This window comes from Lolium rigidum, chromosome 3 (assembly GCF_022539505.1).
Source record: "Lolium rigidum isolate FL_2022 chromosome 3, APGP_CSIRO_Lrig_0.1, whole genome shotgun sequence".
NCBI classification, from domain to species: Eukaryota; Viridiplantae; Streptophyta; class Magnoliopsida; order Poales; family Poaceae; genus Lolium; species Lolium rigidum.
Window position 1 is genome coordinate 50,374,026 of NC_061510.1, and position 72,089 is coordinate 50,446,114.

Below are 72,089 nucleotides of genomic sequence, written 5' to 3' on the forward strand. Positions count from 1 at the left end.
TAGGATAGAGTAGTTTCAAATAAAATGTATTTCGTATCGTCGAACTCCTAATATATTTCGTAGTTTCAATTAAATTTTCATCTTTTGATTGATTTGTTTGATTTATTTTGAAACGAAAACGGTCGAAGTAGTTGTTCGCGCCACGCCGCGCGCTGCATAATGGCGCGTCCGGCGGAGGAGCACTTTTTCCGCCCGAGCGCAAAATGCCGCCCGAGCGCTAGGTATAGCGTGCCGATTTTTGCAGCGTCTGCTGGAGATGCTCTTATAAAGCAACCCACCAGCGCTACCTCTTGTATCCAGATGCAATCCTTGGATCTCCTCTGCCCAGGCCACGTGGCCACGACAGCAAGAGCTTCCCGGCGCGTATACCCACCAACTCCAAACGGCCTTTATTACTGCACGACGGCGGTGGACGACGGTAGCTGATCCCACGCAAGATAAAGTAACCTGGCTGAAGAGTCCGTGTGCTTGCATCAACTCAACAAGGCGATCTAGCCACCGCCAGTGCTGTGGGATTTAGACGAAGAGGTGCGGGCGGCGGAGGCGACTGGCGAGGAAGTCGGGACTGACGGCGCTGCCGGAAAATTGTGTTAACGGCGGAGACACTGGTGCTGCATCTGAGGTAGACCAAGAGGCGACGGGTTAGTGCTAGCGTTTATTTGTCGGCGGCGCGGGTGTTGGATGAGTTGGTGGCGATCACGCCCTGCCGGCTGCTGTACGGGACATGACGCCCCATGGTGCTCCCCTTGCTTCTTGGATCAAAAAATATTGCACACGATTTATCCATCGCAAATTCTATCTCTTAGTCGACTTCGTTCTGGTCCTACGCCGAGGTCACGCGTCCGCGCCGTTGGATGAGATCGGACGATCGCGCGCCGTCCCGCGCGGGGGGCCACCACCTGGTCGTAACGTCCGCTGTTTTTTTTTGGTGCGCGTAGTAATTTCCCAGGCGGTTCAAATTTCGGGACTCGTGCCGTCGGCTTCATCCATTTCGCCTCCGCTCTTCGCCCAAATCTCTCCCGGAGCTTCGCCAAATCGCCGGCCAAATCGCCGCCGCTCCCCCGCGATTCTCGCCGCAGAGTAGGAGATCCTGGCCGCGGCGGGTGTACACCATGTCGGCTGGCGGCTGATTTCGTCGTCGGATCCGCATTTCCGTCCGCTCGGCGGGGGAAGGTCTTCATCGCTCGTCGACGGTGAGGTATGGTTTGCGCCCTCTCCTCCCTCGAGCGCAAGCACCCCGCATCCGGGTTTGTCTCTCGTGGTTACATCCTTCGTATGATCCGGCAGGATTCGGGGGATTTTTCGGCTTTGCTCTGTTTTGTCGCTACATCTACTTTGGCGCCCGAGCTGTTTCTCGGTAAGTTTGATGGTGATTTTCGTTCAGCATATGTTAGGATCTCGTTGAAGCATTCACGGATCTAAGTTATTTTTCGAGGATCTCCCTCCGCAACTCGCTGATTTTAGTTGTAGCAACATATCCATGGTCAAGCTCATAGCCGATGTGTGTGGATCCTTTTTTTTATGCAAACAGTGTTACATCCTAATTTGTATTGATATTTTTTCATATGTAGTGGTTACATGCACCCATGTTTTTTGCATGCAAGTGCTATGTATGTGGGAATGAAAATGTAACAAGTGTAGCACATGGTTATCAAAATCAAATGCTAAGTCTAGTTTTAGTCCCCGAAAAAATGGTTATCAGCTTGTTTTCAGGTGGCATAAAGCATGTAGCACATGGTCCACAAACCATGTAACTAGGTCACACAAACCATGATATAAGTATCTGCATTACTGCATGTCACATGATAGCTATACCTGGGGGGCATGTAACCGGAAAATGATATGTTTGTGTTCGTTGCCAGCAGCTGTAGCTGTGTAAGTGCTTGTAACATATTTTTTTGCTAAGATGCATGTAACTGAATCTGGTCAGTATATTACTGAATCATGTACAGCAGCTACAGATATGGGGGAAAGGGATTTTTTCTATTTTTTTTTTTTTGCTAGGTGCATGTAACTGAATCTGGTCAGTATATTACTTCCAGACCTCGACGTAGTATGTTACATGAGATATCTTTTTACTTAAATTTCTTTTTTTGGCTGCTTTTAGTGACATGTAAGGTAACTATAGATTTTTATCATCTTTACATGCAGTGTTTATTGCATCACGTCGACCTTGTAGCTCCGACTCTCTACCATCTCTTTTTCTACGCTTGAGTTTTTTTGGTGCATGTAACATCATAATGTGTAGGACACAAAATGGAACATGCAGCTTACATATATGCTATATGCAATAATAGATTTTGAGCTATCTTTTTTTCCTTCTGTATATTCAGATTAGTTGTTTTTTGTTTTTTCACAAGAAAACTAACTAATTTTCTTAGACAGAAAATAGAGCTATGGACAACAACGAAGAATCTAGGAACCCCATGGTTTCTCGTTTAGTTATGGATTACCTTAGTCCGCAGCCTGGCCCAAGTAATTGGTGTCCTCTTGGTTTGTGTCCGTTTCTCTTCATCACCCGAGGCAATTTTCCATGCACTCCACACAGTCAAAGCTTTGACTACTCGCTCCTATCAATTATGTCGTAAACAAGCACACGGCATGCTCAACCGATTGTTAGGTGCACAAACCCAGCTTGATGCACTAAACCTAGATTACACAAGGGGCACCTTCAAGTTTAATGACACGTTGATCAAATGCATCAACCTCGAAACCATCAAGCATGTTACCTTATGATGAAGACGATGTTTACTCATGCACTCGTTGAGCATTTCCTTGCATGCCATGAAGGCAATTCTATTATGCACTACCCTAGAGGGTTTGGTACTCCAATCGAAGACATGGACTTGCATTACTACCCCACGTTGTCCGCCACCACAATGGACATCCTTGGTGTACAAGAAGGCCCTTCGCATTCTCTCGCTCGCAGTGGAAATCAAGTATTTCGGACGCCCTAGGGATTTCCCGTATGCCATACGAGTTGCCAACCTCCCAAACCACAAGTTTGCTGTTGACCAAGATGGAACAATGTACATGAAGTATAGGACCACATTTGAAGCTCATTACACATCTATCCATCACTTCTACGTGGGTGGACACATGATGATCAAGTTCTATCGAGTAGCATATGTCAACAAAAGGATTGCTGCCCTTGACGCGTCTTTCATGCCAATATATTTCAGGGCTTCAATTGATGATGCATGGGAACGTGTTGTCTAGTCCATCTAGGGAAGGAAATACGATCAGGCTGTACCGTGGGGGGAGAGGCTTCGAGTGATTTTTTTTTTTTTTTGGAATTTCATAACTAGATTTTTGGGAGGATGTTCCCAAATCTATGTTTGTCACATTTCCACCTGTGTTTTTTTACCTATGCTGCAATGTACTTCTGAACATGGAAATGTAATAAGTACTTTTTTATTATGTTGAACCTTCATTCTCATTTTTGTATTAGTTCCTATGAACGACATTTTATGGTCTGTAATTTTTAATATATATGTGTGGATTGTTCGTTTCTTTTTAGAGAGAGTATATAACTCTTTTCTGTAATGTATTCCATCTCAATTTCTATTACTCTGAAATTTTAAGGGTTCACTTTTTTTCATGGGGAAATGTCTTATGCAGAGTTACATTTTTCAAATAAATTGTAACTTCTTCTTTAATGCAGATTTTTTGTTACAGTGTACAATGACAAGATCTAGTAGTAACAAAAAAAACAAGTCCGTCGTAAGATATTCAAAGTACAACCGGATGCGCCATAAGCTTACACTCGAAGCATTCCATGTCACCAGTCCAATTCCATGCCAAGCAAGAGGAAAATGTGCATGAAGCTAGACCAGGCATTCAATGTGTAAAACAAGAATCTCCAGTGGGCTGGTAATGAACAAGCACCAAGATAATATGGTTAGTCACTTTTTGTAACATCCTAGTCTAGTGCTTTTTTGCTCTTTTTTCATTTGTATTTTCTCAGAATCGTCATAGTGAAAAATACATCCTCTCGATTGTTTTCAACTACTTCTTTTGCTTTGTTATGTAGACAAAAAGTAAGAAATTGTTTCGTAGGGCTTCACCTATGAGGATGGTCGAGTTATACCCAAACATTACAGAGGAACAACAAGCTTGTTGATAAGGAGCAATGACTATGGCGGTCCGTTGGATATTAAGTGTTCTAAGTTGCATCCCGATCTGTGCCAGCTTCTAATGGAAAGCTTTGATCCAGTCGCCTTGCACATTAGTGTTCCCGGACATGGCGCAATACCAATGTGACGAAGAGTCCGTTCAACAAGTTATCGGTGTTCCATTTGGAGATATTGATGTCATTTTTGCTCGAGATCGAGACGCAAATCGCTTTCATGAAGGAGCAACTATCGCTTATCGGGAGGAAACAGCTCGACCCTTACCTCATTAGAAACAAAGCTCACCGCAATGAGACCTCGCTAACGTAAATTTCGAGGCTTTTCATAACTTTTGCAATGTGCTCTGCTTCGGCTCCAACAACTCGGAATCCGCGTCACCCGAGAGTATATCCTTCATTGGTAAATATTAAAGAAGCAAAGCGGCTCAACATGTGCAAGTTTGTTATAATGATCCTTTGTAAATCATTGAGTGTAGATGCGTACAAGGAACAAGTCAGTCCATGCATGTCGTACCTCATGGTACCTCTTCCTTCTCCAATTTATTCATATGTTTTTTAAATATAACTTTTACCCATGGCATCGTCTCTTCTCAACATGATTCTACAAAGGAAACGCTTTTTACTTACATCCATGGTCTTCTTTTTCTTCTCTTTTTTTTATGACAGGTAAAATATCTTGACTCATTACAGTTGCGGGATTTGGATGTAAACCCTGAAGGTACTAGAGTGTCAGTATGGACAAATGAAATGGTTAGAAAAGCTATAAAGCAAGACATGAAAGAAAATGGCTCATTCGGTGCATTACCGGTGAGTTTTTTCCCTCTTCATTTTAGGTGCTTTTGGTGTTTGTTTTTTCATAAACTCCATTACTTCCGAAATGTTACATTGCATTTCACACTCATGTCTTTTTTAGAAACAACCTTATTTTTATATCCTTATGTTTTTTCTCAATATAATTGCAGCTAAAGCAAGAATTCTCAGAAGTACAAGATGCATCGGATGACACGACAATAACAGATGGAAGTGATAATGAGAATGTGAATGTTGCATCCGATCCGGAGATGAATGAAAGCCGTGGTAATGATGGTTCCATGTCGGATTCCGAAGTTGCAAAAAGCATAACAAGCGGCCCATCCGATGCACCAAGCACAGGGGTATGAAAACAACAATACCGCTAATGACAATGGGCAATCGAAGAAGATGAATATGTTCAGATGTCACAAAGCATTCTATTCTCGTACCCTCGCAAAATAACCAAGTTCATTGAAAAGAATGCTCCACAAAACGTTACACAGGAAGTAAGTCGTGCAATCGTTTTTGTTTCTATGCTTTTGCACATTTTAAATGCTGACCACTATCATTACATCCTTTTTTTGGAAAAACAATTTTAATTTTTCTTCTCCTACACTACATCTCATTTCTTTCCAATTATCTTCTTTTGTAGGACAAAAGGAGATTTACAGAAGCAGTTGAGTATGCTTGCCATGGTTTTGAAGCTTCCTTGCAGATGCTAGTTAGGAACCTAGCCACGAGTCGAACTGACCCAACGACATCAAGGAACCACAATTCTATGCCACGTAAATCAATATTACCCAACTCCAAAAAAAAGCAAGAGAGCTGCTCCAAGGAAACCAAAGGTACACAAAGACACAGAGTTGCAAGGTCCTAATCATGAGGATGTTGGTACGATTCATTCTCAAGTGGAAACCAAGGATTCAAGTAAAATAACGGCAGATGTAGTCTGAAGCAAGACCAAGCAATACTACCAAGAAAGAGAATGTACAAGGAGAATCAAAGTTGGATGGTAACACGCATGCCGCCCAACATCCTTCAACTCGGTGCAATCATAGCAATTCCAGAGTCGAGAAGAAAGAGTCTAATCTCGCTCCCGCAAGCTCGTTGCCAAAACCAAAATGCTTGTCGTTGAACACGCGAGCTTGGAAAAAGAAGATGAAACTTCGCTTGATACGAAGAATCTTCAAAAGGATGAGGAGCATGTAGTTATGGTCAACACGAAATATCAAGCACAAAAGAATGCAAGTGTTGCCCACGGAGGACCAAAGACACCACGAAACATGCTCTTCCCACCGAAAAAGTATCGCCCCATTTGATAATCAGCTTAGTGATCATGGAAAACTTGAAGAACAAGCTGAAGTTACAAGAGTGGAGAAGGAATGTGGAAATGTTATTCCACTCGTTGGTGACAAAGAAAATAAAGTTCTTGAAGATGCAGAGGTTACATTGGCGGATACCGATAATGTCACAACCAACACCCTCAAGTTTACTCACATTGACAAGACAAAAACCGAGCACATAGCGGCTTTGATGAGGGATCCGAAGAGGAAAAGATGTAACAGAGCGAGAGGATGATATTGACCAACTTGAAAACAATGAAGAAGAAGTTGAACCGTAAACTACATGCATCAATTTTGCCGCGGCGATCGCAACGCAAACATGACCTCATCACAGAAGGAACATGTGGTACAGACAACAAACAAGTTAGCAGATGACAGCAGTTGCAGTGAAGAATCGGAATCCAAACTAGAAGAAAATAGGAGGATGGAGTTCTTGAAGTATGTTGGCACCGAGATACACAAAGAGCCTGAATTTCCTTTGTTCGAAGAACCCGAGTTCATTGATATCGGCACACCTATTCTAGATAGGGTTCAGCTAATGAAGAACATACCACGAATGGAACCTTCAATGGATGGGCCGGAAACCGTGCATGATGCTATTCTCGTGCCCGAGTGCCAACAAATTCTTGCTCAAATGGAGCCTAAAATCATACCAAAGAAAAGGAAAGATGTAAGGTTTGTTGACAAAAAAGACAAGAGAACCAAAGTTGAGGAAACCAATGTAACATCACCAGGAAGGTACCGAACTAGGTCTGCTGTGCGCCAAGAGCTCAAAAACAAGTCCTATGAAGGATGGAATAGGAACAACACCAAGGAAAAATGCAACCGAATCGGGAGGCAGCCCAAGCAAGAGCAATTCGCGCAGTGCAGTACTAGGTCACAAGTTGCTGCAGCTATCAAATCAGAGAAGGAAAATTCAGGACCAAGGACATTGACGACAGATGTGCCCCGATCCGCTGCACATGATCCTATGAATAGAAAGCTTGACTTCGAAAGCTCTGAATCAAAAATAAGGGAAGAAGCAATCAGACGGGCTGCAGATCCTCCACTATTTGATCTCGACACTCCTCCAGATGTCAATGACCTAGGCGAAGGAACTGCAAACGAACGTAACAATCTTGATGGAACCGAAGCTAGGAAGGAAGAGGTAGCTCAAGATCGCATGAATCCAAAATCGAAACAACCAGACATCTAGCATTACACCGATGGCTCATGAGTATGAAAAGAGGATTTCCAAGCCAGACAAGATGCGAAATCGCCTTTTGTCAACTCACAAACTAGTAGAACATTTTATGTCAACAAGTCCGTTGACGAGGTGTACAAGCATGGTCCGCCAAAGCATGGATGGAAACATGCACCAAGGGACCCTTTCAACAAGGAAACGCTTATAGACCCGGATGATATATATGTTAGTCTCGGTGACCTTGCTGAATCACGTTAGGCCAAGGAACAAGTTGTACAACACCGTTGCAGAAATTGGAATCAACATCATCAAAAGGGAAAATCAAAACCCCAAAAAGGTCATTATGCCTCTCGCGTATAGCCGTAAGTTATGTCCAATTTGTACTCTTTCTTTTCTTTTGGATAATCGTATAGAACTTGAAATTAGTGGAACACATGTGCATCTAATTGTTCTTTCGTTTTTTGTCAAGTCAATAGTAATTGGTTTTTACTTTTTATCTCGTTCAAACAAATCATACCTTATTGAGGGACGTGATAATCTCAAGGAAGTAACCCGATGTTTCGAAAATGATCCATCAAACAGATTGGATCACAAAGACATTGTAAGTGCTAACCTGATTTTTTAATTACTAATCATTTTTCCTGATCAAACATTTTTATTACTAGAATGTTTTTCTATCTTTTCTGATTCCTCATCACAATTCCACATCTATATTTTTTGTTACATTACAGATTTGTTTCCCTACACTTCAAGCTTTTCCTGGAACACCAAAGGATGCATCAGAGCCATTATCGGCTTGTTAACCCGAACATCAAAGCTCGCAGGTTCGAGATATATGATTCACTAGGAAACAATTCCGAGCCGCAAACATGCACGCTTGCCACTTGCTAATTGCTCGGCATAAAGACTAACTCGGACCGTACAAGTACTCCAACTCAAAGATAAAGATCATGGACCGGCCTATAGAGATAATTGATAGCCCGCGCCAAAACAATGGGTAAGCTTCATAATTCTCTTTAAATTCAAGTGTATAACGCATTTTTTTATATTTTTTTTTTGGAACAATGTAACTTCACTTTTTACTATAGGTTTTTCATTTCTGCTGTTTTTCTAACAGATCCGATCGAACAATGTAACTTCACTTTTTTAACTTCACACTATCTCGTGTTTCATCTCCCGTGTATGACCGTGGTTTTTTCACACCGAAGAATCTTGAAGCATGCCCAAGCAGGACACCAAAGCAACGTACTCGCGAAAAGACATTCCAAACATCGTGAAGTTGTACACAGATAAATGGTTACGTTTCACGAAGAAAGCAAATTGGCAGCTATTTGTCTAGCAAATGTGTCAAGTGGTAATTCATATCTCTAACCATGCTCTTCTTCTTTTTTTCATTTTTTAAATGTTACATATGTTTCAATACCGACTTTACATAGTTACTTTATTATTACTATATCGAAAAGAATTCAGCAAATGCAATAAAGTATAAGTTGTCAATCATAAGATACATTTTTTCGCATCGTAAAACATACTCGTCTCAAAAATCATTTAAATATTCGCAAAAAAGTCTCGTACAAATTTGTTCGACAAGGTAACATGAGCCACATAATTTTTAAATCAAACACAATGACCTTCACTTCTTATATTTTTTCCTTCTTTTTTTTTCAAATCAATGAAAAAGGCCCAACAAACTGTACTTCTCTGGGTTTGCTAGTCGCACCTCGCACGTACGAGCATCGTGACTCGGTTGCTTGCACACACCACAGAGACCTTGTTTTGGTTTCTAGAATCGTAGACCACCTTCCTTTCTTTTTGAACCTGGGCGCCCTTTTGTCGCTGACATTGGTGGGTTCCTAGCTTTCCGATTCTCCACAGTAGCAGCATCTTCTTCCATAGGTACACTTTCCTGTGAATCATTAGCAGTGTTGGTGTTTACTGCATGCTTGGCGCTCTTCCTTTTTTTGAGTGCATCAGCATTTGCCTTTTTCAAATCTGCCATCTCTTTCTCCATTGCTCTCATGTGCCGTTCAGCTATTTCATTAGTTTTCTCCGAGGCCGCTAAACCAACAAGCAAGCTTAGCAAAATCACTCGCAGAGGTTACCATATCTAAGCAATCTCATATCTTTTCTAGATAGCTTCGGCCAACAGGCCTTTCTTGCCTCTCATCCCGCGGTGCAACTATGTCGGAGGGGGTAGACACCACCCGGGTAGGATGTAGTGCTCGGGTATTTTGTAACCATCCCTAGATGTGACATAACTTTCATTGCATGGCAGCACAGGATACCATCCCCGTTAATTTTGCAACATTCACAATTGTAGATTCCATTAGCTACATCAGCATCGACACGATAACTCCTCCTACCGTACCCGCGCACGGATCCTTGTATTGGGAAAACCTCATGAATGCTCCCTTGTTCAAGTAACACCAATGTCACGAACATTGTAGGATGTAATCTTGCGAAGCTCAAGCCGAAAGCGGTGGTAGATGGGCAGGGTGTATGTCCGAAGGATCCGCTTCTCCATGGGAAAGTCCCCCAAAGCCTCGACCGTCTTCTCATCACCATCAAACTCATGAGCATCTTCTCGTTACATCAATTCTTTCCTCGTAGTTTCATGTACCGCTTGAAGAAACGAACAAGGCTATCATGTGGATGAACATACCGCTTAAGAACAAGCATTAAACCCTTCACTTCTAGATGTAGTTTGAAGGAACGGGAAAAACCGGTGGCGGAAATATGCCGGCACAAAATACTCACGCAAATCATAGAGGTCAAGGAAATGTGTGTTATCCGCAACCCCATGCGTTTCCACCATATTTGCCCACCGCTGTTCAAACTCTTCCGGTGTCATGCTCGTAGTCAATCACATCATTGAACTCTAAACGCAAGTCTTCTCTCGAGCAACAAAAGTACCAAGTTTTTCCTGTACTTTTTGCATTATATGCCACCTGCAGTAACCCGTGTATGATGCCAATGAACACCATGAGGATAGCAGCTTCGATACCCGCATCTTGATCCGTAATGATGTTCAATGGATGTAGCCCATCCATTGCCTCTAAAAACCGCTCGAAACAACCACACAAAGTTCACGGAAGATTCATTCCTCACAAAACCACAACCAAGCCGGATGGATTGACCATATCTATTTATTCCAATGAAAGGAGCACATGGCATGTCGTACTCGGTTTGTCATGAATGTTGTATCAAAAGAAATACAATCATTGTACAGGGGTACACATCTCTTGCTTTGCTATCCACCCGTAACAGGTTCTCCACTTTATTTTCTCGCATCTAGCTTGAACCTCGTAGAAAAATCTGGGATCATCTTTCTTGATTTCTTCAAAGTACTCTAGCAGCCTCCGGGATATCTTTAATCCCGTCATAGTTCCCTAGTTTTGCAGTGTAGTTACTAACCTGTTTTGCCGTTGTATGGGACATTCCGCTTGCTCCCATATAGCTCCCCCATGATTTCCATGATTCTTCCCGAAGAAAGGTTGACTTCATGCAACAAGTCAATGAACTTTTTCTCTTCGTAGGGATCTTGTTGTGTGATCTCAAGTACTTCTTAAGCGCAAACTTGTCAATCACCTCATGTGTATGAACCTCGACAAACTGAGTAACTTTCCATCTAGCACCATCGCGTTTTACTCGAAGCTTTGCTTTGCAGTCGGTCAGCACAGCTTAGCTTACGGTTTCTTTGCTTAACTCGGACCGCTTCTTCTTCTCTAGGCTTCCCGCATTTGTTGCGTACATAAACATATTTATCTAGCTGACCATCTTTAGCACATCTCCTAGATGATTCTATCTTCACCGAAAACCAATGTGGTGAGCATATCCGTTGTAGTGCTCGCAAAGCTAGTTCGGGTGTGTCAAACATCATGCCAACAAATGGAACCTTTGGAACATATCCTTCGAGCGTTGACTCAACCTCAGCCTTCACCATCGCTTTCCTCACCGGAAAGTGTAACACCAGATCCGTGCACGCGAATCAGCTTGCCGATCATTGTTTGAAGGACCTCGCTTCATCTCCTTGGGGATCGACACGATGGCCTCCGACTTCCGGCGGCTGCCCAACGATGTTGATCGCTTGATGTACTAGCTTCGGGAGTTGCATTGAGATCAATGCCACCAAACCAAGTATTCAAATCCGCGAGCCCTTGGCATTCTTCTTCAAAAACAAATATCTGCATGGAATCAATGACATGAATCATTAAGATTTCTTGGTTGCACAACATTTTTTCTAAAGTAATTTTACATCTGTTTTTTACAATCTTCAGTTAAATAACATTCTCCCTTTTTGTCTTTTACAGGTGCAAGTTGTAAATATCTTCCGCAGAAACCCAAGGCAAAACCAGGGGGAAAGATCATGTGACTGTCATGGCAACCAGTATGGCCAAATGAGATGCAGTACTACCTTTACTAATGGGAAACCAGTATGAACTGATAACCAGTATTAGCATGTAGAGGTGCAGTGTAGTGTTCTCTCATGTAGCTCTGCCCTAACTTTGTGTCTACCAGTTACATGCTTTTTTCTTTGTGTGTTCTACATGGTTTGTCCTACCCTTTTGTGTGTTCTACATGCTATCTACATGCTATCTACTTTTGTGTGTTCCATCTTTTTTCTGTGTGTTATATCCTGTGTTCTAACATGCTATCTTTTTTGTGTCCTATGCTCTTTTTCTTAAAACTTGTTACTTTTTGTTTGTCCTATAGTTACATTAGTGGCACATGTAAACATAGCAGTAATTTATTTTTTCTGGCACATGAAAACGTGGGGCATGTAACTATAGTTACATTAGTGGCAACTACTTTTGTCTGAAGGCAGTAGATAGGTCAGCTACCAAGTGCATGTAACATACATTAGTGGCAGCTATAGCTGTTTAAAGACTTGATGATGCCATATTTTTCACTAGATGTAGTAAAGGGAAAGGTTCATGTAACAGAATCACTAGATGTAGTCTGTTCCTATGAACCACAAGGGGCAACTATATTTTTCACTAGATGTAGCAAAGGGAAAGGTTCATGTAACAGAATCTGGTTAAGATAGTACCTCCAGTCAACTGAATTTTTGCAGAGGGATAGACGATGTAGCAGGGGGGAGGGGGGTGCTGGAGGTGATTCCCCTGGACCTGCAAGTCGTCAGATGTAGCAGATCCCTCCCTCAATGTAGCAGATTTTCTCCCTATATGTATGTAGCGGATCCGAAACTAGCAGTGTCCGAAACTATGTGTATGTAGCAGATCTGTTCCTCAATGTAGCAGATCTCACGGTCAAGCTGATTGAATCGATGTAGCAGATTGACCGGTGGCGTGAACTCGGACGAGAGGAGAGGAGTTTTTTTCTCAAGAATCTGGATGTGACTCGTTCTTCCCCGGTTCATCCCTCGTTCTTGGCGTGGTGAAGAAGAAGATGGGGATCCAACGCACATGTAGCAGGGAAGAAGATGGGATCCGATGTAGCTTTATGGTGCGGTCCCCAAAAAAAGTGGCGTTCACGTGGGAGTTGCGGGGGGAGATGCTCGTATGCCGCCGGGGGGTCCCCACGGTGGGCCAAAAAAAGGAAAGTGCGTGGTCCCCACGCTGGTCCAGAAAAGGAAAGCCCACCTGGTCGGACTGACCTCGTTTTACCAGGAATCGAGGTCGACCTCGATGTAGCAGCTCCCTTTATCCATGGTTGCCCGATCTGTTCGTACTTCCTCACTTTCTCAATACCTACTCGCGCACTCAAACATTATTCAGCCTCACCGCTTTGGAGTGTGAACGCGCATTGGCAGATGTTGTTAGCCTGCTTGCGGAGCAAGAGCAGGAGATATAGGAGAGGCGGGGGAGGTTTGGGCGTCTCTGTTCCCTCGCGCCCACGAGGTCGACTCTGCCTTCTCTGGCGGCATAAGCCTCGAGGCGCTGTATCGCAGGGCGTGCTCTGCCATCCATGGCCGGATGGTGGTCGGTGCGGCTCTTCCTTACTCGCCATCGGCCTGGAGAAGGGAGGAAGGATTTGCACGACAAGTTGGATGACTTCCGAGTGTACAATCCAACGGACCATGGATGCGGAAGGGTGGGGTAAGACATCGTTGAGGATGCCAAGAAGGGGTGGTGGAGGAGAAGGAAACATCGGTGAAACTGTAGGTCCATGATCACAGGACAGAAGGCGGACGGGGCTGGCCGCACATCCCATGCGAGGTATGTGGGGGACTCGAGGATGGAAATTTTGGCAAAAAAAGGACCACATCCACGAGTGAATTGTCAAAAAAGACCACCTCCGAGTGAAATTGACAAAAAAAAACCATCTGCGCCGTGACGGCAGGTGCCACGTGTCGTTTGGTGGAGCTTGCCACCACGACGCAGGTGGTCTTTTTTGGCAATTTCACTCAGAGGTGATCCTTTTTAACAATTCACTCGTAGAGGTGGTCCTTTTTGCCAAAAATTCTCGAGGATGAGCAAAATCTTCCTTAGGATGGCGTCAGACTCTTGGGCGCAGCGTTTCATTCGACGCGATGTTTCATTTGCGGGTGCGAAGTTTTATTAGGCACGAATGCATAATGTTTCATTTGACGCGGAGGCGAAGCCATGGATCGATCATTTGATCACGACATGGAGAACTCGGAGGGTGATCAGTGATTGATCGATAAGTGAAGCAGTAGCGTCAGTATTGATCTGATGTTGATGTTTACTATATGTACACAATACAAATTAGCAAAAGAGCTCTAAGCTCCCACCCAGCCTTGGGAGCGCCTGTGGTTGATCGGCAGGTCCCTTTCGCGGGCCCCACATGCTGGGAAGGTTGCGTTGCTTGACCGCTTTGTCGTTCTGGTGGGCACACGATCAAACGAGTACACGACTCTTCCCCACTCCCCAGTCCTCTTCGTCCTCTCCCGGCTGCCGACCTTTCTCTCCCCCTCCCGAAATTCCTGCCACCATATCCGATTGCAGGCGCCTCCACCTCTAATCAGCGGCGCCGATCACCGTCCTGGATCCCCTTCACCTTCCTCTACCAAATCTTCGTCGCCTCGACCTTCTGCCCCTGTTGGAGCCTCCGTGGAGAACCCTAGCTGCGGTGAGGTTGGCCTAATTTCTTCCTCCACACACATCTACGTAGGGAGAGGTATTCACGTGAAGCACAGCCACCTGGTTCACGAGGTGGACGTGTGCCTCTCGGCCCGTGGAGGGGACCTGGGGAGGGCCCCAAGGCATCCCGCTGCGAGATCACGCTACCAGGCGCCACAGCGTGGTGCGCGCCGAGGACGAGGAGGAGTCCAGATACGCCATCATCCACGTCACAGTCAGGAAGATCAAGGAGAAGGAGACGGACATGCGGCATCTCAAAGGGACCAACAAGTGGCATGCCGCAGATGGGGCGGCGGCGTTCTCCGACTCTGATGGAGGAGTTAGTGGAGGTCTGGAGGATGATGAGAAGGACCTGGTGAAGGTCATCGGCACCGAGGACGAGGAGACCGTGCTTTTCAAGGTAATCCACCGATCTCCTTCTCTTCTCAGGAATGGATTGTTAGGAGCTACCCCAGTTAACTATACACGTTTTGTTCAGCATGTTTGATGCGTAAAGAATTTTAACATTCACCTCTAGCCGAGCATCATTTTGTTGTATAATGTGGATGCATCCTCTCAGGAATGGAGTGTTACAACTGTCAATTATACACATTTTAACATTCAGTCTATGCAAGAGTATTTCCCAAGAATCTCATATTGTTGTATATTTGACAAGAGTGACGAGATTGATGGACTGATGGATGTGAGGATGATGGATGGCATTGGTTGGTTGTCTTCAGGTGGTGCTTACCAAGGTGTTTGAGATGGCGCCACTAACGGTGGACAAGGCGCTGGAGCAGTTCGAGGACGTTGACCACGGTTTTTACGCCTTCAGGAACAAGCAGACAGGTGCGTAGTTTCACAGCATGATACCTGCACTTGCATTTGCTTTCCTCCATGTAACAGTTCTTGTGACGTAACTGATTGGTTGCAACCTTCAACTCAACCGAAGTTAACTAAACTTCGAACTACATGGGAGGTGAAAATATGTACAAGAGGAAGGAGGGAGGCTTCGGCCTCATCATCCTCAAGCTGGCCACGCCGTCAAGGAGACCGTGGCCAAGGACAACGGCTAGGAGCAATCCATCGCTTGATGACTACTCTTCTCACATCACCGGCGACGCAGTCACCTCACTAAGTCACTAACAATAGCGTTGTAGTTCATCTGTTTTCCTTTCTTTTTGATGAATGTATGTTTGTCAACTGCCCATTTTCATCAGACAACATGCCAAGTGAACTCGAGCCCTTTTGCAAATTTAGCACGTTTGTTGTGATCCCACACCACTTGCTAATTTACTATTATGAGAAAATATTTTAGTGCTCCGGGAGAATATGCCTTGTGAAAACTACAACATTGATTTATAATTTTTTGACTGTAACGTCCTCGTTGACGTCCAGCGTCGGTCGATTGATTTATAATTTATGGATCTATCGTTAATGAAAACAATCTGGTATTAATTTTGTATAATATGCTCCCACCACCATCACTAAGCCTCAAGGATTTGCATACTGGAAGAATAGAGTGGTCAATCTTTGATTAAATCAATTATTATTCTGTCTTTCTGTTCATGGCTTGCTCCTCGGATGAGTTGTACAATGTGATTTCATACCCAATATATTAACTACTCAGGTATCTTGTTGATCATGGCCATGCTCAAGTTTTTGTAATATTTTTGCGATGGAGGTATTGATTTTGTAACCTAGCATGTGACTTATCGTAGTGCAGAGATTATTCTGCATCATTTGGCAACCGATTACTGCAATAGATGCTACTTATTCTTCCAGGTGACTAATACGTGATTGACCATACAAGTTCCATGTTTACCTCTGAATTTATGGGCATAGTTAGGTCTGTGCTAAAATTGGATCCAATATTAGGTATGCACTAGATCCCAAATTTAGTGAATTCTGAAAACCAAAAATAGGTCTCTATTTTTAGCATGGCCAGTTAGCTCTAGACATAAATGTATCTTCTTATGTTTTCTGAGTAACTATCCTTAAGGTGACCACTAAGTAGTTTAATGTATAAAATGTCCAAATGTACACAATTCTAACTTTGTATTTGTAGTATATTGCTGGTCTCATCACTTAATGGTGATGCAGAATTGTTGGTGAACCTGAAAAGTGGTCTCAAATATTAACGAAAATGTAAGGTACAAGGCTTTATATTTTCCTTTATGGAAGACAATTTTAGATTATCCTACTCAATTTTATCTATCCATTTCAATAAATATGTACATAAACTGTTCTACATGGAAAATTATGCCTAGGTTTGAATCTAGAGTGGCCCTTTTTCTTCTGAGCGCAGCCGTTCTCATGACACATAACTAATGTAGGCTTTTCTAGAATTGACAAAGCGTTCATGCCCTGTCTCAGAGTTTACAACTCCTGAGCTGACTAGGTATGAGATCACAACATAATATTGATAGTGATGAATGTCTGCCTTCTTCACACCATTGTCATACTATTTTTCTTTCGATCATCATTGCCATGCTATGGACTTCGTACTTGATATCATTTTTTGCTGACCACTTTTTGAACTACCTTTGCTGTGAGATGATTCAGTGGATTCATATGTGCTCACGCAAATTTGGAGAGTTTTTTTTTTGTATCAATTCAGATTCCAGATGCCTTTTTTTTGGAAGCTTCCATATATTCTGCAAGAGTGGCACGAAAATAATTATACCTTTTTTGCAATGGCTTCCTGAGACCGGAGTTATTGATTTTCTCCTTATGAATATAGATCTGTATCTAGGTTAGAGACCAAAGATGAATAGTCAGAGCTTTGGATGGATAATCTACATGACAAGGAGATTACAAGGAAGAAATTCAATTGTTTTTAGCAAGGCCTCCTCAAAACAACCACTTCTCATCCATAGCTTAGGAAGTGCCGAGTGGAACATCTCTATCAGCTTACACTCTCCAGAAGTAGCTTCTGGAACACCAATCAGACATGCAATTATTTCTGCTGTCCATGATTTTCTAAATTGAAAGTTCCCGAAAATAAGAATATCCATAGGCCCTTTGATTGACAGGTTTAGTGCCTGGTAGTAAGGGTATTTGTGGTGTTCTATCTTCCAATTAGAATGTGGTTCCACGACAAAACATTTATTTATGACAATATGAGCATAAAGCCTAGCAAGAAACCTATCTTCCAATTAGAATGTTGTTCCACGACAAAACATTTATTTATAACATTATATTCTATTCTCCAACTAGGCGGCTTTCTTACTATACATTGGAAGTTCTACATCTTTGTAATTACCCGTTATTTCCATAACCTAAATTATTTTCATAGAGGATGGCAGACATTTCGTAATGGCATGTTAGCTCTTTATTGCACATTTCGTTAATGCCATGCCAGCTCTTGGTTTGACCTTTTGTTAATGGCCTATGTGTTTGGTTGCATCCCTACGGTTATAGGGTGGTGGTCATGCGTATGGTCATAGTTCTACTCAATTACTTGTTCGTGCTCATGTGAAATATTTATATCCAAAAGCGCCATCAAAATATTAGAGGTGCAACTTCCTTCTGACCTTGATCGATCAGGTCTTTTTAGTTCCCCTTGCAGCCTTTTGTTTTCTTTATATGCCACAACTTGCAATCTTTATTAGGCGTCCTCGGTTTCTCGCATATTATGTTGAAGTTGTACTGTTTCTTTGCTTTCGTGTATCATTTCTACAAATATACTTTTACATATATGAGAAATTTGATTGTGATGTGATTTTAAGGTGTTATTGCCGTATTGGTATGGGGTGGGGATCACAAGGAGAGGCCAGAGCAAAGTTGGGTAGACGCAGGGCAAGGGAGGACATATCATGACCTGCAAGGTAATGATTTTGGTAGTCTATTCGACAATTTTTATAGGTAATCTACCGATCTCCCTTCTGTGATTTGTGGTTATTGATGCATTAATTTTCCAATTGAGTTCATTTGGCAACCCCAAAACCCATGTTTATTAAGATAGCCCATTAAGTCATAGCAAACGGCCACACCAATGAATGTTCATTTGTGCCCGTTTCATGCCTACAAATGTAATATCATAGTAATCTTTACCTGCTCACAAATATTGTGGTGTTGATAGTGTCAGAGTTTTAAAAAATAACACCAAGTAGAAATTTTGATAGTAATATTTTTGGTATATCTTTAATTTGACAATTGTTGAGAGTGATCGAAAATGTTTTAAATTTTGCGGTAGGATGATTGAGGTCAGATGGTAGCTGACTATGAAAGCTATACATGGAGTGTCGTTAAAAGACTATACTGCTAATAATGAACTTATGGTACAATGCATTACTTTAGTTTATTTGTCTGCTCGGACTTCTGTAAATACCTAGCCTAACAAAAAAATTTGGAATCATATATTTAGATCAAACGTGAATATACTAAGTGTCCTGATCGGATGATATTTTGTTTCTCAATTTTGCTTTGAAATATTGGAGCTCATAAGTTTACTGAAGTATAGACAGTAACGACAAAGGAGGAGCTCTAAACCCCCCGCATTTGTATAAATGAACATATACTATTTGTGGCTGTATAAAGTAGTTTTGGCCTTCATACTTGAAACATGTAGTGTTACCTATGGCTAACTTAATATGAATTTGTGTACTTCGTTGTCTCATGTACATTATATATGCTTGGTCAGATGCTATTTATACAGTTTGCACCTTATGTCCATGACATGATTTTAGTTCATGTTTATCATAGTTAAGCACAAATTTGAATGGCGGTATATGGGGTTTGCCCATCAGGATATGTGCACTCAAAATGGAAAAAAGATGGATCTATTCGATGGATAAGGATATTTCTTGCTTAGATTTTTGTCAAGCGAATTGATACTTTGAATTTTGTGTTTCATATTGGGATTATGGAAGTATGTAAGATGTGTGTATCATGATTTCCCTTATGTTTCACAGTATCTTTGACCAAAGAGCAATTATTTTTTAGTAAGTTTTTGTTTCCTTCTGTTTTGTTATCCTTGCAGTATTACCTTCACAATGATCTGTAACCATGGGCCATGTGCTCGGTCTATGTAATTTATTGGAACTGAAAAGCAGATTATTTCCAAAATGCAATCCTTTGTCAAAGTTCATTTTACTGCCCATTGATGTTCGTAAAAATGAAGGAAATTTGGATTTTCTGCCTTTTGATTTTACCATCCATTATGCGCACGATAAGGAAAAAATACGCCAAGAGCGAATACGCGCGCAGAAAAGCAGCGCGAGGTCCATCTAGTAAGTTTTTATGGAGGAGGGGCCCGAGCGCTGTTTGCATAAGAGGGTACGGCTTCACCGGAGTTGATGATTAAGTTTATTAATACAGGACTAAGAGCAGTTGTGATACTTCCAGCTTGGTAATGATTCACAAACTAGAAGTAGCGATATTGGCAGCTTTTTTGATGATTGAAAACCTAGGTCAAAAGTTAATTTGCGTTCAAGCTACAACTATGAGTCTGAATTTGGGTTGCGCAACATCCTCGTTGTGCCGTGGAGACAATTGAGCAGCAGAGAAGCCCAATTGAATCTGAATGTAATCGTGCTTAGTTGCATCGGAGAGGATAACGATACATACACATGTTTCTGAAAGCATAGGGATTAGGGACACTACAGGAATCGCTCAAGGTGCCGATGGCCACGGGCCCTCGGCGTAGACAGGAGAGGACGTTGGCGTATCCTATGCCGAGGGCTGCCGTCGGCGTAGACCATCGGCAAATGTTGCCCTTGGCGAGACCACACGACCCTTGGCATAGACGCGAGAGGCCGACGGCGATCTACCCCTCGGCGTACGGGCCCTTGGCTGTGACGTCACTTGATGGGAGAAGCTAGAGGGAAAAGAAAAAAAAAGGGGGTAGGCAATGCCGATGGTAGCTCTCGGCATAGACCTGTCGCCGTTTCAGGGCCATCACGGCATGGCTGGGGTGGGCTGCGTGCTCAGGCCTACGCCAACGGCCATAGAGGCACCAAAGGCAGCCGTCGGCGTAGCCCGGCATGCGCCGAGGGCTTCTGTACGCAGGTTTTTTTTGTTAGGCTGGCCTAGCCGGCCTGTGCCGACGCCCCAACATTTGGCCCTCGGCGTAGGGCCAGGCCATCGACACCTCGGCCCATTCCTGTAGTGGGAGTAAGACTTTGACAACATAACCTGTTGCCTGGATTGTTCAATATTCAAAAGATGAAGAACATATTGTGCTAAGATCTAGAATGTAATGGCAATCTAAAAACAAACACCAAAAAAACTAAGAAAAATAATTAGTTACGAACCAATCATTAGTGCTTGTAGGCACTTATTTTTTTCATAATCAAGGACCACGCGTGATTGGAAGTAGCGCGTGTATTGTATTTTCGAAGTTCAATATATTGAGCTGGTTCTTATTTCAATAAACTATGTGAAAAATCAGTTGAAAATAAAATAGGGACTAATTTGTAGCAAAGCTAGACGTGGAGCTTCAAAGACAAAAGAATAGCCAGATTTATTATAATACTAATAATACTAAGAAGATTAAAATATTGACTTATGCAAATGATTGTGTCCATCAATTTATACATGCCTTGTAAAGTATTTAGTAACAACACACTCGATATCAATAAAACTGTCAGACCATGATCCTATACTTTTAACTACCGGTTTAACAAGACTGATGTCTAAGAAACCATTTAAGTTTGAACTTGGATGGTTACAACGGGAAGGTTTTCACGATATGGTTAAAAATGTATGGGAAAAACCAGTATATGCCAGTGGAATAAAAAGATGCAAGCAGTTCGCAAACACCTTTCTGGATGGACGAGTCATACAGCTGGTATTCTTAAAAAGGAGAAGCTTCGCTTATCAACTATCATTGATGAGTAAGAAGCGCTTGCTGAAGCGAGACCGCTTACCAGCATTGAATTAGATTTGAAAAATCAATCTAATACTCAAATAGCGGGTCTTCTTCGGGAAGAAGAGTTGAAATGGTACCAGCGTTCTAAATCCCAATTTATTCTGGAGGGGGATTCAAATACGAGATATTTTCATGGGATTGCCAATGACCGTCAGAGGAAAAAAGCATATTCAATCCCTAGTAAAAGATGAGGGTCTAATTGAAGGCCATGAACAACTCAAATCCTACATTACTAATTATTACAAGAGCTTATTTGATTCTCCAGAAGAGAGTTCCTTCTCTCTCGGTGAGTCCCAAATAGCAGATATACCGCAAGTGTATCAAGAGGAGAATGCTCTTTTAACGGCCCCTTACTTGGAGGAGGAGGTTAAAAAGAGGTTTTCCAAATGGAACATAACAAAGCCCCGGGTCCAGATGGTTTCCTTGCTGAATTTTGTCAGACTTTCTGGGATACCATTAAAGAGGATCTTCTAGAAATGTTCAGTGTTTTACACGCTGGATAGCTAGAATTATTCTGTCTAAATTTTGGTGAGGTTATCTTGTTACTACCCAAATTTAAAGAGGCAGAAAGGATTTAACAATATAGACACGTCTGCCTCTTAAATGTAAGTTTCAAGATTTTCACGAAAGTGGCCACCGTTAGACTGAATACAGTGCTGATCATGTGGTCAGGCCATCTCAAACCGCTTTCATGCAAGGATGTAATATCCTAGATGGGGTTGTAGTTCTACGTGAGGCGGTTCATGAGCTGCATACCAAAAAGATGAATGAGGTAATTAAAAAAACATGACTTCGAGAAGGCTTATGATAAAGTTAATTGGTTTTTTCTTCATCAGATACTCATGATGAAAGGTTTTTCACCCGAGTGAAAATCATTGATCAATAATTTTGTGTATGGAGGAAGTGTTGCGATTCGTGTCAATGATGACACGGGACGCTTCTTTTAGACACGAAAAGGCCTACGCTAGGGCAATCCTCTATCACCACTGTTTTTCAACATTGTGACTGATATGCTCGCTATCTTGATCGAACGAGCTAAATCTGATGGCCAAATTGAAGGTGTGATCCCACATCTTGTTCATGGGGTTTATCAATTCTTCAATACGCGGATGATAGTATCTTATTTATGGAACATGACATCGAAAAAGCTCGAAATTTAAAGCTAATATTGGCAGCTTTCGAGCATTTATCGGGTCTCAAAATAAATTTCCATAAAAGCGAACTGTTCTGCATTGGTGAAGCTCGAACTCAGTCGCCGAATATTCGGAACTGTTTGGCTGTGGGCAGGGCCAGTTTCCTATCAACTATCTAGGCATCCCGATTTATTATCGGAGATTAACTATAGCTGAGTGGAAACTAGTCGAGGAAAGACTCCAGAAGAGACTTAGTAGTTGGAAAGGTAAAATGCTATCCCTCAGAGGAAGACTGGTTCTCATTAATGAAGTACTCACTAACATGGTGTTGTATATGATATCCTTCTTCATCTTGCCAAAAGGTGTGTTACACAAGCTCGATTATTATAGATCGAGATTTTTTTGGCAAGGGGATAGTGAAAAAAAAAGTCGACTGGTCAAGTGGTCTATTGTATGCCGACTCAGAGATGTGGGTGGGCTAGGGGTTCATGACCATGAGGTCAAGAATTCGTCCTTGTTAGGTAAGTGGCTCTTTAAGCTTCTAACAGAACATGGCGTATGGCAGACTATGGTTAAAAGAGAGTACATTGGCGAGAAAACGTTACCCCACATCCATTGAAAACCGGGAGACTCGCATTTCTAGGCAGGCGTAATGGCAACGAAGAAATTTTCTTCAGATATGGTACTTTCAATATTAAGGATGGCAACGAAGAAATTTTCTTCAGATACGGTTCTGGAAGGATACATGGCTAAGGAATATGCTTCTCTCTGAACAATATCCAGCGTTATACAACATTGTTCGTCGCAAAAAGTGATACCATTGCTTTAGTAATGGCAACCTCACCTTCGGCAGTAACGTTTAGACGGGATTTAATCGGTCCGAGACTTCTTGCATGGAATGCCTTACTTCTACGTTTGGAATCCATTCAATTGTCTGAAGGGCATGATGAATTTTGTTGGAACTTATAATTCAATGGAAAGTTCTCTGTAAGTTCGTTGTACAATGCAATTATCCAACCTGAAATACCAGTTGATAAAAACAAGAAAATTTAGAAGACGAAAATAGTCCTCAAAATTAAGATTTTTGGCTGGTATTTGCGTTGAGGTGTAATCCTAACCAAAGATAATCTTGTAAAACACAATTGATATGGGAGTACACGATGTGTTTTCTGTCACCACAACGAGACGATTAAGCACTTATTCTTCTAATGTTGCTTTGCCAGGTCTATATGGTCATGCATCCAAGTAGCTTCTGATCTGTATCCCCCGACTAGTGTAGCCAATACCTTTGGTAATTGGCTTCATGGTATCGATCACATATTTATAATGTTTATTAGAGTGGGGGCGATTCTCATTATATGGTCGCTATGTCTGTGTAGAAATGACAAAGTTTTTAATGATACGAATTGTTCTCTCTTGCAAGTTATCTACAGATATATTGCTACTCTCCGTTCGTGGTTTGTGTTGCAGAAGATGGAGAATTGTGACCTCTTTACGAAGGTCTGTACACGGTTGTAGGACACGGCGAGAGATACTTTTTCCCTACATTGGTGGCAGCATAATCTACGAATTGGGCCTCCATTTTCAACTTAGGCGTCTTATAGTTGCTCATGTTTTGATATGTAATTCGCCTTTTTATCTACCACTTCAGAGTTTTGAAACTAATTAAACGGCTGTGTACATCTTAACTATGCAGAGGTTGGGTGTAATTGCTTTCATAAGTAATAAAGCGCCCATTATCTAAAAAATATCAATAAAATAAATCTTTGAATTTTTGTTTCTGACCCGACAAAGATGAAATTCACTGATAAAAGATGCATTAAATTGTTTTTTTTGCGGGGAAAGATGCATTAAATTCAGAAAGTCTTTGCTTCAGTGTACTCGTCTTTACAACACAATTTATAATTGAGTTTTATTTAACTCACAATTTGATATTGGATCTCATCAGATTAGACATTTTAGTCTTTTTCTGTATTGACATTATTCAATTTTTTTATATACACCTTCATACTCAAATCTTTTTGTATGTTTTCCGAAGTAATCTATATATATATATATATATATATATATATATATATATATATATATATATATATATATATGATAAATACTTCCTACCCCTGAGTGTAGTTACACCCATATCTAATATACTACCATACGGAATAAGTCAGCATGTAGTTTGCATTATATATACGAAATACATGTATATGTATACGTAAAAAATGAGTCTACGTAAAAAAATGTGCATAATGCCTACAAAATATTATATATACTACCAAAATAATTTTATATACTTCATACTACATGTACATACTCTTAGGTATGATAGATACCCTCTAGATTATGAGAAACACGCGTGGGTGTAACTACACCCGGGTGTAGTATGAATATGGGCACCTAGGAGCTGGGCACCATGCTTCCTGACCGTACGATGGGTATCTTGATCTTGCAATCAGAACGGGTTTGTATTATCGGGTTTGACCCATTAACTTTGGTATTTTTGGAAATATTTACATGCAGGCTGCATGAGAAAAAAGAAAATTATTTTAAAATTACCAAATATATTGTTGCCTTGTTGGGTGAGTTGTTTATAATTGCATGCATGAAATTCCTTGTATGCATCGTCTAAGAATACTGGGCTTTTATACTCGCAAAAAGGTATGTGTAGTTTTCTCTTTTTTGGGCGAGATTAAAGGTATATGGCGGGCCATATTTTTTTAATTTAAAAGATTGCATCGTCCTTCATTAGTGGGCTTTTAATATGAAGAACTAGCACAAAGCCCGTGCGTTGCTACGGTGTCACATTAAATCAAAGGTTATTCTTTCATATGTTTATATTCGTGTGACGATACCTCTCAATTTGTGCGCAAGGCCATCCTTCTCTCTCGCGATATTCTTCCTCCCACAGCCACCCTATCGCTCCATGGCGCCAGCTTGAGCTGCGCGATACCGCACCGGTTCCTCCCGATATGCCGCATGTCTCATGATTCCTCTTGTTCCTCTCTTCCTTAGCTCCAACGTCCCGGCCGTCGCTTGCCATGCCGCTACCATCTCCTCTACCGTCAGCTGTAAGCCTTCTCATGCTTTGTTGCTAATATTATCCCTTGCTTTTTATTTCTATTAAAAAATCCATCCTTGTTTTCTTTTATTTTTAACAAAAATAATATTTTTTGTCAAACCAAATGACCTTCAACAGGACCCATCCGAGAGTTAAAAACCTATACGCCGCGCCGTGCCCCGCCACGAGCGCTTGGGCCAGGCCCAGTTAGCGCTTTGTTATTTTCGTGCGTACATTTTTTTTCTCCGGTGTGGTCTGATTTTGTAAAGTTTGGTCGGGTTTCTGTTTCATTCATTTCTTCTGGCTTTTTCGTTTTTTATTTTGCTTGAAATGTTTAGATTTTTTTTAAGTACAGATTTTTTAAAAAAATCACCGTGCGTTGCATCGAAAAAAACAGAGGCACAAACACTGGCGAATCACCCGTGATGACACTTCTCCTCTTTGCCACCCTGGATGAAGATGGTCACATTTCTACTATTCATGAAGAACATGATTAATCCTAAGAATATAATTTTGCGAGGCTCTCGCTCGCTTGTTATGAACATTTGCGGCATCCTTGTGTGGTCTACACTTGGTGTTCCTCAACAAAGGTCGCTTATTAAAAAGGAGATGGATCGAGAGTTAAATAAATTAACTTTTTTTAAATCCTTTTACTACTCAATCAAATTTTCGCCTAAAGTTGATTGATGTGCCTAATTGAATTCCAGTGTGGAGCCACGGATTTTCTAGATAATATATTTTGACCCTTCAGCAACAGCTATATAGGAAGTCCCAACATAATGTCGTCCAGGTCTATGCGTTTTGACCTTTTTGAATCGTTGTCTTTTGACTTGTGGCCCACAAAACTAAAATATATTTGAAGTAATATTTATTCATAACATTTCCAAGTACTTTGATATTGTACACTGAAAAGGAACATAATAATATGCTAAGTACCAAAAATGAGCAATGAAGAAATAAATTAAAAAATATTCAGAATATGTATTTTTTTTACCAAGTAAAATAGTCACACTCTGTCAAAAATAGTATAACTCATAATCCCCTCCCTTGTCTTCTCATAAATCCCCTCTCCTCCCTTCTCTATACCTCAATTCTCCACGGCCGCTGTGTCCTCCGCTTTTGTGGCAAGACAATGAATCCATTCTGCTAGCTGATTGCAAGTATACGCACATGTGCAACCCTGCTATTTCTTTCTACATCCGCACGCACGCATGTTTGGCCGAAGGCTGCCGCCTCTGTTGCATGCACACAGCCAGCTCACTCATCCCGGCTGCTTGCCGCGAATTTTGTTTTAAGCCTGAATTTGCTGAAGTTGTTTTTGGTCCTAACCATAAACACGGTGCCCGACTCTGTTCCCCATGTTGCAGTGTTCTTCTTCTTCGTCAGCCCACCTCAGATCCCTCACGCTCGGCAAGGAGCAGGTGGCCGTGGTCGAGAGCGGGCACCCATCTTGCTTGCAGCCCCATGGTCGTGTGTTTGTGTATAGTACGTCTCGGAGCAGAGTTCGTTTAGAAATTTGCCTCTCGTATACTGCTGATTTTGCAACGCCAAAAGGCCTCGTCTCTCGTCTAGCCATCCCTATTGTGAGATTAAGCCATGTATGTATCAATTTAATTTAAAATATGCAAATTATTGATTAGATGGAATTTACATTCAGAATCAAAAGAAAACACGGTACAACGTTTTCAAGATTCAGAATAACAGACATAGGAGTAGTGTTCAGTGGCGTTGGGGAGGGAGTCCTGGACGGCCTTCCCTCGACTGGTGTCGATGCGGCTGCTGCGGCAACCCGCTCATCTCCTCCCCGGCACCGGCATCTCTTCCTTTCCCCTGCACCCCCAACACTGCTGCTCCTCCTCCCTTACCCTTCGTCCGTCCGCGAGCCCGAGGGAGTCTTGGAAGGCGGTGAGACGCGCGCAGGTCTTGGATTCCCCGAGCCCGAAGGCCTTTTCCCTGGCGGCCTCCTCAAAGAGCGCGGTGGCAAAATACGCTCAGAGCGTTGGCTCTAGGCGCGCTGCGGCGAGCTCACAGCGTTGGCCCTCCTCAAGGCGCGCGTGCATCAGCGGCGGCGGCGGAGACGTGGAGGGCCAGTGGGCCATCCTCGCTCGGACTTCAGTACATCTGGCCGCCTTCCCCTTGCCCTGTTCCCTGGAGAACATCCGACGAGCGTTCCGCGTCCTGTTTTCTGCACAGCTCACCGGCGGCCGAACCCCTCGCTTGGACGAAAATCTCTCGGCTCGCGAGACCCTGACCCGAGATCTCGGCTTCCACTCCGTCTCCCGGCCTGCAAGATCCTGCCCCGGCTAATTCCACCTGCTGGGTCCCCTCTATGAGTCAGCGCTCAGCAATCTAATTCTCCGCCGTGAAACAACGCGCAATCCGGCGAGTTTATGCGGTTGATTTGGTGGGAATTTTCTAGTTTTTTCCTGGGAATCGCAGGCGGAATAGAGGAGCTATATATAGGTGGATTTTCGTGAAGAGAAAGCAAGAGATTAGGTGGAAATCTATCGGGATCGATAGCAGCCGTGTTGGGTACGAACTCGGGGAAAGGAATTCCAAGTTTAGAGGACGGATGGGAGAAGAAGGGGAGGGACGAACCGGTACATGGCATCTGTCCGTAATATGCGATTTGGTGGGAGGGCAAAACGGTCCAAAATAATGTTGGACGAAAATTTTGGCAGAAACCTTAGCTCCTTTATTATTACTAGCAAAAGTGCCCGTGCGTTGCATCGGGAAAATAAATACTAAACCATTATAGCAAATGATTCACACATTAATACACACATAATATTTTGATGACGGTTCAGAAATTTAGAATTCAAAACATCCGTACTACTCAATTTTTTCCAGACAATCTAGCTAGCAGAGCACAGTAACCCTAGTCTTACTTTTGCCTTTTCCCATTATCTCCTTCAATATATCATGGGCGGAAAAGGATATCTATATAGTCTCTAAATAAACCTGATTAGGTTTGCATTAATATGGTGGACTTTCTAAGTGACAATCTATTTAACTGTGCTATATATAACACATCATTATTTACCTCGTTGCTAGGCAGCAACCAACTCCACCATCTATATCTGTCGCCCCACAAGGGCCACGACGCCCCCTTGCCAGGGCCGCTTACGGCTTCACCTTCAACGCAGGCATTGTCTCTAACATGGTGAACCACCATTTCGTCCTTCCCATCCAGGACTCCGACAATAATGCGTCCTCGAAGTTTTCCATCATTCCCATCCAGCTGGTATGAACCTTTTTTTGTTGCTCCTACCTCATTCCTCGATGTAAGGGCATCTCCACCGGACCGACGCGGACACGGAAATGACTATTTTTTTCAACTTTCCCGCAAGCGCCTGCCCTACCGGTAGTGTCATTTTTTACTGCAAAGGGCGGACCAGTATGGGTCATGCATTAGATTAGGAAGGCGAGAGAAATAGGAATATGCCTTTTGTATGGCTATCACAGCCATTAATTTAGGTAAAAGAGAGAGGGGTCAGGCAGACCATGTGACGGATACATGTACGCACGTACAGTGTTCGCCTAGATGCAAAACCTCCGTAAGTTTAGTCCAAATGTATGTCCGTCGCGGGAACATACCAGTCACTATGCGTCCAACGGCTGGACTGGAGGTAGACCCATGTTTTATCTGGGTAGACCAAAATGGACATTTTTGTGTCTGTTTGCGTCAGGCCATAGGAGATTACCTAAGAATTTTATTTTTCAACTTTGTTGTATTTCAAAAAATGTTGTCAAAAATGTTTGCTCTTTTCTTTTTCCACAAACACCTTTTTTCATTTCTCTTATTTTTGAGGGGGGAAACAGCCATCACTTTATTAAATGGGAATGCTCATTGGAAATTCTGAATACAAATTGGGTCTGGGGTTAACAAGCCAAACGAGCGAGTACCAAAATCTAGGCTGAAGCAACGGGCTACGACGGGCCGTCTGTTGTTTGTGCAAAACGAAAGAGCCCAAGTAGACCGCCGCCGCTTAGAGCCTACTTCAAGCGCCAGCTCGAGCTAGATCAAAGCTTCGGCGTCACGGCGGCTGGGGATGCGCGAGGCTCCCTCTCAGAGAGCGGCACCCTCATTTTCTTCTCTTTCCGCGCGTCCTCTTGTTCCTCCGCTTCCGTCGATCCCAGCCCAGCGCTCGCCATGCCGTCCACCAAGGCTCCAGCTGGGGGTATTTTTCCCTAGATTTCCTCACGTTTCCTTACCTTCCTTTTTTTTCATCTGCCTTCCTTTGCTCGCTCGAGGGTCACGGCCGCCAATCAGCAATTCCTTTCTAATCAGATTTTAGTGAGGTGGCTTGTTGATTCCAGAAAACTGGACGTACTTAAACCGGCCGAACTTTTTATGCTGTACCGAGGTGGGACTATTGAGCGCTGATGCAGCTTTTGATGTAACGGATTTCAGGAGACTTGCTGCCCATGGATGCAGACCATGCCCACCAACACAACGTGGCCCAAGCGGAATCTAGAACAGTTCGCAGCACGACGGACCGACGCCCACACGCCCACACGTTCCTTCCGGCCCATACGCCCACACATTCTGATCCACGTTCGAAGACGTAGCTGCCACATTTCTTCTTCCTTGCAACGCCAGAAAAGGGGACACGCAGGAGGTGCGCTAGATCGACTCGAGATCATTATAAGCTGAGTATGAGCCAATTTTATGACTCAACCTTTCACTCGACTCAATCAGAGCTCGCTCGAATTTTAATTGTGATCATGATTTTGATACATACAATATCTATTTGTAAATATAAATTATGGTTTTATATTGATATTTAAATTAAACAAAGATTCAAAATTGCTGACGGAACCAAGTGATGTGACCAAGTAGAGCAACAGCCCAACTATCTGTACGAATACAACGAGCAGCAGCCCCCAATCGGAAAGAGCAGCAGCAGTTTCCATCAGAAAGAGCAGGACGCGGCCGAAATCGCTCGCTGCCGCTCCTCATCCAGAAGCTTCAGGTGCTCTGAAATCAGCCGGTCCTCATCCACCTCTCTAGTTGGTCAGAATCGGAAGTTGCTTCTAACCCCGAGACCCCATCTTTCTCAACCTTGAGCCATCATCTCTGCCCGTCCCCAACCCAAGTGGTGCGGCGCCAGCCCCTCCCCTCTCCTCGCGTGACGCCCGCCACTCTGCCCCTTCCCATCCTATTTTTACTTTTTCTCATCAAGATCCCTCCGCGACGGTCGAGTCCGGCGGCCGCTCCATCTCTCTCTGGTGCTCGCCGCTGAAGCTTGGTTTATTTCTCTTCCACCCTCCATAGCCTCCCCCGCCTACCACTCCGACGCATCCTGCGATAACACACTGCCGCCATCGACGCCACCCTGCTGTGCGTTCCGACGGCCGGCTCCGCCAAGTTCCGACCCGACCGTTTCTGCTCGAGGCTGCTTCCAGCGACGGGGCGGTAGAGGAGCTGCGCGCCTATTCCGGTACCAACCACCAGCAGCGGGCCTGCAGCGCGCTGTCTGGGAGCGGAGCGGGAGGCACAAGAAGGGGGGCTAGTGCGTCGCGGGCCTGCGCCTGTCTCGGTGGCAGCAGGAAAAATAAAACTGAACCGGTACCATGGCAGATTGTAGTATTATGAGATTTAGTGGGAGGGCAAAACGGTCCCAAAAAAAGCGTTGACGAAACTTTTCTAGAAACCTTAGCTCCTTTATTATTAGGTATAGATATAGATAGGTATAGACTAGCAAAAGTGCCCGTGCGTTGCACCGGGAGAAACTCATACTCGAACCTCTAGTGAATCATACCTAATAACACTTCTTCTTGGTGCCATCATCAACGTCGATGGTCACATTTTCTCCTATTTTGATTAATCCTAAAATAATGAGCTTGCGAGGCTCTCAGTGCACTGACTTGTACACAAACTTGTTATGATTGTCATCACGACCCTTATATAATTTATCCATAACATATGCACTACTTTAATATTATACACTAAAAAAGCATAATAATATATTTAATAAAAAATTGGCAATGAGAAAATGTATCGACGATACTCAGATATAGATTGTGCCTCGTCAACTAACCAAGATGCAACCCATGTCAATTGTGCGTAACTAAAAGAATAATCATTATACAAACGTTCGGCTAGCTAACGCAAACAACTATAGAGTAAAAGTAGCATGAGGTGTATCTGGGGCACCTTTTCATTGTGTCAGAATATAAACCCTCTCCATTGACCCGCCATTATTAGTAAACTTTCCGCTCTCATTTTCCTTTTTGAGGACGAGTGGTGCTCTGATTTTAACGCTGCAGGCGATCACACTCAAATATTTCAGTACTTGCCCGTAACGAGTATTCCAATTCACTTGCCCTTCGACTGCAAATGTTGCATGGAAACAGAAGTTTCAGAAAATTTTCTCAATCAACAAGCCTAAACTTGCAAATTTAGTTGTAGCAAGCATCAGGCTAACACCATTATTTTGACCAGAGGAGTGCTTCACCGAGTCGGTCTCCACCTGAACCTGAATCATGCCATGCGTCTGCTACAGCCTACATCAAACAACACATCAGAGCGTGCATCGGTCATCACTTGCACAAATGACAAACATGATCACCTGTTATCAGCAATTCAACATCTATGTTATTATCTGAGTTCTGCGATTTATTCATACAGAGTTAGCAGCGAAACATTAGCAAATCGAAAGCATCTGGCTGCTCTGAATTTTGCTGCTTCATTCTCGAAGGAGTGAGAATGAAGCGCACCCAAGGCTTCTCCTTGGCAACCAGCTGTAGTGTACGATGCGGCTGCAGCCTAGCAAGTAGAACCTCCTGACCACGGAGTCGCCATGGCAACGGGCACCGGCCGCTCTGCGCGTTCGCATGGACTGAGTTCGTGGGCGACACGTTGGACGAACATGCAAACGAAGGGCGACAGGGAGTGGTTGCCACTGTCGATCCGGTTGTCGAGGCCCTGTAGCCGGGACCTCGGCGCCGCATCCGTCTCCCTCCAGGACTGCGATGATAAGTATCTGCCGAGGGGGGCCCTGACCGAGTCACCACGGCAACCTGTTGCCGTCGTGGCGGCCTTGGAGTTGAGGACGAGCGCAAGGCCAGGTCGTGGTGGAGTAGCAAATCGTGGATGCCGAATCCGTACAGCTGGAGACCAGGTCGTGCAGCCTTGCCGGATGCAAATCTCTTCCTCTGCAGCGACCTCGACCTTTAGCTGCGGTGCCCACCACGATTCTTTTTCAAGCAATGCGCCATGGATACACACCGCCATTAAGACATCTCGGCAGGGGAGGAGTCGACAACAATTAGGGGCGCAATCAGGGTAGCATCTGTTTCCTTTTTTCTCTGCTAAGTTTGGCTTCCGCTGCAGCGCGAGGCCCCGATCCGCCGCCACCCGACGGAAGGATGCACATGGGCGGTCGGAAAGTTGGATCAGCGAGATTTTATGATTTTCAGTAGATGGAATTGGCTGCTATTTGTAGCCTCCGGTTTGCAGAACGGGCAAGGGAGTCCATCGTGAAAAGGAATCTGTGTTTTCTCTACTACTTAAAAAGACTAAACCTATTCCTTATTCTGCCCAATACGTCAAACTTTTGGTCGTACTTTTCGTCCGTTTCGTCATCCCGCCCGGGACTAACTGGGCCAAAGCCCAACTAACAGAGGCGAGCATCTGCGATAGGGTTTGCCGCCGCCGCCCTTCTCGTCGTCCTTCCGTCAATCCCTAGATTCGTCGCCAACTCCCCCTTACCTGGTCAGGCGAGGATCCCGCAGCGCACCCCAAGCTATCGTACTACGCCCCACTCGAGAAAAAGCCAGAGAAGGACGGGCGGAGCCGCAACCTCCTCCTCTTGTCTCTAGATGCTTGCACCGTGTGAGGCCCTCGATCCATTGACGAGGATATCGCTCAGCTCCCCTTTGTGGCCGGCCCGTGGGGAGGAGACCGCAAGCCGCAAGATGGAGGCGGAATCTGGCGGCAGCCCGCCAGCGGTGTTTCATGGACGCCGGCGGTAAATTCCTACCTTTATCGATCCGTCGTGACGGGTGGGATGACTTTTCAGGACAAATTCATCGATCCGTCGACCTCCCCTGGTCGATGGATGCCGCTAGCTCCAGATGAAGATTGAGGAGGAGCTGATTTGCTTGTTCAGGTATCTTTTTCTGATCCGATTTCTCTCTTTCGTCTCCCACTTTGCATAGTCTTCGGCAACAGCCAACACATCTGCATAACAGCAGGGACGAGTTATTAGCAGACGTGAGCTAGCATGGACAAGAAGCAATAGCATGGACGTGATCAGGACACGTATTTTTACACAGCTTGATTCATGAGTAGACTATTGCTGCGCTGATTAACGACCTGGGGAGGAGGTAATTTATTATTCATGTTTTCTACTTTCACTATTTTGGCTGCCGTATGATACACAATGCTGCTAGCAGCCTAGCACATGATGGATTCTGTTGTTTCAGTTCGGCTTGTTCAAAATTTTCTTTGCACATTTGTTTTATTATTATAATTATTAATCTCAGGTTTGATCTTCTTCTGATGCTCTGTTGCTGCGATTTTGGCAGAAAGATCAGAAAAGGAAAAGTTAAACTGCTACACATTATCACTTGAGCAACATTATTTACCAGTATTATTTAGTTAACAAGGAAATTATCTGGTGATCAATCGTGAGAGGAAATTGTAGGTGAGCATTTGAATCATCTCCATGCTATGCTACTAGCACGTACGTCTGCCTGCATTCTGTAGTGTTCTTCCAATTGTACATCGTAATATTGTCTTGGTGCTGTACTTTGTTAGTTTTGATTCAGTTTTTACTATATTGGGAAATACAAAATTTAATTGGTTTCATCGAAATATCACATATACTGTTAATTTAAATTTAATTATTTAGGACGCATCAAGAGTTTCAGAAACCTCTTTGTTGCTGCAGTCCTGGGCGTACAACAGTGCCATCGGAGACTAATGCTTCATAAGCACCTTCTGAGAAGAAGGCTGAACGTTCGTCCACTTAGTGTGTTAGTGATAATTTCCATGCAAAACAAGAAAAAACATGCGGTGGTAACATAGAACGTTTATATTTGAAAATGCAAAGGGTTGGACAATGATAGATGAATATAACTTGAAGTCTTCCATGTAAAACGGTTCACACAAATCTTAAATACTCAGCGTGTCGCGGTGCGAAAAATCCACATAATTGTTGACTTTGGCACATGTGTTTTTCCATGACCTACAAAATATTCACCCGTAGCGAAGCACGGGCAAATGTCCTATCCGAAAGAAAAAGGAAAGTTCCCTACTCTCCTAATCCATCGATACGTCGAATAGTTTGGTCGTCCTCGTGGTAGTACCCGCACGCGTCCATCTAAAACTGCCATCGTCTCCTGCTCTATACTCCCATCAAACCAGGACGCCTAAGGTTTCGGCGCCGCCACACGACCGGCATGGTCTCCCCCGGAGAAAATCCTGACGCCACCTTCCTCGCGCCTTGGTGGAGGGGACCGCGGTAGGGCGCCGCAAGGCATCGGGGCAGAGGTGGAGGCGCTGCACGGAGGAGATGGATGTGCTACGACGTTATTGAAGGATGCGGCTACACAGTGGAGGCGAAGGAGATGAGCAGCGGAGCAGCGGCCGTGGTGGCAGGAAAGACATCAGCGTGAGCTCCTCATTCCGATTGCTGCCTCCCATAATTAATTTAATTCTATTTCGCTTCTAGGGTTTGATGTCAAGGAGATTCCTATGCCAATGGTGTCAACGACCAGAAGTGATGCTCTGCTGCAGGTATCTCATCCTCTCCACGCCACTCTTTTCCCTCTCTGTTCCATTGAAACTCCTTTTTGATGTTTAGGTCTCTCAACACCATTATGCTTGCTGTCCATGAATACTCCGATAACATTTCTAAACTTATCTTTTATTTTGCAGCTTGGGTTTCCCACACAGTCTGAGCAATTATTTATCGTGTGTTCACCTATTATCTACCGGGGATATGCATAGTAAGGTCTTCTACACTGTACAAAGGCACAATGATTCCCAGTTCCGAGTTATGTGCTCTTTCAGAATTTGTTGGGTCATTTCAGGAAACTTCAGAGTTTGGACTCTCAAGATCAGGGTCCACTTCACAGCATCGTAGCTGATCAACCTTCTTAGGTATTGCTGCCTAATTCCTCCTCCATCGTTTTCATGTCAAGAACTAGCGTACGTTGGTGCTGCAGTACCATGTTAGGCGTGCTCCCTCTCCTCATCTGTTTGATTTTGTTTTCCCTCTCCTCACATATCTTGATTTTTTAAATCAACCTCACATATCTTGATTATTTCAGGTTGGCCTTTGTCTCTAAAGGAGCGCGGCTAAGAAGATCATATTCTTGCCATTCAGATTGGGGATGTCCCCCTTTCACAAAAATGCATGTGTTTGTGTTTATACATGGCAACTCAAACGTTTTCTCATCTTATTACTGACGCACTAGGTGAATGTGAGCAGTTCATTGTTAGCCTCATCACCTCTCTGTTTCATGTTGTTGCAAATTTATAGCCTTGCTGATTCTTATGAAGAAACTAAATTAAACTTCATGGTAGGTACACGTCAATCATACAAGCATGAGGACATGGAAATTAAAAGGCAAAGTGATTATGTGATTTTTATTGTGATGCCAAATCATCTTCCTTGCCTGTTGGTAGCTGCTCCTAAGAGAATAAGATTTTTAATTGTACCTCTTTAGATGCAAGCATCTTCTTATCAGTGGAACTGCAAGGAGTTTTTTCAAAGTAAATTGAAGTGAACTAGATCTATCATTTGTACTTGAATGCTAATTGGATATGCAGGGACACTGGGTAGTAAAGTTTTCTAGGAGTGCATATGTAGATTAAGCAGTCTGATACTTTTCGGTGTATTCTCACGGTTATTCTTAGTGTATATTATGCAGCTTAAGTAGAGTCGCATGAAGGTGAAGTGAGGCAACCATGACAGGAAAGATGATTTTGATGCACACAACCTATTTAGTGAAATACATGTACTTGGGTTGTCCCTCCGTAAGTTCCTGTGCAATTTATTTATCGTGCTGATTGTGTTAATTTGGAGAGTGGGTATATGCATGGTATCATGTGAATTACGTTGTTGATTATATGGTTAGTTATCTCATACACCTACAGGCAAGTTCGTATTTACTATCTTAGAACCTTTGTAACATTTCAGATTATGATATCATTTTAGTGGAAATTTGCATATACTGGTTAGAGCCTTGGTCCAGAAGTAGAGGTTCTGAACTAAATCAAAGGTAATTATGTTACATCGCTACATAGGGCACTTGGATGGAGGAAACTTAGCTTACCGTAGACAGTCCAGACTGAAACCATATGTGTTTTTTTTAAATACCCATCCTTAAAATTTCGTGTTTCGCATACTTTTATAGTGGTTTAGCACGACAACTTTGGAAATGGCGGCGGGCGTGGTTCTTCTGTGACTGCCTCTGGACGGCAGGCTGGGTCGACATCTCGTGGCTACGGGCATGCCTGTCGCGGCTCTTGCCAGTCAGTTGTTCCTGGTATTTCGTCTCCGCATGGTGTGCCTTCTGTGTTCCTGTTGTCCCTTAGGTTTCCAAGTTGTTGGTTTAAATTATCACTTTTGATATCAGTATGTTTTCTTTTATTCCTTCACTAGGCAGTACAATTGTCATTTTGATATCGCCCCCCTGTCTAAATGGTCCATAAATCCTCTTGAACTAAATAGCACTTGCTATGCAGGTATGGTTATTATTTTAGACCCTTGTGTTGTGTTTTGCTATGATGGGTAATGACAAATTAGTGAAATCAGAATGCCCAAATAAGGCCATCTGCAGAACAAGTTTATAAATAGATGTGCATATGCCATGAGAAAATCAGTATATGCATTTTACAGTTCTATTGATGCCCAAAAGCAACATATTTTTTAGAAGGAACCATGCTGATTTTCTTTATATGCAGACCAAGTTCATAATTTGACAATGAGTTCTCAAACAACCTGAAAAATTCATGGAGTATGCATGGAGCCAATAGGATATGTGAACATGTTGGAGATAATATGAACTTCTATCCTACTTTTAAGAAACAAATATGGTATTTGATTCGGTTATATTCTTATCTTTTTTAATGGCAGTACTACTTTTTCTTCTATTTTAGTGGTGGTACTGATTTCATTTTAGCTATTCGGAGCTATTCGTCAGTAGTGGTCGTGCACCCCAATCCTGATACTTACTTTGCAGACTCGCAACGTATGTATGAGTTTGTCAAAAAAGAATATGCATGTTCATGACCTGGTGTCTGTGTCATTTGAAGCATGGATTGCTAATGGAAAGATCGAGGTGATTCGGTGGATCTACATAAGGAGGAAGATTCATGGACGTGGTGGACCAAGGCAGGATCTTGGGATGCTCGGCTAAAACAAGCTTGGAGGAGCCAAGCAAACGCCGGTGCTAGCTTTGAGGAGGCCATATGTAAGGATGACCACACCATGCGCACTCCGGGCGGTGTTTCTATGTAATGGCCTATCTCAGCTGCCCTTCTTTTTATCGCTTTTTGTGTGTACTTTTTCGCTATGCTTTTCTAATTTAGATCTATTTATATGAACACAAAAATTATTAGCTTACTGTATTGACCAAACAGATAAAGAAGGTTCAGAACATAACAATCAATTTCTTTGGTCAACAGGAAGAATTGGGAACTGATCAATACAGTTAGTTAGTACAGACAAATGAAATTTCTGGTTTGCACGGAATGAGCATTGATTACCTCAATGTAATTGTGGAACCAACATGATGTTTGGTCAATTCACTTCGGCGTCTACTCAAAATAGCTCCATATATTCAGTGTTGGAGTAACCTGCAGGAATTGACGGATCTTTAGCCATGCTAGGTGCAAGGTACAAATCGAGTGAAATCATAACAAGAGAAAAAATGCACATTAGGCATCTGTAGGATTTTTTGTGAACTTTTCTTGGCTGCAGTTTGTGTTCTCCAAATTCTTAAAAGGTTCAGTTCGGCATCTGAAGGATTTATGCGGTTGCAATACCGATATGTAAAATAATCCTTTTGTAGCTGTTGGACTCCATAAACTTAAGGAACGGCTCATAGTAACTTAATTTCGACTCATAGGGACGACTTCGTAAACCACACCGATGTACAATATTATTATTTTGTTATTGCGTTTAGTATTATCATGTTGTAATACATTATAATATCTCTTATTTATTTTAACGTAGTGAGTTGTGAATTTTATATGTGCATTGAGAAATTAAATTTCAGGACCCGTAGCAACGCACGGGCATTTGTACTAGTTCTTTTTAAAACTTGGAAAGGACTCTGTTGGTGCATAGTTGAGAGGAGAACGTGGGAGATACAATCACTTGTTTCCGTCGCGCAGAGTTTTCGTCTTGTACGTGTTTGATATGGACGAAAATACCAGCCCGTTCGCCCGGCAACGCGGCATCAACTGGTCCCGGCCACACGCACGGCCCATACGCCCACACGTTCCGTTCCTTCCGGCCTTCTGATCCACGCGGGATGTGCTGGCCTGAAGCGGGTTCGTTCGTTCGATGGGAAAAAGAAAGAAGAAACATAACGAACCGGTAGGTGGTAAAAAGTGCGTAATATGCGTTTTGGTGGGAGGGTAAAACGGTCCAAAAAAAAGCGTTGACGAAACTTTTTGGCAGAAACCTTAGCTCCTTTATTATTAGGTATAGACTAGGATAGGACAATGCCCGCGCGTTGCGGCGGAACTGCGGAAGAGCGAACAAGATTTGCTTGGTGCCTTTATTTCTTTTATCTCTTTTATTATCTCACCAAGTTGAGTGGTGCATCATGCATGTGTGTATAATATACACGTGATTGTACTATACAACAATATTCTGACTAATATGAAAATTAGCACTATCCTCCTCCTTGGAAATCTATGTAGACTTGTGTTGAACAATTTTGCAGCTATGAACATCGGATGCTCACGAGTGACCACAACTCAAGTATCCGTGGAACGATGTTCAGAGAGAGTGAGCAACCTGCCATGGCTGGTTACAGGAAGATCGGTTGTAGATAAAAGTTGGGAGGAAGCACCAATGAGAGGTCGATCTAATCTACCGACCAAAGTCAAGCTAGCAGGATTCCGTCAAGATGAGTACCGCCCGGCCGATTGAGAATACAACGATTCCATGGCCTTCCTCTCGATCTACCACGCACATGGCCGGAATTCTTCATAAAGTCCAGTCGATCATCCGGGCATCAATCCTCTGCGTGCCTGCTGATTCCTCTCGCGCGTATCCAAAATTCGAAACTGGTATCTCTCTGATGGTTCAACCTGAGCTCTATTTAATCTCTCAAGCACCCGTTCCTTCACCCTTCGTGATCACGTCAGGTACGACAAACGGATGAACCACTCAGCGCTGCGTGGAGCTGCACTCCACCATGCATCCACCCGATCTGCTGCGGTGCGTGGGGCTCGCACCTACGCATGGGCGGAAAGCAGGCACGCACGAGCGGCCTACCACCCCGCGCGCATGCCGCAGGCCATCCTCTCGTCTAGGAGCCTCGAGCCGGTCAAAGCAGCCCCGCGTGCACCAACAGAAAGATCGTACCGATGGAGAGAGGCGACACCACAGGCTTGGCGATGGCTCGGTGGAGGGAAAGAACGAAAACCCTAGGCGTGGCGTTTGTTCGCTCGGCTTGGCCTATATATGCGGGCACTCGCGGGGCTTGCAACGACCTGCAGGCGGCGGTTGGTAATTGGGCCAGGCCCAGCGGAGCGATGGACACGGTGAAAAAGACAGTGTTCGCCGGACGGATCGTTTTTTCACATAGCCGGTGGCAAATCATGTAATTACGGTTGAAAATTAGGGATAGTTCCAAAACGGACGAAAAATTAGGGGAGAAACCTTCCTTCCTTTATTAGTAGGTATAGAGTATAGATTAGGAAAGTATTTCCCTGAATTTTTTTTAGGAAAGTACAGCCAACGTTCGAGGAGTTTGGTGGCCCAGCGTTTTTACCTTTAGAACTATCCTTCGACCAAAATTAGTGGGCTTGTTTCTAGGAAATATGAGAGTGCATATTTATCAGGTAAAAAATCAAGTTATGATGGCCAGCGTGTCTATACTTTGAAGTGGTAATTAGGAAGTTGCACAAAGTATGTTTGTCACGGTTTCGGAATGTTTGATTCTGGTATATAGTATGAAACGTTATTTATTATCTATTTTTATTGACCCGAATTTTATGAGACGTGCTTCACAAATATAATTAGTGGTGCATATTTTATAGAGTATGCAGACCACCAGGTATGTACACGGACTGATTCCATGTGCATGCGTGTATAGCACATAAAAAGTGGCAACGAATGTGGATAATTGATTTGAATCGCAAGCTAAATGGTTAAGTGTGTTATATTAATGCATCGTATCTAGGTATGTGTATATATTATTGTATCGAGGTATCTGGGTAGTGTACGAGGAGTATGAAAGTTCTTGTAGGTATCTACGCATTGAGGTATTGTACGAGAAGTATGAAAGTTTCTTCTAGGTATCGAGTGATCGAGCTGTTGTATGAGGAGTATGATAGCTCATGATGTTATCGCGGGATATGGGGTATGTTGGAAATACCTATACCTACATTTTGAGCATTGCGAGTTACTCTGGTTGTGTAATACCCAAGGCATCGATATCAAGGTACCAAGTTAGTGTATGAGTTTTACGATAGTTAATGCCGGTATCAAGGTATCTAAGTATTGTACTAGGAATATGAAAGGATTTGTAGGTATCTAGGTATCGAGGTCATACCTACCATACCGGTATCGAGGTATGTGGGTATATTGGTAATATAGATACCTACTTTCCAAGTACTGAGGAACTCAAGTCGTATCATACCTACCGTACCGGTATCGAGGTATCGAGGTAATGTTCGACGACTATGAGAGTTCTTGTAGGGAGGAGTATGAGAGCTCATGATGATACTGTGGGGTATGTGGGTATGTTGGCAATGCATATACCTATATGTTGAGTATTTAGGAACTCATGTTGTATCATACCCGATGTACTGGTATTGGGATATCGAGGTATTTGCCGACAAGTACGAGATTTTTTTGTAGGTATCTGGTTGTCGTCATATAAAGGAGAAATCAGTATCGAGGTATCGGTATCGAGGTCCGAGGAGTATGAAAACCGTGAGGTATTGTTATCACCAGAATTTAGCCAGAGCAGGAGATGGGCCGTGATCGAAGATGGGCTTAGAGGACATGCATATAAAGTGTCTCTGAATCGGCCTTGTGCGAGAATTTGGGCTAGATTGCCCGTGTATCTGTATATTATGGTAGATTACGTTTTATGAGAGATAGAGTTTAGTCGTACACAGCTGGGTTTATTCCCAAGATAGAGAGTCTACGGACTATAAATATGTAACTAGGGTTATTGAGAAAGAAGGACGATCACGTTCACAACAAACCAATCTAGGCGCATCGCCACCCCTTGTTTCGAGGGTTTCTCCCGGGTAAGCAACATGCTGCCTAGATCGCATCTTGCGATCTAGGCAGTATCAGTTTATTCGTTGTTGGTGTTGCTCGTACTGAAGCATTTTTGATGGCGAGCAACACCCTTATCGTGGATGTTTTGGGGCCGACGTCAATACTTTCATGATATACTTGCTTAGCTACGCTGCCCCTCAATATCTAGCTGCCTTTGCACCTATCTTGGGTGTAGGGGCAGCATCTTGCTTGTTCTTTATTTAGTAGATCTGATCTGTTATAGTTGTTCCTTGTTCTTCAAGGATTGGTTTGATATCTGCATGGTTAGGCCTTGCAAACGGGTTGAATGATCCGGTAGTGCGTAAGGTATGGTTTACTGATGACCCACAAGTATAGGGGATCGCAACAGTCTTCGAGGGAAGTATTACCCAATTTATTGATTCGACACAAGGGGAGACAAAGAATACTTGAAAGCCTTAACAGCGGAGTTGTCAATTCAGCTGCACCTGGAAACAGACTTGCTCGCAAGAGTTTATCGAGTAGTAACAGTTTTATAGTAGTAGCGGTAGTGAAATAACAACAGACAGAGTAACAAAGACAGCGAGTAGTGATTATAGTAAACAGCAGGATTAAAATATCGTAGGCACGGGGACGGATGACGGGCGTTGCATGGATGAGAGAAACTCATGTAACAATCATAGCAGGGCATTTGCGGATAATAATAAAACGGTATCCAAGTACTAATCAATCAATAGGCATGTGTTCCAATTATAGTCGTACGTGCTCGCAATGAGAAACTTGCACAACATCTTTTGTCCTACCAGCCGGTGGCAGCCGGGCCTCTAGGGAAACTATCGGATATTAAGGTACTCCTTTTAATAGAGTACCGGAGCAAAGCATTAACACTCCGTGAACACATGTGATCCTCACATCACTACCATCCCCTCCGGTTGTCCCAATTTCTGTCACTTCGGGGCCATTGGTTCCGGACAGCGACATGTGTATACAACTTGCAGGTAAGATCATAAACAACGAATATCATGATGAAATAATAACATGTTCAGATCTGAGATCATGACACTCGGGCCCTAGTGACAAGCATTAAGCATAACAAGTTGCAACAATATCATAAAAGTACCATCTACGGACACTAGGCACTATGCCCTAACAATCTTATGCTATTACATGACCAATCTCATCCAATCCCTACCATCCCCTTCGGCCTACAGCGGGGGAATTACTCACACATGGATGGGGGAAACATTGCTGGTTGATGGAGAGGCGTTGGCGGTGATGGCGGTGATGATCTCCTCCAATTCCCCGTCCCGGCGGAGTGCCCGAACGGAGACTTCTGGCTCCCGCGACGGAGTTTCGCGATGTGGCGGCGTTCTGGAGGGTTTCTGGCGACTTCGACTTCTCCCCGTGCGTTTTTAGGTCGAGGCGAATAAGTAGTCCGAAGGGGGGCGTCGGAGGCCGACCGAGGGGGCCACACTACATGGCCGCGCGGGCCCCCCTGGGCCGCGCCGCCATGTAGTGTGGGGCCCTCGGGCCTCCACTTCAATTGCCCTTCTGGCTCCGTCATTATTCTGGGAAAATAGGCCCTTTCGTCAAAATCCCGAGGTTTTTCCTGAAAGTTGGATTTCTGCACAAAAACGAGACACCGGAACAGCTTCCGCCGAAAACAGCGTTAGTCCGTGTTAGTTGCATCCAAAATACACAAATTAGAGGCAAAACAATAGCAAAAGTGTTCGGGAAAGTAGATACGTTTTGGACGTATCAACTCCCCCAAGCTTAGCTTATTGCTTGTCCTCAAGCAATTCGGTTAACAACCGAGCGATAAAAGAACTTTCACGAACACATTTGTTCATATGATGTATATATTCTCATGATATGGCTAATACTTAAGCAGTTCATAATAAGATACATGCAAATAAGATCATCCAACAGACTATGTCAATCATGAAGAGGTACCAACAATTAATAATAAGCATCATGAATCATGTATATAAGCAGGATTGCAATGTTCATAAGAGAATATGATAAAGTGGTATCTCGCTTGCCCGTATTTGATCGGCAAAACATAAATGCCCGGGCACCTTTGAAGTTCATAGAAAGACTAGAAGTAGTGATTGTCAAAGATAAAAGCATCAAAGTTATACCACAATCAATCATATTTTGAGACAAGCATATTATACTAAGAATGACAGTTGTGCTCTCAAGAAAGTGCTCAAAGAAATAATGGAGACACAACATAAAAGTAAAAGATTGACCCTTCGCAGAGGGAAGCAGGGATTAACATGCGCTAGAGCTTTTCATTTGTAAAGCGGGAGTAAAATTATTTTGAGAGGTGTTTGTTGTTGTCAACGAATGGTAATGGGTTCACCAACTACCTCGCCAACCGGACTTTCAAGAGCGGCTCCCATGAATTATTTGCATGTTTATGTGGCACTCCTTCCAACCTTTCTTACACAAACCATGGCTAACCGAATCCTCGGGTGCCCGCCAACAATCACATACCATGAAGGAGTGCCTTTTTAGTTTAGTTTTATTATGATGATGACACTCCCCCAACCTTTGCTTACACAAGCCATGGCTAACCGAATCTTCGGGTGCCGTCCAACAATCACAAACCATGGAGGAGTGTCTATTTAAGTTAATTAATTCGGGACTGGGATTCCCATTGCCAGCTTTTTTTGCAAAATTATTGGATAAGCGGATGTGCCACTATTCCATATGAGAGTCCGTCAAAAGTAAATGACAAGGTTGAAAGCTAAACACCACATACTTCCTCATGAGCTATGAAACATTAACACAAATTAAGAAGCATTTTGAAGGTTTTAAAGGTAGCGCATGAGAATTTACTTGGAATGGTTTGAAATGCCATGCATAGGTATTTATGGTGGACACTCGGAATAACTTGGTTTTCATGTGTTTGGAGGCACGAGCAACGTTCCCGCTCAGTACAAGTGAAGGCTAGCAAAAAGACTAGGGAGCGACAAATCAAGAGAGCAATGAATCGTCATAATCATGCTTGCGGCAAAATAAATTAACCGAGGCATAAAAGTGATACAAGAACTCTGAAGCAATGTAAATCATTGAGGCTTAATTGACTCTTGTTCAGTCATATGCATGCGTGAGCATGTGCCAAGTCGATATAAATGAATTATTCGGAGGAGGATACCACAATGCCATACTTACTTATGAATAAAACAATGCAAGCAAACATCCACGACATGCTACTCATATTAATAGATTGGAGCTAATCATGAGAGATCATGAACTACTAGACTTTCTCAAATAACATATACCTCACATGAACCACTAAGCATGCTCACATGGATGAGTATATGTACAAAAATGAAAACAAATAGAGTTCATACCAGCCTCTCACCACAATCGGATTGTCGTAGATCGTCATTATTGCCTTTTCACTTGTGTAGCTTGGATAATATGAAATGAAAACCACGCTCCAGCCACCGAAGACCATTGAACTCAAGATGAACTTTACAAACCAAAGAAGAACAGCAAATGTTTTTGGTGTTTTCGAATTTGAGAACAAGAACAAAAGGAAACAAGCAAACAAAGCAAAATCTTTTTGGGTTTTCTTATAGCAAACTAGCAATAGCAAATAAAGTGAAACAAATGCAAAAACCAAGATAAGCAAATGGTGAAGAGAAACAACAGAAATGTTTTTGGTCTTTTTGTGTTTTGGGAAAGAAATAAAGTGAAAGCAAGAAATAGCAAACTAAAAGAAACACAGAAAAGCGAGATGGCAGAAATCTGCCAAAACCTGACAGCAGTACAGAAATCGATTTTTACAAAAATCTTACGTTGCTCAGTTCGAAAAGTGTTCAACTAACGAAAGTTAGATAACAACCTGGGGAACATGCACAAAAATTTTCAACTCAAAATACTGTTCTGGCTGGGCGCACGAATTTTTACGGTAACAGCCCAGAATCTGTTTTCAGGCAGCACTTCCCCAAATATCATCTTCCTCTCATTAGAAAACCACTCAAAGAGACTAAACAAGTATATACAAGTATCCAGCAATCATAATATGCAAAGAATGAGTGATGCCGGTATACCTCCCCCCAAGCTTAGGCTTTTGGCCTAAGTGGAGTTCAATCCCATCGATCCCATGAAGTAGTGTCTCCGTAGTATGACGAAGATGGATCGTATTCCGGGTATGTGCTAGAAGACGCACCGGGATGTGTGACGGTGTAATCATAGGAAGGCTCGACATCCTCGGAGTCATGCTGCTGGTGGAACTCTTGTATCTTCATATGTTCATCCACCTCCTCCTTAGTGCACGACCATGATTGCCTGTCAATACTGAGCAAACCTGGTTGGGGAAGAGGAATTTCTTTCTCATCCCCGTCAGAAAACAACATTCTATAAACCATATTATCTAAAGTAGAATCAGTAGTCACAAAATGATGACTCTTCATAGCAACAATATCAAGTCTCCTAGGGGCCAATGGCACATCATTAGGATCAATAGGAAGATTTAGATATGTTAAAACACGCAAGTGCAATAGTTCCTCCAAAAATAGGCCCCCTGGTAGACAGAGCGGCGAGCAATAAGAGCACCAAGGTGATAGGATGTTTGACCAGTAAGTGCAATATTCAGGAAAGCAAGATGGTAGCTAGAGATATTACTAGTGTTCTCCCTACCAAGAATGCTAGTAGCAATGTAGTATGCAAAATACTTAATGGCGGGGAGTTGAATGTTTCTTATCTTGCCCCGCTGAATGGTGCGACAATCATCATCGGTAATCCCTCGATAGAGCTCCAACAAGTCCCGAGGGTTGTCATCAATCCTACTTGCTGTACCTGCAGGGACAATATCCAAAGCAAGACAAAAATCCTTCAATTGCATAGTAACAGGATTACCATAAATCCTGAATGCAACCGTTGGCTCATATTGTTTGTTGTTGAACTGGAAACTCTCGACGAAAATTTTTGTGAGCATATAGTACTGCTCCCTTTCATCTCCCATATAGGTGGTTAACCCTGCCCTGTTGACAAGGGTTAAGAAATCCTCCAATATCCCTGCATTCCTTAGAAAATCATAGCATGGGAAAGTCGAAGCATTAGGAGGCCCGTTGTCCTCTTCGGGCGCGAAGCTAGGCGCGAGGATCTCCTCGTTATACGACCGCCTAATTTGGGTGGAGGACCTAGAAGGCCTCCCGGTGCTGGTTGTTCCCTTCTTGAACAATTCTCCAAATTTCAACTTCTTCATTTTCTGAAATTTTCAACAAACAATATAAAACTTGATTTGGTGACATATAATTGAGGGAAACTACCATAGGAACTTGCTAGAGTACTAATCATGCATCAAAACTAATTTCTACCAATTAGAACAAGCATGCAAGCTCACCAAACATGTCACCTATAGCAGCAAAATATTCAAGATATACTCAACCAAACAAAATTCTACTTGGATGGGTGGAGGAGTCACATACCAAGGAGCAAATGTGCCAAATTTCAGCAGGAAATCTGGGCTGAGCAAAGAGATCGAGAAATCTGGAGTTCTTGAGCAAAAACGCGAGTGAGAGGAATTTGGTACGAGTTTTTTCGGGAGAGAGAAGGTGCTGGGAGGAAGAGATGGCAAAGTGGGGCAAGGAGGGGCCCACACCACATGGTGGCGCGGCCACCTCCTTGGCCGCGCCGGCCTGTGGTTTGGCGCCCTCTGGTGCCCCACAGGTCATCCTCTCGGTGCTCCCGGGCGCCTCGTCGAAAAATAGGACCAACGGTGTAATTTTCGCGAATTTTTGAAAACTTTGAAAAATGCACATTTTCTGGGTATTAAGTTTATTATTACTGGCCAGGAAAATTTTTGAAATCTCAAATCAGCTAAGAAACTTTGCAAATTAAAAATGCTACAGCAACTAAAGCAAGTGAAGAAAGAAAGAGATGTTGTTTACCTCCTCTATGCATATAAAAGGTATTTGTTAACAAGGTTGATCAAGTCTTGCCACCAAATAAATTTTACATAGCATATGAAGAAATAAACCTCAAATCAATCATGTTACCTTGAATTGTATTGATATGGATCCAATCACAAGAGTTTGATATTCTTCCTTAGGCTCATATATAGGACAATCGATGGTTCCCACTTTGATAGTTCTCACATGAGAAATAGTATTAACCCCGCACGCTTTTTCAATCCTCTTGGGGAAATAGACGGTGTGTTCCTTGTCATCAACATTGAAAGTAACCTTTCCTTTATTGCAATCAATAACAGCCCCTGCGGTGTTAAGAAAATGTCTCCCAAGAATAATAGACATATTATCATCTTCAGGCATTTCCAACACAACAAAATCAGTTAATATCAAGCAGTTATTAGTAACTTGAACAGGAACATCCTCACATATACCAACAGGAATAGCAGTAGATTTATCAGCCATTTGCAAAGATATATCAGTAGGTATCAACTTATCTAAGTAAAGTCTCTTGTATAGAGAAAAAGGCATAACACTAACACCGGCGCCCAAGTCACATAGAGCAGTTTTAACATAATTATTCTTGATAGAACAAGGAATAGTAGGTATACCGGGTCGCCCAACTTCTTTGGAACTTTGCCATTGAAAGAGTAATTAGCAAGCATAGTGGAAATTTCCTCATTGGGGATTTTCCTTTTGTTAGTAACAATATCTTTCATATACTTTGAATAAGGAGGCAATTTAATAGCATCAGTCAAAGGGATTTGCAAGAATAAAGGTTTCATCCAATCACAAAATTTATTATAGTGTTCTTCTTCCTTTGATTTTAGTTTCTTAGCAGGAAAAGGCATTGGCTTTTGCACCCAAGGTTCTCTTTCATTACCATGTTTCTCAGCAATAAAATCTTCTTTAGTGTACTTTTTATTTTTAGCATGCTTTTCAGGTTCTTTTTCAACCTCTTCTTTATCAGGAGTATCATTCTTATCATTATCTTCACTACTATCATGTTCATTACCACTTTCAGTTTCAGCATCAGAAATAGAAATACTATTAGGATCATTAACAGGTTCGAGAGGATTCTACAACATTTTTATGTTTCTTCTTCTTTTTCTTAGAATGAGCTCTAGGTTCAATGCGTTGAGAATCTTGTTCAATTCTTTTGGGATGCCCTTCGGGATATAGAGGATCCTGGGTAGAGACACCACCTCTAGTTGTTACTTCATAAGCTTGTTTTTCTTTAGCATTATTTCCTAACAAGTCATTTTGCACTTTAGTGAGTTGATCAATTTGAGTTTGAATCATATGAAAATGTTTAACAAGCATCTTAACATCATTGGAGGTTCTCTCCACAATATCATGCAATTGACTAATAGCTTGAGAATTTTCCATTAGATGATTCTCTACTCTCATATTAAAATTTTCTTGCTTAACAATATAATTATCAAACTCATCTAAGCATTGCGTAGGAGGTTTTGAATACGGAATATCTTCCCTAGTAAAGCGTTGAAGCGAGTTTACCTCAATCATGGATGAAGGGGGAATTATCTCACATATATCTTCTATTGGAGGTAGATTCTTCACATCTTCAGATTTAATACCTTTCTCCTTGAGAGACTTCTTGGCTTCCCTCATATCTTCATCATTCAATTTAATTAAACCCCTCTTCTTCACTATTGGCGTTGGAGTTGGTTCGGGCGTATTCCAATCATCATAATTCCGGCCTATTTTAGCCAATAATTCTTCAGCAGTCGTCTGGAGTTCTTTTCCTGAAAACACAACCAGCACAACTATCCAGATATGCCCTAGACTCAATGGTTAGTCCACTATAAAATATATCAAGTAAATCATGCTTTTCTAGATCATGGTCAGGCAAAGCTCTAATAAGAGAGCAAAATCTTGCCCAAGCCTCAGGCAATTTCTCTTCATCTCCTTGATCAAAATTATAAACTCTCTGCAAAGCAGCATGTTGAGCACTAGCGGGAAAGTATTTCCGAAAGAAAACAGCAAGTAATTCTTTTGGACTTTTAATAGAACCAGGTGGCAAACTATTATACCAAGTTTTAGCGTCATCCTTTAATGAGAATGGAAAGATTTTAGCAACAAAGTAAGTACGCTTCTTAACATCATCGGAAAACAAGCTACTCAAAGTAGATAACTCAGTCATGTGTTCAACGAGCACTTTCTTTTTCAGTACCACAAAAAGGTGTTTTCTCAACAATAGCTATATGAGATAGATCAAGAGAAAAATCATAATCTTTATCCTTAATGTTTATAGGAGATGTGGCAAATTTAGGATCGGGAGACAGTTTATATCTAACAGTATGTTACGCAAGCAACTTTTTAATTTTTCTTGCATCGGTAGTAGCATGGCATTTTTCAATAAAATCATCATCAAGTTCCACATAATCTTCATCAAGATCATCACTAGAGCATTCAAGTTCAGGTGAATTAACAGGTGTAGTAACATCAGGAGTTTCAGCATTTTCAATTTGTCTAGACCTAGCAATTGTAGCATCTAGAAAAGTTCCCAATGAACCACTATCATCAAGCACAACAGACATATTATCAGTATTATGAGAATTTTCAGATTCAGCAGAAGTACCAGCATTTGAAGCATGTGGCGGTGAAACAAGTTTATCAATCACAGATGGTGAATCAAGAGCAAGCAGAGGTACTCGGAGTTGTACCTTTTCTTGTAGTGGATGGTAATATGGCGACCTTAGTATCGCGAGGTTTACCCATGATGGAGAATTTGCAGCGAACAATATCAATCCAAGTGAACTTCCAAATAAAGCTATGCTCCCCGGCAACGGCGCCGGAAAATAGTCTTGATGACCCACAAGTATAGGGGATCGCAACAGTCTTCGAGGGAAGTATTACCCAATTTATTGATTCGACACAAGGGGAGACAAAGAATACTTGAAAGCCTTAACAACGGAGTTGTCAATTCAGCTGCACTCGGAAACGGACTTGCTCGCAAGAGTTTATCAAGTAGTAACAGCTTTATAGTAGTAGCAGTAGTGAAATAACGACGAGCAGAGTAACAAAGACAGCAGTAGTGATTATAGTAAACAACAGGATTAAAATACTGTAGGCACGGGGACGGATGACGGGCGTTGCATGGATGAGAGAAACTCATGTAACAATCATAGCAGGGCATTTGCAGATAATAATAAAACGGTATCCAAGTACTAATCAATCAATAGGCATGTGTTCCAATTATAGTCGTACGTGCTCGCAATGAGAAACTTGCACAACATCTTTTGTCCTACCGAGCCGGTGGCAGCCGGGCCTCTAGGGAAACTATCTGGATATTAAGGTACTCCTTTTAATAGAGTACCGGAGCAAAGCATTAACACTCCGTGAACACATGTGATCCTCACATCACTACCATCCCCTCCGGTTGTCCCAATTTCGTCACTTCGGGGCCATTGGTTCCGGACAGCGACATGTGTATACAACTTGCGGGTAAGATCATAAACAACGAATATCATGATGAAATAATAACATGTTCAGATCTGAGATCATGGCACTCGGGCCCTAGTGACAAGCATTAAGCATAACAAGTTGCAACAATATCATAAAAGTACCATCTACGGACACTAGGCACTATGCCCTAACAATCTTATGCTATTACATGACCAATCTCATCCAATCCCTACCATCCCCTTCGGCCTACAGCGGGGGAATTACTCACACATGGATGGGGGAAACATTGCTGGTTGATGGAGAGGCGTTGGCGGTGATGGAGGTGATGATCTCCTCCAATTCCCCGTCCCGGCGGAGTGCCAGAACGGAGACTTCGGCTCCCGCGACGGAGTTTCGCGATGTGGCGGCGTTCTGGAGGGTTTCTGGCGACTTCGACTTCTCCCCGTGCGTTTTTAGGTCGAGGCGAATAAATAGTCCGAAGGGGGGCGTCGGAGGCCGGCCGAGGGGGCCACACTACATGGCCGCGCGGGCCCCCCCTGGGCCGCGCCGCCATGTAGTGTGGGGCCCTCGGGCCTCCACTTCAATTGCCCTTCTGGCTCCGTCATTATTCTGGGAAAATAGGCCCTTTCGTCAAAATCCCGAGGTTTTTCCCGAAAGTTGGATTTACGCACAAAAACGAGACACCAGAACAGTTCTGCTGAAAACAGCGTTAGTCCGTGTTAGTTGCATCCAAAATACACAAATTAGAGGCAAAACAATAGCAAAAGTGTTCGGGAAAGTAGATACGTTTTGGACGTATCATTTACTAGTCCTAGAGGGATTGTTCCGGGGATCGACTTCGTGTTGGTTTTTAGGCCTCTTCAGGACTGGTTTTCCATCATCTTACGTATCTGCTAGGCTCAACTACGTGTAGGATGTTCCGGTTATGCGGTGAAAACCCTAGACTGTCGTAGATTGGTTTAACTTGATATTGATAAAGCAGGATCCCCATGTTATCGTAAATCCAACGTGAACCATGGGGTAATCGGCTCTCTGAGCCGATTCACAGGGTAACCTAAGGGTCGATCGGGGCTCGTATTTAATGTTTACGTGTTTGCCATGCAGGAAACTAATCGAAGCAATCCATCACCTTCCTGACCAGGTATAGGTCAGGTGGCACGCCCTTGCATTAGCCAGGAGGGACCAGGGCCCTCCAGCAGTCCTGGGAGCCTCCCGGCTCTCCGTGTTGCCCGTCGCTGCTCGCCGGTGGGTTTTGGTAGGCAACACATTCTTGCACGCCCGGTGGGACCTTCTACAGGAACTATGTCAAAATCCGCCGATGAGGTGGCGGACGAACCAGTCACGTACGCAGACCTGCCTGAAGAGCACAAGAAGAAATATGATGAGATTAAAGCCTTCTTAGAAGCCGATCTCATCGGCTCCTTCGCGAAGACCCGTTCACATGGCATCAGGTGGAAAGGGTTCTCCCCCGAAGGCGTTCTTGATGAAGTAGACCTGTCTACCCTTCAGAGGAACGCACCAGAGCTCTGCGCCAGGAAGTTAATTACATGGTGGCTGATACGTCTCCGACGTATCGATAATTTCTTATGTTCTATGCCATATTATCGATGATACCTACATGTTTTATGCACACTTTATGACATATTCGTGCATTTTCTGGAACTAACCTATTAACAAGATGCCGAAGAGCCGCTTGCTTTGTTCTCGCTGTTTTTGGTTTCGTAAATCCTAGTAACGAAATATTCTCGGAATTGGACGAAATCAAGTCCCGTGGTCCTATTTTGCCACGAACCTTCCGGAAGACCGAAAGGGATACGAAGTGGGGCGACGAGGCGCCGCCACCATAGGGCCGCGCGGCCAAGGGGGGGCCCGCGCCGCCCTATGGTGTGGGCCCCTCGTCAGCCCTCCGACTCCGCCCTTCCGCCTACTTAAAGCCTCCATCGCGAAACCCCTGATGTGAAAAACCACGATACGGAAAACCTTCCAGAGACGCCGCCGCCGCCAATCCCATCTCGGGGGATTCTGGAGATCTCCTCCGGCACCCTGCCGGAGAGGGGATTCATCTCCCGGAGGACTCTACACCGCCATGGTCGCCTCCGGAGTGATGAGTGAGTAGTTCACCCCTGGACTATGGGTCCATAGCGGTAGCGAGATGGTTGTCTTCTCCTCATTGTGCTTCATTGTTGGATCTTGTGAGCTGCCTAACATGATCAAGATCATCTATCCGTAATACTCTATGTTGTGTTTGTCGGGATCCGATGGATAGAGAATACCATGTTATGTTAATTATCAAGTTATTACATATGTGTTGTTTATGATCTTGCATGCTCTCCGTTATTAGTAGAGGCTCTGGCCAAGTTTTTACTCTTAACTCCAAGAGGGAGTATTTATGCTCGATAGTGGGTTCATGCCCGCATTGACACCGGGACGAGTGACGAAAAGTTCTAAGGTTGTGTTGTGCTCGTTGCCACTAGGGATAAAACATTGGCGCTATGTCCGAGGATGTAGTTGTTGATTACATTACGCACCATACTTAATGCAATTGTCCGTTGCTTTGCAACTTAATACCGGAAGGGGTTCGGACGATAACCTGAAGGTGGACTTTTTAGGCATAGATGCGGTTGGATGGCGGTCTATGTACTTTGTCGTAATGCCCAATTAAATCTCACTATACTTATCATGACATGTATGTGCATTGTTATGCCCTCTCTATTTGTCAATTGCCCGACTGTAATTTGTTCACCCAACATGCTTTTATCTTATGGGAGAGACACCTCTAGTGAACTGTGGACCCCGGTCCATTCTTTTAATACTCGAAATACAAATCTGCTGCAATACTTGTTTTACTCGTTTTCTCTCGCAAACAATCTTCTTCCACACAATACTGTTAATCCTTTGTTACAGCAAGCCGGTGAGATTGACAACCTCACTGTTTCGTTGGGGCAAAGTACTTTGGTTGTGTTGTGCAGGTTCCACGTTGGCGCCGGAATCTCTGGTGTTGCGCCGCACTACATCCCGCCGCCATCAACCTTCAACGTGCTTCTTGGCTCCTCCTGGTTCGATAAACCTTGGTTTCTTTCTGAGGGAGAACTTGCTGCTGTGCGCATCATACCTTCCTATTGGGGTTCCCAACGAACGTGTGAAATACACGCCATCAGTGGCTCATTCTCTACACCGTCATTCTGAGAGCTTGGTGAACGCTTTCGAGCGCGTTGCGGTTCGCGTGGTTCAGGAAATCATGAAGCATCAGTACTCTCCGTCAGGACCCACCCTAGGGACTCACCAGGGAGAAATACCGTTCCAGACCAGACCGCCGCTGCTATTCGCGCTTGCAGCTCCAGAGCCACAGGGTTCACCGGCGTACGTCGTCTACAAGGTGGGAGGCGATCCTGGCGATTGCCAATTCCTGTATGAGCCGCCTAAAGAGATCCCACATGGATACGTGTGCACATATGTGCCAGACTGCAATACCTTGGCGCGCACGAACCAGATTGCACCAACAGGGATTTCTGGAGCAGACGCCGATAAACAGGCATGGCTAGCTAAATATGCCACCGGAACGAGTCATGAGAGCTCGGTCCCTGCAGCTCATACCATGGAACAAATCAGTACCATCTTGAGAGACCAGTTCGGCATCCTGCCGAAGAGGAAAACAATCGGCTATTCCAAGCCGTACCCCGACGAGTATGATTTAATCCCGCTGCCACCCAAGTATCGGCTCCCTGAATTCTCAAAATTCAATGGATCAGAAGGGTCTAGCTCAATTGAACATGTGAGCCGATATTTGGCACGAGTTGGGCATGATTTCAGCATCGGACCCGTTACGTGTAAGGTTTTTTGCACAATCTCTCACGGGATCAGCCTTTGGGTGGTACACCTCGTTGCCACCAAACTCAGTCCGGACGTGGAAGCAACTGGAAGAGCAGTTTCATGTTCAATATCACTCCGAAGCTACCGAGGCCGGCATTGCCGATCTAACGTAGGTGCGGCAGAAACGGGGAGAAACGGTGTCTGAATATATTCAACGTTTCAGGACTGTCAGGAACCGATGTTATTCGGTTCGTTTAACTGAGAAAGAAGTAGTCGATCTGGCAGCATTGGGCCTCGCAACACCGATCAAGGATCTGGCTTTCCAAGTAGAGTACAGTTCACTGGCGCACATGGTCCAGAAACTAACATCGTATGAGCAGCGCCACCCTGAATTGTACCCGGACAAGTTTAAGCGTCCGGTAGGCCTGGTCGAGACAGAAGATGCTGAAGATTCTGCAGAAGACCTGGAAGTAGCCGTGGCTGAATGGGCTCAGGGGGCAGCTCCCGTGTCCTGCAAATGGGTGAAACAACAAGGGCCTGCAAAAGGGTTTGACTTCGATGAGAGCAAAGCTGAGCAGATATTCGATCTATTTCTTAAGGAAAAACAACTGAAGTTACCCGAAGGCCATAAGATCCCTACAGCGCAAGAAATGAACGGGAGACCGTACTGCAAGTGGCATCACTCGTTCACCCATACCACCAATGACTGCAAAGAGTTGCGTCGGCGGATCCAAACGGCGATAGAACAAGGCCGACTGATCTTTGGGCAGTTTGCCATGAAAGTGGACACACATCCATTTCCTGGCATCAACATGGTAGAACTCAATCACTCCACGGGGCGTCGGCTAGATTTCTCGCTCGATGTTAACATGGCAGGGCCTGCATACCACCATGGCAAGGATAAAGAAGAAAGCAGTCACTCCCGTGGCAAGGAAAAGGAGGAGGCCGGCCCACGCGACCGGCCCCGGTATGATGACAGACGGTACCTCACAGAGGAACAAGTGAGAAGCGTGCGATATCAACGACCACTCTCCGCACATCTCCTTAACAAATATGAGCGTCAGTATGACCGACGTCGGCGGTACGACAGAGATGACGAAAGATATCGTCGGTCTGATGTAGACAATGGAAGATATCGTCGATATTATCGAGACGACGAAGGATATGAGCACCGCGCTAAAGGGAAGTCTAGGGAGCAGGAGGACATGGATAGACACTGGGACTGTCCTTTCTTTAAACACTGCTGGGATTCAAGAATGAGCCGATTGCCTACAATCGACAACTGCCCGGAGTGTAGACGGCAGAAGAAGGACGCAGGAGAAGTTTCAGTTTTCAAGCGTCTAGGGCCTCTCCCATCTCAGAACATACGAGCTGAGTCATCTCAGGAAGAAGACTTTAAGGAGTCAGAAGATGAAGAAGAGGATAGGTACCACCGGCCAAGGTGGTGTCCTGATGGACTCAGTCACTCCCAAAAGTGTAGGGTTCAGCGGCTACGTAGCTTGGAGCAAGCCGAGGCTCAATACCTGCACACGTTGAGGAAAGCGCGGCCCGATCTGGCCGTGAAAATTCAGCAAACTTTGGACGAGGAGAGTCGTCCACAGAAGAAAGAATGGCGCCCCAAGCAAGTGAAAGCCGATGCGAGTACATCGGCTGGCACAAATATGGTGTTCATACTTCCATCGGAGTTTCGTGCTCGAGGAACCGAAGAAGTGCCGATAGCACGGTTGATCGCGGTCCACGGCCAGTTATATTTGAAAAGCCATGAGAGAAGGGCTACAAACATATGAAGGCCCTGTACCTAAAAGGTTATATCAATGGGCAGCCTGTCGGCAAGATTTTGGTTGACACGGGAGCGGCAGTCAATATAATGCCGTATTCCATGCTGCGGCGTTTGGGACGCTCTAGCGCAGATCTGATCAAAACCAACGTCACACTAAACGACTTCAACGGCAAAGCATCAGAGACGCAAGGCGTTCTGAACGTGGAGCTAACCGTAGGCCGAAAAACCATCCCTACATCATTCTTCATCGTCGACAGCAAAAGCACCTACGCTGTCCTGCTAGGGAGGGATTGGATTCACGCCAATCGCTGCATTCCATCTACAATGCACCGGTTCGATACAATGGGATGGAGATGAAGTGGAAGTCGTGCATGCGGATGACTCGATCGAGGTCTCAATAGCCGGCATGAATATTTGGGACTCGGAAGACCAAGAGCCGCTCTCCGGAGTCGGTTTGGACGGCTGTGATCACATCGAAGTTACAAAAACGGGGTGAGGCTGGTCTTATCCACCGGCCTGACAGAGTAGCAAGAGCAACATCCATCGACATACGTGGCAAGGCCGATCCCTGCGATCGGCCCCAAAAAATAGAAAGCGATGATCTCACCTCAAGCATGTCACGTAGTCGTAGTAGGGAGACTCCCTCCTGTAGGGGAGCACAAATAAGTTGTAAACCTTCATTGAGCAATACAATCAAAAAGGAGGCCGATTCCAGCAATCGGCCAAAATTATCCTCACCATACGTTCTGCCTGTGTTCAGCATTGATCTAGCAGGCGATGGGAAGCTGGGATATGGGTTTACATCGGCTGATGAGCTAGAAGAGATTGACATTGGTCCTGGGGATAAGCCACGACCAACATTTATCAGCAAAAAGTTGGATCCGCATCTGAGGAGCTTGATGATAGCTTTGTTGAAAGAATACCCAGATTTTTTTGCCTGGGATTACACAGAGATGCCCGGTTTAGACAGGAGCATCATTGAGTATCAGCTCCCTCTTAAGAAAGGATTTCGGCCGTTCCAGCAACGAGCACGACAGATGAAGGCCGAAATTTTAGAAGAAGTCAAGAAAGAGATCGAGAAAATGTTGAGCGCCGGGTTCATCAGGCCATGCAGGTATGCCGAGTGGATTTCTAGTATCGTACCTGTAGAGAAAAAGGACGGCCGATGGCGCGTCGCCATAGATTTTCGGGATCTCAACAGAGCCACTCCAAAGGATGAGTACCCAATGCCGGTAGCAGAGACATTGATCAATGCAGCTGCTGGTCATAAGGTTTTAAGCTTCATGGATGGCAATGCCGGTTACAACCAAATTTTTATGGCTCCAGAAGATATACACAAGACTGCATTCAGAGTACTAGGTTCGGTGGGCTTGTTTGAATATGTAGTCATGACATTTGGACTGAAAAATGCCGGCGCAACGTACCAACGAGACATGAATTACATCTTTCATGATCTGATCGGCAAGTTGGTGGAGATTTACATTGATGACGTGGTGATCAAGTCTGTCTCAGTGGAAGGACACTTGGAGGATTTACGACGCATCCTGGACCGAACTAAAAAATTCGGACTAAGAATGAATCCAAAGAAGTGTGCTTTTGGTGTGACGGCCGGTCAATGGGCTTCTTGGTTCATGAACGCGGAATTGAGATCGGCCTGAAAAGTCAGGAGGCAGTACGAACAATGAAGCCACCTACCACGAAGAAAGAACTCCAGTGTCTCATCGGCAAAATCAACTTCGTCAGAAGGTTCATCTCTAACCTGTTGATGGCGTGTATTTCACACGTTCGTTGGGAAACCCCAAGAGGAAGGTATGATGCGCACAGCAGCAAGTTTTCCCTCAGAAAGAAACCAAGGTTTATCGAACCAGGAGGAGCCAAGAAGCACGTTGAAGGTTGATGGCGGCGGGATGTAGTGCGGCGCAACACCGGAGATTCCGGCGCCAACGTGGAACCCGCACAACACAACCAAAGTACTTTGCCCCAACGAAACAAGTGAGGTTGTCAATCTCACCGGCTTGCTGTAACAAAGGATTAACCGTATTGTGTGGAAGATGATTGTTTGCAGAGAAAATAGTAAAACAAGTATTGCAACAGATTTGTATTTCAAGTATTAAAGAATGGACCGGGGTCCACAGCTCACTAGAGGTGTCTCTCCCATAAGATAAAAGCATGTTGGGTGAACAAATTACAGTCGGGCAATTGACAAATAGAGAGGGCATAACAATGCACATACATGACATGATAAGTATAGTGAGATTTAATTGGGCATTACGACAAAGTACATAGACCGCCATCCAACCGCATCTATGCCTAAAAAGTCCACCTTCAGAGTTATCATCCGAACCCCTCCAGTATTAAGTTGCAAAGCAACGGACAATTGCATTAAGTATGGTGCGTAATGTAATCAGCAACTACATCCTCGGACATAGCGCCAATGTTTTATCCCTAGTGGCAACAAGACAACACAACCTTAGAACTTTTCGTCACTCGTCCCGTGTGTCAATGCAGGCATGAACCCACTATCGAGCATAAGTACTCCCTCTTGGAGTTAAAAGTAAAAACTTGGCCGGAGCCTCTACTAGAAACGGAGAGCATGCAAGATCATAAACAACACATGTATAATAACTTGATAATTAACATGACATGGTATTCTCTATCCATCGGATCCCGACAAACACAACATATAGAATTACGGATAGATGATCTTGATCATGTTAGGCAGCTCACAAGATCCAACAATGAAGCACAATGAGGAGAAGACAACCATCTAGCTACTGCTATGGACCCATAGTCCAGGGGTGAACTACTCACTCATCACTCCGGAGGCGACCATGGCGGTGTAGAGTCCTCCGGGAGATGAATCCCCTCTCCGGCAGGGTGCCGGAGGAGATCTCCAGTGATCCCCCGAGATGGGATCGGCGGCGGCGGCGTCTCAGTAAGGTTTTCCGTATCGTGGTTTTTCGCATCGTGGGTTTCGCGACGGAGGCTTTAAGTAGGCGGAAGGGCGCAGTCGGGGCCGGACGAGGGGGCCACACCATAGGGCGGCGCGGGCCCCCCGGGCCGCGCCGCCTTGTGGTGTCGCCGATGGCGTGTATTTCACACGTTCGTTGGGCAACCCCAAGAGGAAGGTATGATGCGCACAGCAGCAAGTTTTCCCTCGTAAAGAAACCAAGGTTTATCGAACCAGGAGGAGCCAAGAAGCACGTTGAAGGTTGATGGCGGCAGGATGTAGTGCGGCGCAACACCGGAGATTCCGGCGCCAACGTGGAACCCGCACAACACAACCAAAGTACTTTGCCCCAACGAAACAAGTGAGGTTGTCAATCTCACCGGCTTGTCTGTAACAAAGGATTAACCGTATTGTGTGGAAGATGATTGTTTGCAGAGAAAACAAGAAAACAAGTATTGCAGACAGATTTGTATTTCAAGTATTAAAAGAATGGACCGGGGTCCACAGTTCACTAGAGGTGTCTCTCCCATAAGATAAAAGCATGTTGGGTGAACAAATTACAGTCGGGCAATTGACAAATAGAGAGGGCATAACAATGCACATACATGACATGATAAGTATAGTGAGATTTAATTTGGCATTACGACAAAGTACATAGACCGCCATCCAACTGCATCTATGCCTAAAAAGTCCACCTTCAGAGTTATCATCCGAACCCCTCCAAGTATTAAGTTGCTAACAACGGACAATTGCATTAAGTATGGTGCGTAATGTAATCAACAACTACATCCTCGGACATAGCGCCAATGTTTTATCCCTAGTGGCAACAGACTCAACACAACCTTAGGGGTTTCGTCACTCCCCCGGTGTCAATGCGGGCAAGAACCCACTATCGAGCATAAGTACTCCCTCTTGGAGTTAAAAGTAAAAACTTGGCCAGAGCCTCTACTAGAAACGGAGAGCATGCAAGATCATAAACAACACATGTATAATAACTTGATAATTAACATGACATGGTATTCTCTATCCATCGGATCCCGATAAACACAACATATAGAATTACATATAGATGATCTTGATCATGTTAGGCAGCTCACAAGATCTAACAATGAAGCACAATGAGGAGAAGACAACCATCTAGCTACCGCTATGGACCCATAGTCCAGGGGTGAACTACTCACTCATCACTCCGGAGGCGACCATGGCGGTGTAGAGTCCTCCGGGAGATGAATCCCCTCTCCGGCAGGGTGCCGGAGGAGATCTCCGGTAATCCCCCGAGATGGGATCGGCGGCGACGGCGTCTCGCAAGGTTTTCCGTATCGTGGTTTTTCGCATCGGGGTTTCGCGACGGAGGCTTTAAATAGGCGGAAGGGCGAGTCGGGGGCCGGACGAGGGCCCACACTATAGGTCGGCGCGGCCGTGGCTTGGGCCGCGCCGCCCTATAGTTTGGCCACCTCGTGGCCCCACTTCGTGTGTTCTTCGGTTTTCTGGAAGCTCCGTGGAAAAATAGGACCCCGGGTCTTCGTTTCGTCCAATTCCGAGAATATTTCGTTACTAGGATTTCGAAACCAAAAACAGCGAAAACAGGAACCGGCACTTCGGCATCTTGTTAATAGGTTAGTTCCGTAAAATGCACGAATATGACATAAAGTGTGCATAAAACATGTAGGTATCATCAATAATATGGCATAGAACATAAGAAATTATCGATACGTCGGAGACGTATCAAGCATCCCCAAGCTTAGTTCTCGCTCGTCCCGAGCGGTAAAACGATAACAAAGATAATTTCTGAAGTGATATGCCATCATAACCTTGATCATACTATTTGTAAACATATGTAGTGGATGCAGCGATCAAAACAATGGTGATGACATGAGTAAACAGGTGAATCATATAGCAAAGACTTTTCATGAATAGTACTTCAAGACAAGTATTAATAAGTCTTGCATAAGAGTTAACTCATAAAGCAATAAATCAAAGTAAAGGTATTGAAGCAACACAAAGGAAGATTAAGTTTCAGCGGTTGCTTTCAACTTATAACATGTATATCTCATGGATAATTGTCAACATAGAGTAATATAACAAGTACAATATGCAAGTATGTAGGAATCAATGCACGGTTCACACAAGTGTTTGCTTCTTGAGGTGGAGAGAAATAGGTGAACCGACTCAACATAAAAGTAAAGAGAATGGTCCTTCAAAGAGGAAAGCATCGATTGCTATATTTGTGCTAGAGCTTTTATTTTGAAAACATGAAACAATTTTGTCAACGGTAGTAATAAAGCATATGAGTTATGTACATTATATCTTACAAGTTGCAAGTCTCATGCATAGTATACTAATAGTGCCCGCACCTTGTCCTAATTAACTTGGACTACCGGATCTTTGCAATGCACATGTTTTGACCAAGTGTCACAATGGGGTACCTCCATGCCGCCTCGTACAAAGGTCTAACGAGAAAGCTCGCATTTTGGATTTCTCGCTTTTGATTATTCTCAACTTAGACATCCATACCGGGACAACATGGACAACGAGATAATGGACTCCTCTTTAATGCATAAGCATGTGGCAACAATTATTATTCTCTTACGAGATTGAGGATATATGTCCAAACTGAAACTTCCACCATGAATCATGGCTTTAGTTAGCGGCCCAAAGTTCTTCTCTAACAACATGCATGCTCCAACCATGAAGGTGGTAGATCTCTCTTGCTTCAGACAAGACGGACATGCATAGCAACTCACATGATATCCAACAAAGAATAGTTGATGGCGTCCCCGTAAACATGGTTATCGCTCAACAAGCAACTTAATAAGAGATAAAGTGCATAAGTACATATTCAATACCACAATAGTTTTTAAGCTATTTGTCCCATGAGCTATATATTGCAAAGGTGAATGGTGGAATTTTAAAGGTAGCACTCAAGCAATTTACTTTGGAATGGCGGATAAATACCATGTAGTAGGTAGGTATGGTGGACACAAATGGCATAGTGGTTGGCTCAAGGATTTTGGATGCATGAGAAGTATTCCCTCTCGATACAAGGTTTAGGCTAGCAAGGTTATTTGAAACAAACACAAGGATGAACGGTACAGACAAAACTCACATAAAAGACATATGGTAAACATTATAAGACTCCATACCGTCTTCCTTGTTGTTCAAAACTCAATACTAGATGTTATCTAGACTCTAGAGAAACCAAATATGCAAACCAAATTAGCAAGCTCTAAGTATTTCTTCATTAATGGGTGCAAAGTATATGATGCAAGAGCTTAAACATGAGCACAACAATTTGCCAAGTATCAAATTATCCAAGACATTATAGCAATTTACTACATGTAGCATTTTCCAATTCCAACCATATAACAATTTAACGAAGATGAAACTTCGCCATGAATACTATGAGTAGAGCCTAAGGACATATTTGTCCATATGCAACAGCGGAGCGTGTCTCTCTCCCATAAAGTGAATGCTAGGATCCATTTTATTCAAACAAAACAAAAAACAAAAACAAACCGACGCTCCAAGTAAAGTACATAAGATGTGGCCGAATAAAAATATAGTTTCGTGGGAGGAACCCGATAATGTTGTCGATGAAGAAGGGGATGCCTTGGGCATCCCCAAGCTTAGACGCTTGAGTCTTCTTATAATATGCAGGGGTGAACCACCGGGCATCCCCAAGCTTAGAGCTTTCACTCTCCTTGATCATATTGCATCATACTCCTCTCTTGATCCTTGAAAACTTCCTCCACACCAAACTCGAAACAACTCATTAGAGGGTTAGTGCATAATAAAAATTAACATGTTCAGAGGTGACACAATCATTCTTAACACTTCTGGACATTGCATAAAGCTACTGGACATTAGTGGATCAAAGAAATTCATCCAACATAGCAAAAGAGGCAATGCGAAATAAAAGACAGAATCTGTCAAAACAGAACAGTCCGTAAAGATGGATTTTATTAGGCCACCAGACTTGCTCAAACGAAAATGCTCAAATTTAATGAAAGTTGCGTACATATCTGAGGATCATGCTCGTAAATTGGCTTAATTTTCTGAGCTACCTACAGGGAGATAGACCCAGATTCGTGACAAGCAAAGAAATCTGGAACTGCGCAGTAATCCAAATCTAGTACTTACTTTTCTATCAAAGACTTTACTTGGCACAACAAAACATAAAACTAAGATAAGGAGAGGTTGCTACAGTAGTAAACAACTTCCAAGACACAAATATAAAACAAAGTACTGTAGTAAAAACATGGGTTGTCTCCCATAAGCGCTTTTCTTTAACGCCTTTCAGCTAGGCGCAGAAAGTGTATCTCAAGTGACATCGAGAGATGAAGCATCAACATCATAATTTGTTCTAATGATAGAATCATAAGGTACCTTCATTCTCTTTCTAGGGAAGTGTTCCATACCTTTCTTGAGAGGAAATTGATATTTAATATTACCTTCCTTCATATCAATAGTAGCACCAACGGCTCGAAGAAAAGGCCTTCCCAATATAATGGGGCAAGATGCATTGCATTCAATATCCAAGACAACAAAATCAACGGGGACAAGGTTATTGTTAACCATAATATGAACATTATCAACTTTCCCCAAAGGTTTCTTTTTAGCATTATCAGCGAGATTAACATCCAAATAACAATTTTTCAATGGTGGCAAGTCAAGCATATCATAGACTTTTTTAGGCATAACAGAAATACTTGCACCAAGATCACATAAGGCATTACAATCAAAATCTTTGACTCTCAATTGAATGATGGGCTCCCAACCATCCTCTAGCTTTCTAGGAATAGAAGTTTCAAGTTTTAGTTTCTCTTCTCTAGCTTTTATGAGAGCATTTGTAATATGTTTTGTGAAAGCCAAATTTATAGCACTAGCATTGGGACTCTTAGCAAGTTTTTGCAAGAACTTTATAACTTCAGAGATGTGGCAATCATCAAAATCTAAATCATTACAATCTAAAGCAATGGGATTATCATCCCCAAGGTTGGAAAAAATTTCAGCAGCTTTATCACAAAGCGGTTTCAAGCAGTTTTAGCAGTTTCAGGTAATTTTGCGCGCTTTGCACTAGGAGTAGAAGCATTGCCAGCACCAATTATTTTATCATGGATAGTAGGAGGTGCAGCAACATATGAATCATTAACATTTCTAGTGGTGGTAATAGTCCAAACTTTAGCTACATTTTCTTTTTTAGCTAGTTTTTCATTTTCTTCTCTATCCCACCTAGCTCGCAGTTCAGCCATTAATCTTATAATCTCATTAATTCTAACTTGGATGGCATTTGCTGTAGTAACAATTTTATTTTCAATATCCCTATTAGGCATAACTTTCGATTTCAAAAGATCAACATCAGAGGCAAGACTATCAACTCTAGAAACAAGAATATCAATTTTATTGAGCTTTTCCTCAACATATTTGTTAAAGGCAGTTTGTGTACTAATAAATTCTTTAAGCATGGCTTCAAGTCCAGGGGGTGTATTCCTATTATTGTTGTAAGAATTCCCATAAGAATTAGCATAACCGTTACCATTATTATAAGGATATGGCCTATAGTTATTACTAGAATTGTTCCGATAAGCATTGTTGTTGAAATTATTATTTTTAATGAAGTTTACATCAACATGTTCTTCTTGGGCAACCAATGAAGCTAATGGAACATTATTAGGATCAACATTAGTCCTATCATTCGCAAGCATAGACATAATAGCATCAACTTTATCATTCAAGGAAGAGGATTCTTCAACAGAATTTACCTTCTTACCTTGTGGAGCTCTTTCCGTGTGCCATTCGGAGTAATTAACCATCATATTATCAAGAAGCTTTGTTGCTTCACCAAGAGTGATGGACATAAAGGTACCTCCAGCAGCTGAATCCAATAAATTCCGCGAAGAAAAATTTAGTCCCGCATAGAAGGTTTGGATGATCATCCAAGTAGTCACTCCATGGGTTGGGCAATTTTTAACCAAAGATTTCATTCTTTCCCAAGCTTGAGCAACATGTTCATTATCCAATTGTTTAAAATTCATTATGCTACTCCTCAAAGATATAATTTTAGCAGGGGGATAATATCTACCAATAAAAGCATCCTTGCATTTAGTCCATGAATCAATACTATTCTTAGGCGAGAGATAGCAACCAATCTTTAGCTCTTCCTCTTAATGAGAAAGGGAACAATTTTAATTTTATAATGTCACCATCTACATCTTTATATTTTTGCATTTCACATAGTTCAACAAAATTATTGAGATGGGCAGCAAAGCATCATCGAACTAACACCGTAAAATTGCTCTCTCATGACAAGATTAAGTAAAGCAGGTTTAATTTCAAAGAATTCTACTGTAGTAGCAGGTGGAGCAATAGGTGTGCATAGGAAATCATTGTTATTTGTGCTAGTGAAGTCACACAACTTAGTATTTTCAGGGTTGGCCATTTTAGCAATAGTAAATAAAGCAAACTAGATAAAGTAAATGCAAGTAAACTAATTTTTTTTGTGTTTTTGATATAGCAAACAAGACAATAAATAAAGTAAAGCTAGCAACTATTTTTTTTGTGTTTTGATATAATGCAGCAAACAAAGTAGTAAATAAAATAAAGCAAGACAAAAACAAAGTAAAGAGATTGAGAAGTGGAGACTCCCCTTGCAGCGTGTCTTGATCTCCACGGCAACGGCGCCGTAAAAAGAGCTTGATGGCGTGTATTTCACACGTTCGTTGGGCAACCCCAAGAGGAAGGTATGATGCGCACAGCAGCAAGTTTTCCCTCGAAAGAAACCAAGGTTTATCGAACCAGGAGGAGCCAAGAAGCACGTTGAAGGTTGATGGCGGCGGGATGTAGTGCGGCGCAACACCGGAGATTCCGGCGCCAACGTGGAACCTGCACAACACAACCAAAGTACTTTGCCCCAACGAAAGAGTGAGGTTGTCAATCTCACCGGCTTGCTGTAACAAAGGATTAACCGTATTGTGTGGAAGATGATTGTTTGCAGAGAAAATAGTAAAACAAGTATTGCAGCAGATTTGTATTTCAAGTATTAAAGAATGGACCGGGGTCCACAGCTCACTAGAGGTGTCTCTCCCATAAGATAAAAGCATGTTGGGTGAACAAATTACAGTCGGGCAATTGACAAATAGAGAGGGCATAACAATGCACATACATGACATGATAAGTATAGTGAGATTTAATTGGGCATTACGACAAAGTACATAGACCGCCATCCAACTGCATCTATGCCTAAAAAGTACACCTTCAGGTTATCATCCGAACCCCCTCCAGTATTAAGTTGCAAAGCAACAGACAATTGCATTAAGTATGGTGCGTAATGTAATCAGCAACTACATCCTCGGACATAGCGCCAATGTTTTATCCCTAGTGGCAACAACACAACACAACCTTAGAACTTTCTCGTCATCGTCCCGTGTGTCAATGCAGGCATGAACCCACTATCGAGCATAAGTACTCCCTCTTGGAGTTAAAAGTAAAAACTTGGCCAGAGCCTCTACTAGAAACGGAGAGCATGCAAGATCATAAACAACACATGTATAATAACTTGATAATTAACATGACATGGTATTCTCTATCCATCGGATCCCGACAAACACAACATATAGAATTACGAGATAGATGATCTTGATCATGTTAGGCAGCTCACAAGATCCAACAATGAAGCACAATGAGGAGAAGACAACCATCTAGCTACTCGCTATGGACCCATAGTCCAGGGGTGAACTACTCACTCATCACTCCGGAGGCGACCATGGCGGTGTAGAGTCCTCCCGGGAGATGAATCCCCTCTCCGGCAGGGTGCCGGAGGAGATCTCCAGGATCCCCCGAGATGGGATCGGCGGCGGCGGCGTCTCGCAAGGTTTTCCGTATCGTGGTTTTTCGCATCGGGGGTTTCGCGACGGAGGCTTTAAGTAGGCGGAAGGGCGGAGTCGGGGGCCGGACGAGGGGCCACACCATAGGGCGGCGCGGGCCCCCCGGGCCGCGCCGCCTTGTGGTGTCGCCACCTCGTGGCCCCACTTCGTGTGTTCTTCGGTCTTCCGGAAGCTCCGTGGAAAAATAGGACCCCGGGTCTTCGTTTCGTCCAATTCCGAGAATATTTCGTTACTAGGATTTCTGAAACCAAAAACAGCAGAAAACAGGAACCGGCACTTCGGCATCTTGTTAATAGGTTAGTTCCAGAAAATGCACGAATATGACATAAAGTGTGCATAAAACATGTAGGTATCATCAATAATATGGCATAGAACATAAGAAATTATCGATACGTCGGAGACGTATCACCTGTCGAGACGAATCGAGTCGTTCATGGGATTGGTAAAAATTAAACCTGATGAGGAGTTTCGCTGGGGGGCAGAGCAACAGCGAGCGTTTGACGAGATTAAAGAATATCTAACGAAGCCACCCGTGTTGGTTCCGCCCCAGCAAGACAGACCATTCTATATTTACCTGTCGCATGGCCGACACTTCCATCGCCTCAGTGGTGGTGCAAGTCTATGATGGTCTGGAAAGAGTCGCTTTCTACCTCAGCAGAAGGATGTTGGATGCAGAGACTAGGTATCCTGAGATCGAGAAGTTGTGCCTCTGCCTATTTTTTACCTGCACCAAGCTTCGTCACATTTTGCTGACCGCGGAAATTGCCATCATATGCAAATCAGATGTCGTTAAACACATGCTGTCGGCTCCTGTGTTGAAAGGCCGACTCGGTAAGTGGATGTTTGCGTTATCGGAATTTGATCTCCGGTATCAACCTGCGAAAGCAGTCAAGGGACAGGCGTTGGCCGATCTCATTGCTGAACGAATCAACACCGATATAGCAGCACTGTCTGTACGTGCATGGGCCATGTTTTTCGATGGATCGGCTTGTGATGATGGTTGCGGCATCGGCATTCTACTCGTGTCGCCCCGGGGGGCAACCTATTCCTTCTCCATCAGGCTATCGACCCCTTGCACCAACAATGTCGCTGAGTATGAAGCAATACGCAAGGGGATGGAGTTGCTTATCGAAGCCGGGCGTAGCAGTGGAACTTTTTGGAGATTCAAAGTTGGTGATTTCCCAGCTCACGGACGAATACAAATGCGAGAGCGAGTCGCTCTTCCCATTGTGGATGCAATGCCGTGAGTTGATGGCACAATTTAGGTACATAAACTTCAACTGGATCCCGAGGTCACAGAATACCGAGGCGAACGATCTCGCACAGATGGCGTCAGGCTACAAGGATGTAGCAGATGGAGCCGATGTCCAGGTACAGTTCATGGAACCGGATGACTGGAGAGCAGATATCTTCAATTACTTGAAAGATTCGGCTCGGGGGGACCTAAACGGATAAGGTACAAGGCCATGAAGTATGTCCTTATTGGAGATGACATGTTCTACAGGACCTTGGAAGGGTTACTTCTCAGATGTCTGGGACCAGCCGAGTCGAATCGGCTCTTACACGAGGTACACGAAGGCGCCTGTGGAACTCATCAATCGGCTCATAAGATGAAATGGTTGATCAGGCGATCGGGGTTTTATTGGCCCACCATGCTTGAGGACTGTTTTAATTACTATAAAGGGTGTCAAGCATGTCAGAAGTTTGGGAAAATTCAGATGGCACCTGCATCAGCAATGAACCCCATCATCAAGCCTTGGCCATTTCGAGGTTGGGGTATGGATATGATCGGCAAGATCAATCCTCCATCGAGCAAGGGCCATGTGTGGATTTTGGCCATCACAGATTATTTTACTAAATGGGTGGAGGCCGTCCCTATGAAGTTAGTAGCATCGGCCGATGTTATCAATTTTGTGAAAGAACATGTCATTCACAGATTCGGGATTCCCGGACTATCACGACCGATGGAGGTTCGGTTTTCGTTTCTCGCGAGTTTAGAGAGTTCTGCGAGGACATGGGAATTAAGTTGATCCGATCATCCCCATACTATGCTCAAGCAAATGGGCAAGCTGAAGCGTCCAACCAGAGCCTTATCAAGCTAATTAAGAGGAAAGTTGACGAGCACCCTAGACGTTGGCACGAGGTATTGTCAGAGGCTTTGTGGGCTTATCGTATGTCATGTCATGGAGCGATAAAAACCTCGCCATACCATCTGGTCTATGGACAAGAAGCCGTGTTGCCCTGGGAAATCACGGCTGGGTCGAGACGTGTTACGTTTCGAATGACTTAACAACCGAAGAATATGCAGCCCCGATGAGTGATAGCATTGAGGATCTCGACGGAACTAAGACTTTGGTCGCTTGAGAAAATTAAAGAGAACAAAGCCAAGGTAGCTCGCGCATATAATAAGAAGGTGAGACCAAAGGAGTTCCACGTTGGTGATCTGGTATGGGAAGCTGTATTGCCATTGTGGACTAAGGATAAGGTGTATGGTAAATGGTCTCCAAATTGGCACGGGCCGTACAGAGTCGACCAAGTTTTAAAGGGTAACGCATACATGTTCGAGGAGCTGAGCGGTGTAAAATTTCCAGTGGCTGTCAATGGTCAGCATCTCAAGAAATATTTCCCGAGTATGTGGGATGATGGACAGTGAAATATGGGGGCCGATACATGAAATCGGCCAGTAAAAAAAAAATTTGAGGACAGCCGATGCACTGACATCGACTTTAGAACTAAAAAGAGACTCTAGAGGCACAACTGTCACAAGCAAGCATCAGGTCACCGTTTGAATTTGGGGGCTGGCCTTGCTGGCGTTTTTGGTAAAAGATCGATGCGTTGCCATCGGCTCTTTGAGCGTTGATCTATTTTGATAATCGGAAGAATTAATCAAGCATGGAATCCTTCTTCATTGATTAAAAGGGGATTTTTTACAAGAAGAGCCGATTGCTCCCAAAAGGAGGATCTACTGCCTAATGCACTACTACTACTAGTCCTATCTAGTAGTCCCTAATCTAAGGGCCGTCGCTGCCCTCGTCGTCGCCGTCGTAACTTTCGTCGGCGCTGCTGCCGGCGAAGTCCTCGTCGCTACTGCCGTAGCCGGCGGCAGGCGCTCCGTACTCCTCCTCCTCCTCGTCGTCGTCATCCTCCGACCCGGCGCGGAAGCGCTTCATCGGCGGGTACTCGTCGGAGGAGGCATCGTCGTCGCTCTCCTCCTCCAACCCTCCATCCACAAGGAACTGGAGGTTGTCCTCCCCGTCGGTCAAGGAGGCGTCATCCTCCGACCAGACGGAGAAGTCCCAGTCCCTCTCGTCCCAATGCTTTGGGAGAGGGCCTCGTACGCCGCCATCAGGTCGAACTCCGCCTCCGGCTCGCTGGAGGAGGAGGACTGGAAGGAGAGGCCTGAGGAAGCAGAGGAGGAGGAGGAGTCCATGGTGCAGAGGAGGGTTTTTGGTCGATGGCTAATGCGGAATAGGAGGATGAAGAGGCGAGCTGCTCAGGTGAGATTAAATAAAAGGGATATAGTGGAAGATGATTCAATGCTTGGGCAGTTTTCGAGGACGCGGTGCCAGAATTGTCAATCGTGCGAAGTTGAGAAGACATGGCATCATGATAGAAAGATATCGAAGCGGTTCTCGCTCGCAACGCGTAACCCGGTGAAGAAAAAAACAGAGTGGTTTTGGAATTACTATTACCAAAACCAGGGGGGCATGTGTTATCACCAGAATTTAGCCAGAGCGGGAGATGGGCCGTGATCGAAGATGGGCTTAGAGGACATGCATATAAAGTGTCTCTGAATCGGCCTTGTGCGAGAATTTGGGCTAGATTGCCCGTGTATCTGTATATTATGGTAGATTACGTTTTATGAGAGATAGAGTTTAGTCGTACAAAGCTGGGTTTATTCCCAAGATAGAGAGTCTACGGACTATAAATATGTACCTAGGGTTATTAAGGACGATCACGTTCACAACAAACCAATCTAGGCGCATCGCCACCCCTTGTTTCGAGGGTTTCTCCCGGTAAGCAACATGCTGCCTAGATCTAGGCGAGATCGCTTATTCGTTGTTGGTGTTGCTCGTATCGAAGCCTTTTTGATGGCGAGCAACACCCTTATCGTGGATGTTTTGGGGCCGACGTCGATACTTTCATGATATACTTGCTTAGCTACGCTGCCCCTCAATATCTAGCCGCCTTTGCACCTATCTTGGGTGTAGGGGCAGCATCTTGCTTGTTCTTTATTTAGTAGATCTGATCCGTTATAGTTGTTCCTTGTTCGCCAAGGATTGGTTTGATATCCGCATGGT

At 43.8% G+C, this 72,089-nt stretch overlaps 1 long non-coding RNA gene and 1 pseudogene across 16 annotated transcripts; both read left to right on the forward strand.

The window, feature by feature from the left end:
• The first annotated feature begins 11,495 nt into the window (after nucleotides 1-11,495).
• On the forward strand, nucleotides 11,496-19,494 carry LOC124694812 (annotated as a pseudogene).
• Nucleotides 19,495-33,202: 13,708 nt separating this feature from the next.
• LOC124701585 lies at nucleotides 33,203-38,666 on the forward strand. Of its 16 annotated transcripts, XR_007002114.1 has the most exons (9): nucleotides 33,541-33,675; nucleotides 33,761-33,892; nucleotides 34,094-35,306; nucleotides 35,448-35,518; nucleotides 35,603-35,672; nucleotides 35,843-36,551; nucleotides 36,715-36,796; nucleotides 36,932-38,033; nucleotides 38,205-38,666. It is a non-coding gene; the product is annotated as an uncharacterized LOC124701585 (long non-coding RNA). The 16 variants fall into 16 exon arrangements; XR_007002104.1 differs by adding an exon at nucleotides 33,203-33,534 and having other exon boundaries at nucleotides 33,586-33,675; nucleotides 35,843-38,033; XR_007002112.1 differs by having other exon boundaries at nucleotides 35,843-37,262; nucleotides 37,833-38,033.
• Nucleotides 38,667-72,089: the final 33,423 nt, after the last annotated feature.